This window comes from Pelobates fuscus, chromosome 2 (genome assembly GCF_036172605.1).
Source record: "Pelobates fuscus isolate aPelFus1 chromosome 2, aPelFus1.pri, whole genome shotgun sequence".
Classification (NCBI taxonomy): Eukaryota; Metazoa; Chordata; class Amphibia; order Anura; family Pelobatidae; genus Pelobates; species Pelobates fuscus.
Window position 1 is genome coordinate 381483270 of NC_086318.1, and position 71902 is coordinate 381555171.

Genomic DNA, 71902 nt, shown 5'->3' on the forward strand with positions numbered 1-71902 from the left:
TAGGTGTGATACTATTCTGCGTGCTGGATCAAGTGTGATCCTGACAATGCAGAACTAAAGACAAATCCCAAGAAGGGACAAAAGACTTAGGAGGAGGTCTAATAAGCAGGAATGCTTTGAATAAGCGTCTGATCAATAACGAGCAAATTCTGTAATGAGAAAATAGCTTAAGGCAGATAAATGCACCTTCAAAGTAGAGACGCTAAGACGAGATAAAAACCATCTTGTTGAAAATAGATAATTGTGTCAACTGCAGGAGAACTTTGTAGGCAGTTGTGGTTTTGACACCAATAAAGGAACCTTTTCTAAATTCTTAAATATATTCTCAAAGTTGATTTCCTAATACAGCCCATCAAAAGATCAAACCTGCTATCTTGAATTCCAGGACTCTGCAGTATTAGCCTTGCAGCAGCCATGCTGTCAATCTAAACATGCTTAAGGTGTCGAGGGGCAGTTGCCTGTTTAACAAGAGAGGGTCGCTTGGTAGTTTCCAAAATATTACCGCCATCATCCGTAACTCCGAGAACCAACTTCTGTTCGGCCAGTAACGAAGAATTGGAAACAACAATTACAGGGTGCGCCGAGAACAAAGAAAATAAATAAAATGTATAATAGGAAAAAGAAATACCAGGGAAACAGGCAAATTAAAGTCTCTAATTCACAGGTATATTCTTCAGAAATTCTCATGACATCTTGGGTCAAGTTCTCATCAGCTTATATGAAAGAAAGGAAAAAAAACACACACAGAGGGGACCAATGGTGCAGTAACTTAAAGTAGTATGGCTACAGACAACACTGAGATTAAGAAATGCCAACTCACATTAATGGGAGCTATAACCAGATCGAGTTAAAACAGCATACAGTGGTATTTAAACTCCCCACATGAAGGATATTCCTCTCACGAGAATTTCAGTGCAGGTTATATGAAATAAAAACACAAGAGAAGGCCCATAGTGCTCTCTATATTAAAAAAGTGCTGGATAAAATAAGAGATGTACTTACAATTTACAGAACAGACAAACCGCTCTGTGTAAAGCATCTGGGTGGTACGATCCCCACCATGGATTCTTTGGATGGTATAAAAGCTTCAGGATATGCCAGGTAAAAAATAAGGATAAATTTAAAAGTATTTAAAATAGTCCACAAAAATACTTTTTAGATCAAAACAACACGTTTCGCCACAAAGGGCTTCAAGTGTTCAAGATGTACACATGAAGAAGCCCTTTATGGCGAGACGTCCGTCTGGTGAGAAACCCATCTCCACACTAGATGACGAATCAGAATATTCTGAGTAAACAAAGTGCTTCTCCTTTTATGTTTCTTACTAGCTTTAACATGAGCAGCTACTGGCATACTTTATCTGGCTGCTTCCTAAAAAAGAAAAAGGTTTAAGCCAAATTATCTTGGAACCAAAAAAGAAAAGACTGCATATCTTTCTGCTTGGATTTTTCCAGACTCTCACTGCAGCATAAATTCTCTGCCTTAGCAGTAACTTTTCTGGCTGCAGGTGCAGGATTCCTGTCTTTTTCCATTTTATCAGGTGAAACAGGAATAGACATTCTGAGAAACAACAAAATTCACTTTAAAATCCAAACTTGCAAATTAAAGATATATCTCACCTCAAAAACCTCAGGAGCCATGTGGGTGGGCTGAGGACACGGCTGATCAAATCTGAACAGCATCCTGCTGACCATTTCAAAATTAGCGCCAAAACAATGAAGTTTCAACCTGTGCAAGTGCAGTAGCACGGTCGGAACTTCGGTGGAACGCAAGGCCTCCTGGCGTGCAATCCACCACTGTGCGCAGGCACTCTGTCTGCAATGTGACAGGCACGCCACCTTGACTGCCACACAGGAATTGCCGGGACCATCATCAGCATAAAGGAGCTTACCTCCATTCGCTCTGTAACTCCTGCAGGAGCCGGGTTACTCAGCTACCAACCGGGCAGCTATCGGACAATTTCCCCCTGGCAACATCCCGTGTACCTCACCACCCGAACAGACTACCTGTCTGTCCCGTGCTGGGACAAGAAGAACTGGTTAGAAGTGGACCATGGGGAATATAAAAGGAGTGGAAGGAGCAAGTTTGATCATTTTAATATCTTACAGGCTACGTGTCCCAGTATATGGAAATACAACCCATCTGTGTACTGCTACCATATGCTAGAAAAAACGTATTAACATAAAATCTCAAATTTCTCATTGTATTGTATAGGTCTGTTGGACGTATACCAATGTATCTAGCATTGCAGTGTAGATCTCCTATTACATGTGAACATAAAAAAAAAAAAAAAGGTTTTATAAATAAATCTCACACATGCAGTCTGAATAACTGCGGGCAGTAGCATGAATGTGCTCAATGTGAGTATATCCACATATGCACAGATACACTTCATTTTATAATTGTGAAGATAATACAAGGGAACTATTTTTCTCTTTTAAATTTTGACGGTTTTGCTCTTGCATTACAGGTTACAGATGCTTTGATTATAGACTGGCAGGAAACTCCTGATACCCATATACCCCTTCAAGACTCATAAATACAACCTTAAATGCATGCGTGCACACACACACAGTCAATGTAATCATTGTAGCCCATTGTACACAAGTATGGAATATTTTTGCAATGATGGAATAAATGTTAGTTATTAAATTCAAAAAAGAAAAACTGCTGGGATGTCAAATATTTACTTATCCTGATCATTAGGACTCAAAGAACCTCAAAAATGCAAATACAATACCATTAAGTACTTTACAAAAAGTACAATGCAAAATGTATAACATTTATATATAACCCTAAGAGCATATTCAGGCAGTCAACAGAAAATAGCCTTTAATGATATTCCTCTCCCTACATCCTTGACCTGAACCGAATTTCAAATGCATCCTTGTGTTGCTAGGATTTTAGAACCGACCATAAAAACAGTTTACACATTTCAGGGAATTATACAATAACAGAAGCGAGCAATCGGCCAATCAACGTTGCTTTTAGGAAAGCTGTACCTATAATCAAAAATGTTCACGGTTAAGGTTTAAACTGTAAGTGGAATGACAATCCCTCCCCAACATAAAACCTGGTATACCTATCCTTTATATTTACAATGTAGTCATGTCCATTGAGACTTTTACAGTGATTAATGGAACATAAAAAAAAAAAAAATATATATATATATATATATATATATATATATATGTATATATATATGTATATGTTTAAAAAAAAAAAAAAAAAAAAAAAAAAGCCTCATCAGACCAGGACAAAACTTGAGGAATAAACTGAGAAATTAATCAGCAAGAAGCAACATGTGCCACTTAAAGGTCACACCACTAAAGAGTCCCATGTTTTGTTAATGACTACATGTACAGCAGGTATCTCAAACTCTAGCCCCCTACAACATGATGGAATACATCTCCTGGAATTATTTGAATGTATCAGATGGCCACAGAATCTTCGGAACTGTAGTTTAAGGGGGAACGGTTGAGTTGCCTTGATTACAGAGACACTAATAAATTATACAGTTCTCCACGGCGACCCTGAGGAATACTATTGTAGATTGCAATTTCTGCACAACAAAAACGCTTATCACTCCAATCTGCTATGGAAAACCATTTGATTTAAAAAAGAAATTTAAAAAAAGTATAAGCTTGGCGAAAACTAAAATATATTTTAGAAGCACCCTAGATTTCCGTTAAAAGGTACGGTATGGGCACCATAATAATTCAATCAAAATGAAGTTGTTATGGTGCCCAGAGGTCCCCGGTGCTTTCTTACTTGAAGGGATTAAAAACCCATTCCCAAAACGGTTTAACCTCAAAAGTTGCTCGCCAGTGCAGAGTGTAACCGGGCACGGGCGTCGCAGATTGGTTAGAGTGGTCAGCTGATGCACTAAGCCAATCAGTAGCTGCCCCTTCATAAAAAAAGGTGCGCACAAGTAGGTATAAACTGTAAAGTACATTATATATACACACACAGTGTAAATATTACTGTATATTGAGAAAAGATGTGCTGGAAAGGCCACCGTTGAATCCTGCTGCCAGCCATCATTTTATAGAAGTAATGTAACAATGTAAGATAGGATGCGGTTGTAAGCCATCAACAACATTCGCTCATAAGATGATATGGAAAACAAATGACTGGAAGGTTAGAAGGTTCCCATCTCACGGACAAACTGAACTGAACATTACAATCTACACTGTTCTGTAAAATTTAAAGTAGCACTGAAATTATGCAAGTTATAGAAAGAATGGACCATCGTTCTCCTACATGGTAACTGAACGTCCTGACCTCTACAATTCCATATTTCGATTATGCCTTGTATAATGTTAACATACAGACTCCGTACATTATCATGTATTTTTCTGGAGTAAGAGATTAGAGCGGATTATGGAAATTAAAAATGTGCATTTTAACCCATTAAGACCGGAGGGCGTACTATTAAGTCCTTTTAAAAGCGGCTCTAAACGCCGCAGGACGTAATAGTACGCCCTCCGGTTTTTAGTAACTTACCCGGTCGCCGGCGATCGCGGTTGGGGGGACTCCCAGGGAGCCCCCCGCGGCATGTCTGCTCTCTTCAGCCCCCCCGGGCCATGTGAGAGTGAGGTCCTTGCGAGGACCTCACAATCACATGGCTGGGATAGCTGGCTGGTGCAATGCCAGCAGGGGGACTGCTGGCTGAAAATCAAATAAAAATAAGTGTAAAAAAAATTAAATATATACTTAGATCATATATATGATCTAAGTATATATATATATATATATAAAAAATCTAAATATATATATATATATATATATATATATATACACACACACAAACATATACACTGTCTAGGTGTATTTTTATATATATATAATATAATTATATATATTAATATCAAATTACACGTAGACTGATACTGATTAAATATATATAATTATTTATATATATATATATATATATATATATATATATATATAATATAAAAAAATATGTAAATACGTAAAAAAATAAAATAAATAATTAAAAATAAAATATATAGATGTGTTTTATTTCGTTCTAACTGTATTGTGATATTAATATATATATATATATTTATATCAAAATACACGTAGAACGAAATAATATATATCTATATACATAAATATATACGTATATATCACTATATATATATATACCTATATATAAATACAAATATTTTAAAAAAATATATATACGTATATATATATATATATATATATATATATATATATATATATATATATACACACACACATATATTAATTCTACACATATATTTATGTAATAATTTTACATAATTAGGTATCCTAATTAATTACAATTAGCGGGACCTTAAGGAGAAAGCGCAGGTAACAATTTCTTTTCTTTGGTTTTTACTATATATTGGGGCTGATGTGTATTGTAGTCGTTGCTCTGGCCCAGTAGTAATGGGACTAAGCGCAGGACTTCTCTTTTTGTATTTGAATTAGCGGGACCTGCCTGACAACCCATGCCGAAAGTATAGGGAATTGAATTTGCTAGCACTATATTTAACCCTATAACTTTCCAAGACACCATTAAACCTGTACATGGGGGGTACTGTTTTACTCGGGAGACTTCGCTGAACACAAATATTAGTGTTTCAAAACAGTAAAATGTATTACAACGATGATATCGCCAGTAAAGTGACGTGTTTTGCATTTTTCACGCACAAACAGCACTTACACGGACGATATTATTGCTGCAATACTTTTTACTGTTTTGAAACACAAATATTTGTGTTCAGCGAAGTCTCCCGAGTACAACAGTACCCCTCATGTACAGGTTTTATGGTGTTTTCAAAAATTACAGCGTCAAATATAAGGCTTGTGTTTCATTTTTTTCACATTAAAATTCGCCAGATTGCTTACGTTGCCTTTATGACCCTATGGTAGCCCAAGAATGAAAATTACCCCTATGATGGCATACTATTTGCAATACACTATTTGCAAACACTGGCCAAAATTGGCGTTTTTTGCATTTTTCACACACAAACAAATACTAACGCTAACTTTGGCCAGTGTTTGTGACCAAATGGCTACTAAAAAAGACTGGACATACCCCATTTGCAATACCTTGGGTCGTCTACTATTGCAAATGGTATGCCATTATGGGTGTAAATTTAATTCCTGGGCTACTATACAGTCTCAAAGGCAACATAACCAATCTGGCGAATTTCAATTTCAAATGTAACACGCTATATTTGACCCTGTAACTTCCCAAAACACCATAAAACCTGTACATAGGGGGTACTATTTTACACGTGAGACTTTGTTGAATACAAATGTGTATTTTATTGCAGTAAAAGCAAACAGTATTATGACATTGACAGTTAAAATGTCATGTAGAACTAAAAAAATAAAAAAAAATCTTATTTTCTCCCATTTTTTTCATATTAAATTATGTTTCATAGCTAAATATTTTATATTAAATGAAAGCCCTGTTTCCCCTGAATAAAATGATATATAATAAGGGGGGGTGCATTTAATATAATAGAGGTGAATTATGGTTGTACAGACATATAGCGCAAATGCCAGGTTTTGTTTACATTTTGTTTCGTTCACAACTTGTACATTTGGCTGCGGTGTTAAGGGGTTAAGCAGTATGAAGCTAAAACACACAAACACACACACAAAACAAAAACGTTTACACATAAATATAACATGGCTCCTATACTGCTGCTGAGAGGATTGTGGGACATTTTCACAAGATTCCTTAACACTGAATGGGTTAGCACAAGAAATAAACTAGCAAGTTAATGAAAAATGGACGTAACCAGATATATCTTAAAAAAAACATTGCAAAGGTACATGACCAATGTCCTCTTTCATACCAATTTCCTCCGGTTTATTTTCCTGCCTGCAAATAATTTAAAGTTTGACAGCTGGTGATCTAAACATTTTTTTTGTACATGATCTCATTTGGATCTTTATAACTTCCCCACTTAAGCTAAATCACATGAGTTAGAGAGGGGCTTACTTTACATTTAATAATAATAAAAAACAAAAGAAAAACAAACACAACATAGTTGAAATAAATCGGTCAGTAGCTATATCAGTTAAATAAAACGTGTGCAAAGGAAGATGGAAATGTAAAGTCATTTTCACTTTTCATTGAAGACCATGAAAAATAGGTTTTAGGAGAGTTGTCCACAACCTGGTCAATAGCCCAGGATCATAAAGGGGCATAAACGAAGTGTTAGAAACACTTTCGAGAGGTATGCTATAAACGTCCACTGGAGTTTAATAAGTCTAGACATTAGATTTAGGGGCTGAATTGAGAGGAATTTCATTGAGTTCAGTTCGCATGCAGAGATACTCTCCAATGACTGCCATTAAGGCAATACAGACAAGGTTCAGAAGCCACCAAGTGATTGTAGCAGGGAGACGGGAGATATAAAACCAACACCCAAACAGGTGAAACATGTGTACTGTCACAGTAAAATCCAGGCACTGCTTTCCTCTGCGGATAAAATACAGCAAACCCAGAGCACAAGTGAGAGAGTTCAGGATGAAAGCCATCATGGAGACTCTTCCAGAATCGGATGAAAATCCTAAAATCTCATAATTAAATATCTGGTCGAGTGAAGGGCTATTTGCTGTCAGTAAGTCCAGGGCTGCAAGCCAGAGTCCCAAGGAGCCATAGTAGATGCATTGCATTAAGGCGATCTGGGATACGATAAGGACTGGATCCCATATATAGCTGCGGAATTGTCCAGCCATTCTTAGAAGACCGTTAAAAAGCAGTAATACCAGGGGAAGTTTCACCGGCAGTTATCACTGAATGGGAGAGAGAAAATATATATTTTTTAAAAGCACGTTTTAATGCATAAAGATCAAATCACATTTTACAAAACCTAAACCTCTTGTGGCAAACTTGACACAAAATGAAAACAACTGACTTCGCACTACTTATACAGTTTGACTACATTTTATTTCTAGGACTTTTTGATTGTGGTTACAACAATGAATATCTATTTATTGAGATATTACTAACATACCTCTAGGTGTCATACTTTATGAGGAATAGTCAAATTCAAAAGTGGTCATAAGAAAAAAAAAAAAACCTCCATGTAAAAAGTAAAAACTAAATAAATACGCAAGAAAAAGTTTAAAAATGTATGAATCACACATTAAAAAGCAATGTACTATTTGGTAGACAAAAAAAATAAATTGGCTAAAAAAAAGACAACAAAAATTCTAAATAAATGTTTGTTTCCCCGTAAATACACTGAATTTTTACCTTGCATGTATCGTTTTGTTGGTCCTCTGTTTTTTTCCCCTAACATAGCAATAGTGTAATTAAGTGGTAATTACAACACCAGTATGAAAGGAAGCTGATAACTGCAACTTGAGGTCAGCAACGTTTAAATGACCTTTGACAGAAGGTCAAAATTGTGATGCCAAAACGACATGATTGTTTTGCATATGCTCAGTAGCAAGAAATTATTGCACAACACAACCCATGTATTGCACTGCACCTATGACCCAATTGGGGCATCACCCATCCTGCTTTTTAAACAGCAGATGGAAAAGCGGACATGTTTTTTTTTTATCATTATTTAAAAATCAGTTTGTTTTATTTCTCTCTTTTAATACAATGATCGAGGGGTCTAATGTAAGGATAGTTTTCCATTAAAGATATATTACAGTCCAACAGTTTTTCAGCATGAAATATAGATTAGTTATGCATGAAGTTATATTTGTGCTATATTTACATTTTTAATTAATTCTTTTAATCCAAGTTAAAATGAAACCTGTGTATGCTGAGGGTACATGCACTTTTTCCACATCAAAAATTTTATACAATAAACAAAGTTCAGAAAGACCTTAATCCTATTATTATTCTGTAAATTGAAGTAATTTAACACATTTAATTTAAATTGTTCTCCAAACAGGAGTGATTAACCTATTGAATTGGAGATAGTTCACCATGCAATAATTTATTGCCTATGTATTTCTAATGATATATAACACAGTTATGATTGATCTGTTAAACGTATCTGAAAAGGTATTATTCCAACTGTAAATTCTTCATCTGGTTGCAAACATTAAAGGTTATAACAATCAGTAAGAATGCATCTTCACATTTAAAAATGTAAAAGTAAAAAACATGATTTAAACAGTGTCTTACTGTCTAAACTGTGATTTAATTTAAATCCACCCTAAATCTCTACAAAGCATTTGTATTTCTACATAATCACATGTGAAACCACAATACGTAATCTTTGCCATCTAAACTAATAGCAAATGTACCAAACACTGGGTTAAATAAAAAGGCATTATAAAGCATGCCCATGAAATTCACTTATGGCTTGTTTCCACTGAGCGGTACGGTTTGGAAGGGTTAGAATGGTTCAGTCTATTCAGGTGAGCTTTTCCTCTGCAAGTCGGACCGCCAGGGGGCATGTGGGGTTTAGATTGCAGTGACACAATGACGTTCTTCTGTCTGCCAATTGACGCAGTGACGTTTTTCTGTCCGCCAATCAATGGATTGTATAGTGTGATGTCATTAGCTCCGCCCTAACCGTACCATTTTCCTATGTACCTACAACTGAAGGGGGCCCAGGAGTGTTGCGGTTTGGTTCGGTTGTATGGGCACCTTTTATAATGGAAACACCTAAAATAGCGTACCAAACCGCTCAGTGGAAACGGGGCTATACTGGTACAACCTGTCAGGATTACAGTATGATCCAGCACGTAGAATTGTGTAACACAGGTGACTTATAGGTAACGTATACCGGGCATTAGAATGGCCGGACTAACGTATCAAAGAATAGTCAGGAATAGCCGAGGTCAGGGGATACAGAAAGGGACACAACGATAAGGTAAAGCCAGGAGTCAGGGATGCCAGAAAACAGGGAAGTTAGAATCAATGCCAAAGTCAAATAACCAGAATCAATAACGCCCTCTCGGACAACCACTAGGGAAACCATGACAGGGTAATGAGGTTTAAAATACCTGTACAAGGCTTCCGAAATCGGTCTTTGACCCCAAAACGTGCGCACACGGCGCGTGCATGAAGTCATGCGCACACCGACTTCGTCAATCACGTGAGCGGACGTGGGGGTATATTTGCCCGTGGATCCACAGCGGCCGGCGCCCATTAACATGCCGCAAGTGTTATTCATGCAGACGCACGGCTGCTGGGTGCAGAGACCGCAAGGTGAGGCGAATATGTTACACAACCAGTCAGGAAAGCTGATACTGCCAAACAAATGCGATCACTCCATTAAATAAGAAATACAATTTTTAAAAGATATGGAAAAGAAAGGTGTTCACTGAAAGTCACGGGAAGCTGTGACAATACTACCACTTTTCTTTTGTCAAGGTTGTCGATCATTTTCAAAAACCTCTGACCTCACTGGAAATGGAAGACTATTAGGCAACATTAATAGGCTTCAGGTTACACACATCTGTTTAAAAAATACTGTAGGGAAGATCAAGCAATAATCATTGCCAGGTAATTCCAACACAGACAACACACAGCTTCACTCATTTTATTTGTTAGTAAGGTGGTAACCAGGATTAGCGTTCCAGGAAAAAAAAAGAAGCTCAGTAATGACGATCAAGAAAGATTTAGATGTGCTGATGCAGCATTATAGAACGCCAGTGACTCATGACGTGTGAATGGTAGCTACATGCTTGCAGGGAAATCAAGGACTGCAGAACAATTACAGTTATAAGGAATACATGACAATATGTTTGTATAGGGATATTATCACTCCTCATTCTTTCCTGCTACGCTCCCCTTTTATCATTCCCTTAACTACCAAATTATTTGCACTGTTCTACAGATGACAAGAATGGCAGACACTTGTTTGTTTTGAGTTCTACTAGTACGTTTTTGCCATTCCATATACTCTCAAAGTATACTTTCTCTAAAACTACAAAACAAAACTTAGGGGGGTCTGCCTTGACGTTGGCAGGCGGGCATCCCTCCAATAGCCATTGGAGCAACTAAATGACCTCCATTTGTCTAAATATACATAGGGATTAAGGAGAAAGCGCAAGTAACATTTTCTTTTCTTTGGTTTTTACAAAACAAAACTATTTAACAGGAAAATATTTTAGATGTCAGTATGTAAGAACAGTGGCTTCTTATTAATTGGTATTTAGAGTTTTCTTACCCTGCTGTTTCATGGAAGCACTTTTCATGTTTTATAATGAATACAATTTTTTTTTTTTTAAATCAGGTTTCAAGAACATAAAAACTCCCTAGCATGTCGAGTCCATGAGTATTTTATATATAAAAATCACACATGAAGACTAGGACACAAATGCATGGATTTAAAAAATACAGGGATGGTTCCAATTCCAGAATTTCAACAGCAAACGCTAAACTTACGTGACAGTGTGCATCTCAAATAAGTAGAAATAAAAATACACCCCCCCCCTCAAACCCCAGGTCTCTCACCCCCCCCCCCCTCAAACCCCAGGTCTATCACCCCCCCCCCCCTCAAACCCCAGGTCTATCACCCCCCCCCCTCAAACCCCAGGTCTATCACCCCCCCCCCTCAAACCCCAGGTCTATCACCCCCCCCCCTCAAACCCCAGGTCTATCACCCCCCCCCTCAAACCCCAGGTCTATCACCCCCCCCCCTCAAACCCCAGGTCTATCACCCCCCCCCCCCCTCAAACCCCAGGTCTATCACCCCCCCCCCCCAAACCCCAGGTCTATCACCCCCCCCCCTCTCAAACCCCAGGTCTATCACCCCCCCCCCCTCAAACCCCAGGTCTATCACCCCCCCCCCCTCAAACCCCAGGTCTATCACCCCCCCCCCCTCAAACCCCAGGTCTATCACCCCCCCCCTCTCAAACCCCAGGTCTATCACCCCCCCCCCTCTCAAACCCCAGGTCTATCACCCCCCCCCCTCTCAAACCCCAGGTCTATCACCCCCCCCCTCTCAAACCCCAGGTCTATCACCCCCCCCCTCTCAAACCCCAGGTCTATCACCCCCCCCCCCCTTTCTCCTATAAACTGTGTGAGGTGCCCTGTGATGCAGTGTGAGCTGTCACTGTCAGGTGACATGTTTAATTCATACCAAGCTCTGTGTGCTGTGATATCCCATCCCCCTCGCACAGTGAAGGAGGCTCCAATGGCCAAACACGAACTCCATTCTTACCGCATCCTGGCTTCCCGGGTGGGGTGACTGGGGAGGAACACGGCGAGCGGGTTGATCACCTCTGGCGGCAGTTCCGGCCTCCGCACTCCACAGCGTTCGCCATCACACCAGCTGGCGGAATACGTCACTTCCGGTCCGGTCAGCCTGCGTCTTTCCTCTTACCGGAAATAACGTCACTTACAGGCCCCTCCCCCTGGCCTCCTCATAGTATTAGCCATGATACCTGCCGCTAGCAGTGTTCTATGTCTATGCTAGCAGCTACTGTGATGTGGACACCGGAAGTGACGTCTGTACTGGCAACCCTGTGCCTGACGCAGCCCAGTGTTCCGCCCTTTTTTGCTGCCCCACTTCCGCCATTGCCTGCGCAGCGGTTTATCCCTCCTCCTGCCGCTGGGTGGCCGCGGTGCCTGACGGGAAGGCGGATCCTGTAGGAAGGGGCCGTGTATGTGTGTACAGCTCGCTTCCCTGAGCCCGGTGATACCTGGGAGGGGGCTGTCAGAACACCTGGAGCAGTGCGGGGGGATCCGGAGCTCGCCATGAGTGGCTCCCCTGGGCTGTGCGGCCCGGGGCTAGGCAGCAAGGTAAGGGGCAAGGCAGAGGCCGGCAGGCAGGGTGGGTGACAGCCATGGTTGGTGGCTCTGGCTAACCTTGACCGAGCAGGTGTTTGGGAACTACATTACCCACAATGCACCACCCACTGTAACACCGCGAAATGCATTGTGGGATTGTAGTCTCTGAACATTTGGAGCTCCAAGGAGAACTATCCCCGGTCTGTATTCACCAAGGCTGAGCCCTGCCATGCCAGCTGATGTGGATTGGTTGACTGGCTGAGCATTATGGGAAAACACCACAACTACTGCAGAGCAGACATGGTATTTATTCATTAATATACAGTCTGACAGACCTACCATACACTCTGTGTCACTATACCCTACCTCCTCTAGAACAGGGATAGGCAACCTTTGGCACTCCAGATGTTGTAGACTACATCTCCCTAAATGCTCTTACACCCATAATGCTGGCAGAGCATTATGGAGGATGTAGCCCAAAATATCTGCCTATGCCTGCTCTAGAATGTAAGCTCATTTGAACAGGACACTCAGTGCATTCTGTCCCTGTGCATCCAGTTTGTCTGGTTAATTTGTCTGCACTTTATAAATAATAATAACAATCTGTCAGCCACCTACAAAATCCATCTAACCAAGCTATAGTGCTACTGCTAAAAGACCAAAAAAATGCTTGAAATTTGAATTTGAGCCTGAAATATCCAGTTTAGGCGCTCAAAAGGGTTTATTCGCTAAAATGTGTAGCTATGTTGAAATGGCAATGTTTGCGTGAAAATAGTGTTTATATGTTTCAATAATTATTCCAGATGAGCTGCTGTTGCGTACATTTTAATAATTTGGATTTCACTTTTCTACAGTTCGGAGTTAAGCGACTAACTCTGACATGGATAGTTACTGAATGCGAACTGTTGGGGAACTCAAAAGTGAAAAAGAAAATAGCTGCATTGGATGTGTAATGAGCCGATTTGCTGAAATATAGTGTATTTTTGGTTTTATAAGTTCTGGTACAACAAGACAAATCTGTTATTGCTGACGTAATTAATGTAGAACGACTTTGGAATCTTTTTATTTTTTGTGTGTGTGTGTAAATATCCCAGTGTTTATTATTAAAGTTTCAACTGAACCATTGGCTATTTAAATACCTTTTTCTAAAAATAGGTCAGAGTTCTAGGATCACTGCCAGTTTTAAATATGGTAGTACAAATGTTAATTTTAATATTTCTTTAACATGTATTGTTTAAATTTAGGTATTTTTTTTTGTTTGTGCCATTTTTCTGATATCTGTGTTTAAGGCAAATTACTCTATTCTACTATAACATTGTTTACTGTAAATCAGAGATCTTGAGCTCTGCTCCAGCTGATGTTCATTATTTTAATGCAATAAATGTCCAGAGAGTCATGGTGGTTGTGGTACAGGAACATCCGGAGGCCAGAGTTTTAGAAACCTGCTGTAAATTATGCTAACATATAAAATCACACTGATATTCTATACAGATTGGTTACAAGCATTCATTTCTGTATCGTTTTTTTCATTCACATCAATTACATTTTAAGTTTTTAAACTTGGCCCCTTTAACCCTCTTGGAATACTTGGATAGGATTATTCTCCTCACTCTTTCAGAAGATAAATTAGACCATCTGAATCAACCATTTGGTATAGAGGAAATTAGATCTGCCATAGACCATTTGAACGTAGCCCCAGGCCCAGATGGGTTTAAAAATCTATTTTTTTAAGATATTAAAAGATAAATTGGAGTATAGGCCACTGGTGGTGTTTATCTCTTTAGACTCCGGGTTAGATTTCCCCCCCTGTACTGGTGCGAGCTAATATCATTCCAAAGTCAAACAAAGACTTAACACAGATAAGCAGCTATCTTGTTATTAAATGTTGACTCTAAGTTATATACAGTATGTCTAATCTTGTAACAAGGTTTAATAAGGATGTAAAATTGTGCATGATTAATAATGATTAGGTAGGTTGTATTGCTGGAAGAACATCTACCAGCAATATTCGCCACCTTATTCATGCTCTTGATTTAGCGAGAAACCAGAGGACCCCCATGTTTGCCCTGTTTTTGAATGAGGGTAAGGAATTTGACAGTGTCAACTGGGATTTCATGGTAGCCACTTTAAGGAAGATTGGATTTTCTGGACAGATAATAGAATTGATTTTGGCCGTATACGTATCTCCTTTAACAAGGATAGTTGGTACAGGCATATCATCGCCTTCGTTCCTGGTTAAAAATGAGTCCGACATGGTTGCCCCTTTACACCCCTTCTCTATGTGCTCAGGTTATAAGAGAGGACAATCTTATTAAGGGCTGTGTCAAGGGACAAAACACTGGGGAAATGTGCCTTTATGCAGATGACATAGTCACAACTTTTTGCTGACCCCAAGAATTCTCCAGTACATTTGTTACAGATTGAGCAGCATGGGGAAGTTTCAAATTATAGACTAAATATCAGTAAGAGCTGTGCAATGTTACTCAATGTCTAATGCGGATATTAAAGGCCAAATATGATTTTTCTTGGCTTCCAAAAAGTTTTTAAACTTAGTATTTAAATTCTGTTTTGATACCATAACAGAATATGAAACCAAAGGCTCTTAATGGCATAATGCAAACATTGCAAGGACATTTGAATGAAATCCAGAGCACACCTTGACTCTACTGGAGAGAGGGTAGAATATGCAGTACTCCAGGATGGCTGTAATGGGTTGGTCTGTATCCTATGGTGCTGTGAAAACTGTAAGTTTATGGGATCTGTATTCTCTTGGCTTAGTTGAAGGGTTGTGACTTGCCAGTGGTACCTGAGCCTTCTGTGTAAAATATTTAGTTGACTTGTCATTCACTCCACTGTCTGGAAAAGTACAAGAACTTGATATATTGCATTCCGTAACACAAAGGAAGAGGGTATACAGAAGGTAGATGATTTTCCTTTCATGTAAGATGTTTGTTTTATGTGTATGAAATGTTAATTGTTTACTAGTGCACCCATCTTTACATACATTCTTTTTTTGTTGTTGATATTTTCTAGTATTGGAGGCGTGGTATCATCATTTACAGCAGTGAATACACAACTTGCTGAAGTGAACCTTTTCTCCACAAATTTACTTGGAAGGGAAGTTCACCTTCAAGTTGGTGTAGAATCAGTATGTGTTGTGGTAAAATCAGCAGCATTAAAGGAGAAAATAACTTGATGATTACCTCCTGTCATCCTGCATTGCATGGTTAAGTTATGCAAGTGGGCTTCACATAATTCCAGCAATGTATGTGTTAAAATATGCTCGCTTGAAAATCGCTGCCTCTTCACCCAGAATTGCATAATTAAGTTGATGGGGAGGCAATGCTTGTTGCTTCCCCTTTGACAGATGAGGCTCTGAATACTCATGGGATGCCGCCACTTCATCACTTGGAAGCAGTGCAGATGTGCATATTGCAGAACTAGACTTTTATGTTTGTTTTCACTGCAGTAACTTGTGACATAGGCTAGTCTAGGATCCAGAATCAAGTGTGGAGTCACAATTTAAAAAAATTAAAATAAAAGAATCTTAAACCGCACACTTGTTTAACTCTACTCATACTTGCATACCATACTAACTAAATTCCATTTCACACTCACATACTATTTCTTTATTCATTCTCTGATATCAGCACACCTGTATCTGCATTGAGGACAGGAAGGAGAGGCTGACTTCTCTCTTTGTTTTTAGTGGGCTCTCTCTGCATGTTCAGGCAGCAGGGACAACTTCAGCAGTCCTCTCGCACATTGGGAGGATTAGATGTCCTACCTCTTCCTTGGGACGTTGTATGTCTAGATGTGATGCAGAGTGCAAGGGCAACCCTGAACCTGTCATTGTCACTGGTGCAAATATATAGCGTGTATGCCAATTATGCTTTCGCTGATAGGGAAGCAAATTCTTGGCAAAAGGTCTTATTTCTGTGTCTTCGTGGCAGCATGCATTTTATAGCGCAGTCAATGTATAGTTCTTATTTTGCTTTCCTGAATGGGATTTGGCACAAGGTTTTCGGATAACTGATCTGTATTTCAAGGGGGCATATTATTTTATTTTAGCTATTTTTTAAATGGCTTGCTTGAAGACTATTTTAAAGGAACACTATAGTCACCTAAATTACTTTAGCTAAATAAAGCAGTTTTAGTGTATAGATCATTCCCCTGCAATTTCACTGCTCAATTCACTGTCATTTAGGAGTTAAATCACTTTGTTTCTGTTTATGCAGCCCTAGCCACACCTCCCCTGGCTATGATTGACAGAGCCTGCATGAAAACAAAACTGGTTTCACTTTCAAACAGATGTAATTTACCTTAAATAATTGTATCTCAATCTCTAAATTGAACTTTAATCACATACAGGAGGCTCTTGCAGGGTCTAGCAAGCTATTAACATAGCAGGGGATAAGAAAATCTTAATTAAACAGAACTTGCAATAAAGAAAGCCTAAATAGGGCTCTCTTTACAGGAAGTGTTTATGGAAGGCTGTGCAAGTCACATGCAGGGAGGTGTGACTAGGGTTCATAAACAAAGAGATTTAACTCCTAAATGGCAGAGGATTGATCAGTGAGGCTGCAGGGGCATGCTCTATACACCAAAACGGCTTCACTAAGCTAAAGTTGTTCAGGTGACTATAGTGTCCCTTTTAATACTCTTACATGCCTTTTGAGGCTCATGTGTCACACTGTCTCTCTCTGAGCTGGACTTTTAGACAGAATAATTGTGCTAGGAGACCAAGGTCTCCAGTATTCTGATTATGACATCACATTATTAGAATTCAAGCACTATAGTATTATATAGCTATGCATGTACTCGCACCACATCAGATGTCAGCTGCAAAATTATTTAAACAATTTTATCCATCCACTTGCGGTCTGTGGATATAAATATATAATTTTTTTATTATTGCGTTGAATGGATTATAGTTCTTCTAGTCCCAGGCACTATCCCTCTCTTCACTGAGTGAGGGTCCTGGATGCACACAGCCAGGTCCTTACGAAAAGTACTGCGAAGGCAGACTCTCGTTTCTTGTTAAAAAAAAAATAAATAAACTGTTTATCACTGACTGCAATGGCAGCTCTATAACCACTTAATTGAGATGAAGCAGTCACAGTGCCTAGAGTGCCCCTTTAAATATCATTTGAAGCACCATTTATATTACTTTCTTACGGTGGTAATATTAACTGTGTTTACCAGGTTTGCATTATACATACTTTCTCTCTTTTTGTTCTGGAATTTTACTTTTATTTCAAGCCCTGCCCACCAGGACTACAGTCCTTCCAGAGTTTTCACATTTCGCTAATTAATATGTAATTATGACTGTGCATCACTGTGAAATGCTTTTTGATATTGGGTTAAAACTTGCTGTGCCTGCAGCTCTAGAAAACTAGTGTTCAGAGCTTGCTGTGAGTCCAGAAGGATATAAAAAATGCATTGAGGTTTGTAACTCTATCGCAGGCTTTTCTTGATGGGATGGAAATTTAAAGCCGTAAGGTACACATTATTTTATTACTGTAGCTCAAAGATGTGGATAAATAGTCACTTGATAGAAATTTATCAACACTTGTTTTCAGTCTACCAGCTTTGGTATTCAGTAAATCTCAGATTACACAATATATAATAAAACAATATGCAAAGCGTTTGGGGGATCTGAAAGAGGAACTCTGCTTAGCAACGAGAAAGTTCCTCTTGACACTTTTTTTTTTTTTTTTTTTAATTCTTTATTTTTGTTGTGCAGGTGATTACAGGGCATTGTCATACGCCACAACATCGGTCATTCACATAAAGTTACATATAGGTTAAACAGTGGCATGAGAAACTTGCACAATCTTTTTGTTTTGTAAAACATGCTAAGCTAGGCAGTTTTGTGTATACGTTAGCAATCTATTTGACAAACGATTATATTTGCGTTGGATCCTAGCGTTGCACATAAAAAGAAAACAGTGGTCTAGTATTAATATTTGTGTCATTCTGCGGTGTGTTATGACGACCATCAGATCTACATGCTGAGTTACATGCTAGTGGATTCGTTATTGTAGTCGCTTATGTAGTCGCTATGTGTTTGTATATGTAGCTTATCTCCGCTATACTTGTTTAGGCGTAAGTATTGGTTGTTCGATTACCCGTTGAACTGACAGGAATAGTTAGGAATACCCTACATTTGAAAAAGACATGCATAGTTACATCAAGCGTGGTTGAACGAGATACTGTCCCATTTTTTTATGTAATGACAGGAACGGTAGTCGAGTAGGCTTCGGTTATATGAACAGGTTGTTGCTTGCGGGTAGGTTGAGTCGTTGGCTAAAGTCGGTCACCCCCAAGCCCTCAGAAGCAGGAGCCCCCGTGTGTGTATAATGTTGAAAGGTCAGGTAGTCTGCTTTGTTATGTCTGTGAAGAGCCTCGTGTGAGCGTTTGAAGTAAGCGGTACCTCCCAGTAGCCATGTGTGTGCATGGACATGTCTGTTGTGTGAGGGTATATATTGTCGGTGGTATGAGAAGTGCAAAAGAAAATAATACAAATAAAGACAATAGTAAGAACAGCAGCTCCCAAACGTTCAGTGACACCATCACAATGAGGGATATCCGATCACCGTAATGCATAGAGGATAGTTAGCGTCTCTGAGTGTCTCTGAGCCGGCCCATGACAGCTGTGGCGGTACATACGGCCTTGCGGCAGTGGCTGGGCATGGAGGAGTCCCAAATGGAGGGCCGGTGTGCTGCCTCATCGCGGGTATGTTCCGTGCGGTTGAGTCTTAAGAGATGTACAGTCCTTTTCGTTCCGTTCGGGCGTTGTCAGCCAGTGCAAGTTCCGTGCCGTCCGTAGTCTTGGGGTATCGTTTTGAGGCACTGCTAGGTGGGTGGTGTTGCTTGGTGTGTTGGAGGGGGGGTTCAGCGTTGCGCCCCAGGCTCTGGCTTTTTGTCTCTTTCGGTAAGTAAACAGCTCGGTACATGGTGCCGGTTGCGGTGTTTGCTGTGCTGCCATTTGCTTAGCATCACCCCTCCTCGTCTCCTTTCGGCCTCTGACGGTAGTCATCTATTTGGGGACCCGCAATGCTCATTCGTTGCCGGTTACCTTGTGGGTCTGGCCAGCAGGGATTAGTAGTCCGTTTCAGGCTCTGTGAGTCAGCTCTGCTACACGTGGCTTCCGCCATCTTGAATTTAAGCTTCGGGCCTACGCTGCGGCCTGTTAAGATTTGGCCTCCCACTGCGGCCATGGGGTGAGGACCGGGATCACCCCCCTGGTCCAGAGGGGGGCGGCGGGGACCGGGACCACAGAGGCAGCGTGGCTGTTGGGCTCCGTTCGGCAGGATAGTGGAGCGGCGGCCATCCACTCCACTCACCGCCAGGGCGGTTCCGCTTGAGGTAGCAGAGTTCTCCCCCCGGGGGACTAGAACTTCGGGAGCAAGCCTCTCCCCGGTTCCGGTAGCCTTTTCCCATCGAGGGTCGCAGCTATGGGTGATGTGAGTCATCAATATCTTGGTTTTACAAGCTGAATGGATTGTTAGGTGCCGGAGCTGATCTTCCCTGCGACCGCTCCGCTCGGCGGCCCGGCCCCCGCCTCTTGACACATTTAATAGAACCTCAACAAGAAATTACCTTTCCTCTCTCCCCAAAAGAAAGCTTTATTGAAACAAAATGCCACTTATTAGAGTATAAAATACAGGCACAATGTTGGATGAACAGATAACCATGGCACCGATGCATGCCACCTAAGACTTATGGCAGTGGCGAAACATTACAGATGTGTTTGAAGGTGTAACATTATAAACTGTATCGTTATACTGCACAGCGTGGGTTTTTTGTTTGTTTTTTCTAGTACAATCAAAGGGTTCAAGTTCGCTGTAGTGGTTATGAGGGCAAACAGTTTGCCTTCTTACATGGGTGTCTGCAGGCAAAGACGTTCCTCTATGGCCCGTGGAGTGTATGTAGCTTCGGCAGAATCTGGGTGCTTAGAACATCAGCCAGTGGACGCAACTCTGCATAGAAATACGCATAGAATTGACATTAGCCAACCTAGAACAAGTTTAAACTCTGTTCTCTGGCTGTTCAGCCTGCAGGCACGATGACCACTTCAAATCACTGCTTGGAGTAACTCTGTAATATGACTTTTTGTTATGTTTTTCCACTCTGGTAGAAACAAAGGTTAAAAACATAATACAGTCTCATCTGCATAAAATGTAACTTTGTACCTGTTTTTTTTCTTGAATCTTAGTAGAAATCTTAGTAGAAATCTTTGCCTTTTAATAACCAGTTGGTTTTCTACCAAACGCAAGCAGATATCAGAGATGTATTGAGTTTTTGATGAATAAATCATTTTAAATTTATTTCTTAACATTCAATTGTTAAAAACCGACTGACCACCAAATTTGCAAGGTCTTTTTTTGAGGTACTTGTCCTTTAACACAATTCATTCCTTTTACCTTCCTGAGGACCTTAATATGATTGAGAGCTGTTCTGTACCACCGACATTTCTTTAGCTGATCTTAAATCTAACCCCAGGCTAGCGCTTGCTCTGCTCCTGGCTTTGTCCTCTTTACTTTGTGGGTTGGAAGAGTCATGGCCTCGGAAAAATGTGTGTGTGTGTGCAATCCAATTTGCTTATGATTCAGCTGGTCACTTCGTAACTGAATAGGAGCCATTTTTTTTACCATTAGTCTTTATCAAGGAAGTTCTACATGAGAAGCCTGCCTTTTGTGCGACTTTCTATAAAAGTCTGCACACAGCAGCCAGTCTAGAAACATGTGCAACCTCTTTTGTGTGCCCTATTGGTTCTTGTGTGTCTGTTGGGATAAAATCTCTCACAGTGAATGGAATCACTTCTCGGTCAAAAAAAAAAAATAACCAACAAAATAGCAAATATTCTGTTTTGATTCAGAGATTGCAACAAACTGCACAAAACAGCTGTGACAACCTGGCACGGTTGTATTATTTCCATGTTGGTGAAATAATGTTTTATGGGGTCATTCATGTAGTGGTTGTGAAAGATTAAAGGGACACTATAGGCACCAAATCAACTTTAGCTGAATTAAGCAGTTTTGGTGTATAGATCATGCCACTGCAGTCTCACTGCTCAATTCACTGCCATTCAGGAGTTAAAGGATCACTATAGTGTCAGGAAAACAAAGCGGTTTTCCTGACACTATAGTGCCCTAAGGGTGCCCCCACCCTTAGGGTCCCTCTCCCTTGGTGCGGAAGGGGTTAAAACCCCTTCAGCAGCTTACCTTAGCCCAGCGCCAGGCTCCCTGGTGACCTCTCCTCCCCCGCCGACATCAGCTCCCGAGTGGAGCGAAATGCTCATGCGCGGCAAGTGCCGTGCGCGCATTCAAGCAGTCCATAGGAAAGCATTTCTCAATGTCCTTTTAAGTCCGCGACTGGCCCCTGTAATGTCTGCTGGCTAGGTGGAAGTGACAGCCTGTAACTTCCTCCCAGCAGAGACAGCTGCAGCGTGAGGGGAGAGGAGCATGAGAGGAGCACTATAGGGGTCTTGAGCAATGGTTCAAGCTCTCTAAATCAGTAGTTTTTCAACTAATAATCAGTAAAACCAGTACTAATTTTCAACATTGCCTTTTTTTTTTTTTTATAACTATTCACCTGAAAATTACACTGTGTACTGCACCAGTGGTAATTAGCCCTCTTTGTCTAATATAACTACTTTGGCTTAAAGTGTGATTTTGAGAATTGCTAAAGACAACATTATAAGACCACTCTAGGCACCACCCCAACTTCATTTCAATGAAGTTGTTATGGTGTGCGGATTTCTTGGGCCCCATCGTATCTTGTGTGAATGTTCTTTTATTAACCTTCCTCTTCTAGTGCTGTAATATGAACAGTTCTCCTCTCACTCAAAATCTTATCATGAATAACATTTAACTCTCCCTCCCTTACAAAGTCCTTTAAATCTTTTTTTCCCTGCCCTTATCACACTGCGCAACACTGGACTAGCAAGCACATCAAACGGACCTCTGAGTGACTGTCACTAGAGGTGTTACTAGGCAGCAGTGTAAACACTGCCTTTACTCTGAAAAGGCAAGCTTTTACTTTGCTAAGACTGCAGGGACATGCTATAGACCAGGGGTAGTCAATCTTTTAATACCTACCGCCCACTTTTGAATCTTTGTTGATGGTAATATTTCCTTACCGCCCACCAGTGCCACAGTAACTAATTTTATAGCGCCAGTGCGATTTTTGTTTTTTCCTTCTTTTTTTTTTTTTTTTTAGAAAGGAGGGTTTTTAAAAGAAAACAAAAAAGATATGTACTTAAATGTATCTATTTTATTTAAAAAATTATATTCTATTGTTTTTGTGTGTGTGTGTGTGTGTGAGAGAGAGAGGTGTGTGTGTGTGAGAGAGAGAGGTGTGTGTGTGTGAGAGAGAGAGGTGTGTGTGTGTGTGTGTGTGTGTGTGTGTGTGTGTGTGTGAGAGAGAGGTGTGTGTGTGTGTGCGCGCGAAGGGTGCTGTAGTTGTATATAGGGTCTATGCTGTATGTCGGTGGGTGAGATGTGAAAATCTATCTTAATGTCTCCCTCTCTCTTTTTCTTAGCTTTTACCAGAGGGGGGCGGGAGACATAACGCTGCAAGCCCTGGTGGTTCAGTGGTGGCATGTTCACATTAGTCTGCAGCTCCTTCGGCTGCAGGCTGACTCTCCTGTCCTCCTACGAGCACAGCGCTGAATTGGATCGATGGCATGGTAACGTGCGACAGCGCTCCGTCCAACCTGCTCACGGGAAGATCACAGAGCCTCCCAGGCCCTTTCCTCCCTCTGCTGGAACCAAGTGCCAGCGGCCCAGTGAAGGAGATCTTTGATTTCCTCACCAGACCGAGAGAGCGAGATCTTTCCTCACCAGCAAGGCTGTCTCTGCATGGGCCAGCAGGGGAGATGAAAGGATCTTCCCTGCCGGCCTTGGTCCATGGCGAACATTTTCTGCAGAACCCACCACCGCCCACCTGAAATCTCAAACCGCCCACTAGTGGGCAGTAGGGACCAGGTTGACTACCCATACTAGGTTGACTACCCATACTATAGAGTCCATAGCATTATAGACACTAGAACGACTATATTAAGCTGTAGTAGTTTTGGTGACTATAGTATCCCTTTTTAAAGGACCACTCTAGTGCCAGGAAAGCATACTCGTTTTCCTGGCACTAGAGTGCCCTGAGGGTGCCCCCACCCTCAGGGACCCCCTCCCGCCCGGCTCTGGAAAGGGGAAAAGGGGTAAAACTTACCTTTTTCCAGCGCTGGGCGGGGAGCTCTCCTCCTCCTCTCCGCCTCCGTTCCTCCCCGTCGGCTGAATGCGCACGCGCAGCAAGAGCTGCGCGCGCATTCAGCCGGTCACATAGGAAAGCATTCATAATGCTTTCCTATGGATGCTTGCGTGCTCTCACTGTGATTTTCACAGTGAGAATCACGCAAGCGCCTCTAGCGGCTGTCAGTGAGACAGCCACTAGAGGAAATAGGGGAAGGCTTAACTAATTGATAAACATAGCAGTTTCTCTGAAACTGCTATGTTTATAAAACAATTAGTTAACCCTAGCTGGACCTGGCACCGAGACCGCTTCATTAAGCTGAAGTGGTCTGGGTGCCTAGAGTGGTCCTTTAAGATGTTATTTTTGTTATTGAAATGTTAGTTTAAAAAAAAAAAAAAAACCTGGTTCCTAACTTTTTTTTTTAACTGGCTCCTAGATTCAAAGCAAATTTATCGGGTCCTGATATCATATAAGGAGTGGGAGTCAGTCAAAGGTTTTGTGTAATAATTCCAGAGCCCTGCCAAATAATAAAAGATAAATAAAAAAAACACTATTTTTTGAAAACTAGTTTGCAATAAATTCCTGTTAGGCTTTGCTTTTCCTGTTGTAAGCACTACCCAGACAAGAAATAATCATCCAGCCAGGATAGCTTTTCTATGGCAATTTACTAAATCCTTGCTCTCTCCCAGTGGTTCCCAAACTTTTTAGGTTCAAGGCGCCCTTAATATTTCAGTATTTGTCCCAGTCACCCCAAGTAAAAATGTCTAGGTTGTATATCTGTACAGTGCTGCAGCATTTACTGGAGCTATAGTGTAATGTACAGTGTTGGTGTTTGAAGAGATGCTTGTATACATTTATTGTGTTTTAATACAGGGGTGTGTTTGTATGTAATGTTTGCAGGGGTGTGTCTGAATGTAATGTTCACTTTTAAATGTGGATGTACATTTGTGTGAAGGTATGTATGTGTAGAGATATAAATATATATATATATTTTAGTTTGAATGTAGGGGTGTGTTTGTATGTAATATTTGTATTAGATTGCAGGAGTGTGTTTGTATGTTGTGCTGGTGTTTGACTGCTTGGATGTATGCACAAACACTACCACATACATACATAGATATTCATGCACATTAAAGGATCACTATAGGGTCAGGAACACAAACAGGTATTCCTGACCCTATAGTGCTAAACCCACCATTTAGGTGGCTTGCCCCCCTTTGAAAATCTACAACTCTCCTTATTTCCAGCGCTGCGCGGGTCTGCCGAGGCTGCCTCCACCCACTTTGTGACATCATCAAAATGACCGATTTTTAGCCAATCCAATGCTTTCCCATAGGGAAAATCAGCACGGTGGCGGGGACAAATGCCATTTGGCTAATCAGGACCTCCTCATAGAGATGCATTGAATCAATGCATCTCTATGAGGGAAAATTCAGCGTCTCCATGCATGGGGACGCTGAACAGCATGGCTGCTTACTGTGCAGCCCTGAGCCAGGAAGCCCCTCCAGCGGCCATCTAAGGAGTAGCCAATTGGAAAAAGGCAGTGTTTACATGAAAATGCCTGAAGGGAGTTATTATACTCACCAGAATAACAACATTAAGCTATAGTTGTTCTGGTGACTATAGTGTCCCTTTAACACACAAATGTATAGAAATACACAGACATACACACCGACACATAGATATACACACATGCACCCTGACATACACAAACAAAGATATATGCTCACACCATGACACAGATACACACACTGACATAAAAACACACACCCTGACACACAGATGAAGAAGCTGAGTGCGCACTTCCTTTCAGTCCCGCCGGAAACCGGAACATGAAATTCAAGTTCCAGTACCGCGGTGCGCCCTGTGCTGCCGGCCAACGCTGCAAGACAGGTAAGTAATTATGGGACAAGGGATGAAGTCTGTGGGGAGGGGGGGGGATGAAGTCTGTGGGGAGGGGGGGGATGAAGTCTGTGGGGAGGGGGGGGGATGAAGTCTGTGGGGAGGGGGGGGATGAAGTCTGTGGGGAGGGGGGGGATGAAGTCTGTGGGGAGGGGGGGGATGAAGTCTGTGGGGAGGGGGGGGATGAAGTCTGTGGGGAGGGGGGGGATGAAGTCTGTGGGGAGGGGGGGGATGAAGTCTGTGGGGAGGGGGGGGATGAAGTCTGTGGGGAGGGGGGGGATGAAGTCTGTGGGGAGGGGGGGGATGAAGTCTGTGGGGAGGGGGGGGATGAAGTCTGTGGGGAGGGGGGGGATGAAGTCTGTGGGGAGGGGGGGGATGAAGTCTGTGGGGAGGGGGGGGATGAAGTCTGTGGGGAGGGGGGGGATGAAGTCTGTGGGGAGGGGGGGGATGAAGTCTGTGGGGAGGGGGGGGGATGAAGTCTGTGGGGAGGGGGGGGGATGAAGTCTGTGGGGAGGGGGGGATGAAGTCTGTGGGGAGGGGGGGGATGAAGTCTGTGGGGAGGGGGGGGGGATGAAGTCTGTGGGGAGGGGGGGGGATGAAGTCTGTGGGGAGGGGGGGGGGATGAAGTCTGGGGGGGGGATGAAGTCTGGGGGGGGGATGAAGTCTGGGGGGGGGATGAAGTCTGGGGGGGGGATGAAGTCTGGGGGGGGATGAAGTCTGGGGGGGGATGAAGTCTGGGGGGGGGATGAAGTCTGGGGGGGGGATGAAGTCTGGGGGGGGGATGAAGTCTGGGGGGGGGATGAAGTCTGGGGGGGGGATGAAGTCTGGGGGGAGGGGGGGGGATGAAGTCTGTGGGGAGGGGGGGGATGAAGTCTGTGGGGAGGGGGGGGATGAAGTCTGTGGGGAGGGGGGGGATGAAGTCTGTGGGGAGGGGGGGGATGAAGTCTGTGGGGAGGGGGGGGATGAAGTCTATGGGGAGGGGGGGGATGTAGTCTATGGGGAGGGGGGGGATGTAGTCTATGGGGAGGGGGGGGATGAAGTCTATGGGGAGGGGGGGGATGAAGTCTATGGGGAGGGGGGGGATGAAGTCTATGGGGAGGGGGGGATGAAGTCTATGGGGAGGGGGGGGATGAAGTCTATGGGGAGGGGGGGGATGAAGTCTATGGGGAGGGGGGGGGGGATGAAGTCTATGGGGAGGGGGGGACACTATGGGACAGGGGAGAAAAAAATATTCTGTACAAACTGTCCCATAGTAAGAAACACTATGGGACAGTTTGTTCAGAATATTTTTTTTCTGGGTTTCTTCCTCTAAAAACTAGGTGCGTCTTATGGTGAGGTGCGTCTTATGGAGCGAAAAATACGGTATATATATATATATATATATATATATATATATATATATATATATATATATACATGCTCTCTCACACACACACACACACACACACTCACTCACACACATGGGATTATATATATATATATATATATATATCTCCAGCCACCCTCCTGTTACCTTACCTTATGTGCCAGGAGGGTGGCTTGGAGTCCTGCTGCTGTGGAAGTGAGGGGTCTTGAGCTCTTCATGCTCCTCTCCCCTCACGCTGCGGCTGTCTCCTCTCCCTCTCCCGCACTGTCTCCTTACAGGATGCTGGGCGGAAGTTACAGGCTGTCACTTCCACCTAGCCGGCAGACATTACAGGGGCCGGTCGCGGTCTTAAAGGACTGTGGCACTCGACCGGGTCCCTGTTGAGCAGTAAGGTTTCCCCAGTGCTATAATCATAGCACTGGGGAAACATTCCGGGGCACCACTGTGTGCATGTCGCGGTGCCCCAGGGTGCTGCGGCACATCGTTTGGGAACCGCTGCTCTATCCCATAAATTTCTGCACAGCGGGGCTTTATCAGCTTAGCGGCGGTTTCTGGAAGTTGTACTGTTATCAGCTTTGACTTATGAGGGTTGTTAGCTAAATCACAACTCCTAGAAGCCTTTGCTGTGCTTTTTGATGATCTGATCTGTGTTTTTGGATTCAGTACAGTTAAGGAGTAGCTTGACAGGGGCTGGGACATGTACCATGAAAGGAACACTATAATGTTGGTAATACAAATATGTAATCCTAAAGCTATAGAGCCCTAGTCACCATTTAGGTGACTAGGGCCCCGTTCCGTGGCGAATAAATGGTTAATTAACCATTTATTTGCTTACCTTTATTCAGGTGCCGGGCTCCCTTGGCACTGGTGACCTCTCCTCCGTCGACGTCTGCTTCTGAGTGGAGCCGCACGCGCATCCAGAGGCACGCATGCATTCAAACTCGTCCATAGGAAAGCATAACTCAATGCTTTCCTATGGGGATATTTTTTGACACTGGACTCCATGAGGACGTCCAGCTTCAAATAAGTGCGATTTACTCAGTGTAAATCACGGGAAAGTGACCTCTAGTGGCTGTCAGTGAGACAGCCACTAGAGGCTGGATTAACCCTGCAGTGTAAACATAGCAGTTTCTCTGAAAGTGCTCTATTTTCAGCTGCAGGGTTAAACTAGGGAGACCAGACACCAAGACCACTTCATTGAGCTGAAGTGGTCTGGGTGCCTATATTGTTTCTTGAACCCCTTAAGGACCAAACTTCTGGAATAAAAGGGAATCATAACATGTCACACATGTCATGTGTCCTTAAGGGGTTAAGAAAGTAGATTTTGACTTTAGAAACATAGCTGCAGCGTTGCAGTAGGAAACATGGCTGAAATAGTGCAAACTCCTGCCAATTTATCATCAACATTTATATCCACCCCCACTCAAACCTTAAAGGGACACTATAGGCACCCAGACCACTTCATTCCATTGAAGTGATTTGGGTGCACTGTCCCTGTCCCCTTAACCCTGCAATGTTAATTATGCAGTTCCTGAGAAACCGCAATAATTGCATTTCAGGGTGAAGACTGCCTAGTGGCTGTCGATCAGGTGATGTCTGGGGGCAAGAGAGGCACGAGGGAGCTAGAGGGCTAGGAAAACAACTTTGTATTTCTAGCACTATAGTATCCCGTTAACTTCTCAGCCATACTGCAATACCACACATGTCAGATCCCCAAATAAAAAGCTTTTATTACTTTTCTGTTGGGAGGCTTACAGCACTGTAAGGACACTGAGTTTACAAGTATTGTTTTTCGAAGACGTTAAAATGCTCAGTTTTATTGCATAGCTGAGCTGTATTAGACTCTCTCTAGTTTCTATAAAACAGAATGTACCCTGTGTAATTGTTTTGTCTGTGTGAAAGCACGGCACTGTGGGTGAGTTTTTCTGCAGTCTGCCAAGCTGTACTCATGCCTTGAATTCTTCAGGTGCAGTTGGCGTCCCCAGATTCTCCTACATTGGAAAAGCAGCAGGTTGCAACTTTGAAACCATTCCGATGTTAGGATGACCGTGGAATAACTGCTGAGATATTCAGAGCATGTGATGGTCCTTTTCAAGCAAGCATCGTTTTCTTGCTCATTCATTTTTAATTGTAATGCTAACAAACCCCATAGAGTTGTGTCATGGTATCGGGGCTTACATTTTCAAGCCTTATACCACTAGCCAGGCTTTAACAGTTATTCATCACTGCTTAGAGCAGTGGTTCTCAACCTTCCTCATGCCGCGATCCTTTAATGCAGTTCCTCATGTTGTGGTGACCCCCAACCATAAAATTATTTTCGTTGCTACTTCATAACTTTATTTTTGCTACTGTTATCGTAATGTAAATATCTGATATGCAGGATGTATTTTCATTGCTACAAATTGAACATAATTAAAGCATAGTGATTAATCACAAAAACAATATGTAATTATATATTGTGAAATATTTGTTTCTAATTACACATAAATGAAATTTTGTCTTGACGCATGGTGTAGCATGAGTAACAGTCCCTTGTAAAATCAGGGGTAAATTTCCAATTCTATTCAGTGAAAGACGACACACATTCAGTCTACACAACACCATTGGAAACAATGCTTTCATTCACAATTACTTCTTTTGTTTTTGGCTAACATTTTTAACAGACTTGAGTAATTCACAATAAAGTGGCATTCTTCACTGGCAAACATGTTAATACATAAAACAAAATGATCTGCAATAGGAAGAATAGAGACAAATTCCTAGTTCAATATTGTCTATATTAATAACAGTAATACATCTACGTAATGATGTTCACTCACAAACTTGGAGCCAATTATCCTTAGGCTCAATGTGAAGGCTTGTAGGATATTTAGGGATCTTACTCCCTCTTAGGATTCTGGTGTGGGGATTCCCCCTCTGATGTCAGGTATAGATTCACCAATATCGTCTCTCATTCAAAGTAATACTTTATTGAAAAAGTTATTGTTGTAAAGTTTATTGGCAGATCATTTTAAGAAACAATCCAGGCACAATAACCACTACAGCTCTCTGTAGTGGTTTTGGTGCCAGGAGTTGCTGTGATGCCTTCCCAGAGTAAGTAGTCAAACCGTTTAAAAAAAAAAAGTTTGATAACTTGTGTGTATGTGTATGGGGAGGCAGTGTGTGTGTGTGAGAGGGGTGCAGTGTATGCATGGGGTAGCAATGTGTATATTATGGGGGGGCCTGTGTTTGTGTATTGGGGGGGGGGCTGTGTTTGTGTATGGGGGGGGCCTGTGTTTGTGTATGGGGGGGTCCTGTGTTTGTGTATGGGGGGGCCTGTGTTTGTGTATGGGGGGGGCCTGTGTTTGTGTATGGGGGGGGGCCTGTGTTTGTGTATGGGGGGGGGCCTGTGTTTGTGTATGGGGGGGGGCCTGTGTTTGTGTATGGGGGGGGGCCTGTGTTTGTGTATGGGGGGGGCCTGTGTTTGTGTATGTGGGGGGGCTGTGTTTGTGTATGTGGGGGGGCTGTGTTTGTGTATGTGGGGGGGCTGTGTTTGTGTATGGGGGGGGGCTGTGTTTGTGTATGGGGGGGGGGCTGTGTTTGTGTATGGGGGGGGGGCTGTGTTTGTGTATGGGGGGGGCTGTGTTTGTGTATGGGGGGGGCTGTGTTTGTGTATGGGGGGGGCTGTGTTTGTGTATGGGGGGGCTGTGTTTGTGTATGGGGGGGCTGTGTTTGTGTATGGGGGGGGCTGTGTTTGTGTATGGGGGGGGCTGTGTTTGTGTATGGGGGGGGCTGTATATTTGTGTGTGGTGCAGTGTGTAGGGGGTTATAGTTTGTGTGAGGGGATGGGGGGGCAGATTAAAGATATTTTTTCCCCCTCCCTTTCCCTCCCTTTCCCTTTCCCTCCCTTTCCCTTTCCCTCCCTTTCCCTCCCTTTCCCTTTCCCTCCCTCCCCCACCCCCTACCCCTAGTGCAGAGAATCCCTCCGAGCTGCTTATCACCCTGTTTCCAACAACATCTTTGAGGAGCCATGGTCCCCTCCTACGATGGGCTACTGCAGTGCTCTCATGAGCGCACACATCCAAGCTTCCACTTAGAAGATAAATAATTTCAATGCTTTCTTCATGTCACAGCAGCAGTCCATGAGGGCTGGTTTGGGAATGACTGCCTTAAGAGAAGACTGCACCTAGAACCTGAAGGCACTATAACAACTGCATTGAGCTAAAGTGGTTATAGCGCCTAACCTGGAAAAAATAAATTCTATAATGCATAAGAAAAAACTGTGTACATGTACACAATATATATATTTTGCTCTGATATTTATTTTAAGATACAAATTCAATATATACTATATAATAAAATCCCCAAAATAACAAAAAGGGACTCTTCCCTCCAAACAACTTTAAACACTCCCCGAAGTCAATGAGCCAAATAATCTCTGAGGAGATGCTAATTGGCGCAGCATGGTGATTGCTACACATGCTTACTTGCCGTCCAATGCTTCCCTGGGGGGGAAGGATTGGATTTCGTGACATCATCAGTAATGATGATCTCAGCCATGAGAGAATTGGTGGCCACGGGGAGACGGGCGCATGGGTGGATTAATGGTAATTACCACAATAATTGCTGGGGGGAAGGGAGATCAGTCTATAAATCTAAATGGCTTAAAACGGTAGGCTTTGGCTTAAAGATCATTTAAGTTGCATTATGTGGTCACGGAGTTGGGACGTTCCTCCATTTTGTATACACACCCATTTAATTTAAAAGATGTCTTAAGCCTGATCCTTCCAATAGACACATTTTGCTGTACAGAATTGGAGGGCCAACTTGAAGAAAATACTTGTACGTTACATTTTTGGTATTGAGTAGTTTGGTATGGTTAAACCTGGGGCCAGGCTCAGGCCAGTCCCTAGGAGATAATTTCATATAGAGAAAACCTTATGCTAAAACGATAGATTTCACTGCACTCCTACCAACCATGATTAGTATGTATCCAGGACAGCACAGCCTCTGTAGCACAAACTAGTCCGTCAGTGCATATGCCTAATCCTAGCTGGGTTACCAAAAATACCACAGTTGTAAATTAATTTCCTTAAGTACATGTTGTTTTGCTGGACCTCTCAAATATAATTTTCCATTCCTCTGGCTGTATTCATCTAAATGGATCTTGCTCCTATCTTTTTGTAATGAACATTGTTCTTTTGGCTATTTCCCCTTTGTATATTTTGTGGGCTGTAGGATGTATCTGAGTCTCGCCGATGTATTTGTGCTATCACAGATGTGCTCTACAAAGGTAAATAAAACCATGTTTTTGGTTAGAGTAACCATTACCGACATGCTACTGTTTGACTTCCCCCTTCACAAAAAAAAATAAACTTTAGAGAATGGAAGAAAATCCTTACCTTCAATACGTGGCTGAGGCCAAGTTCTCCTTGCAGCTTGATCCTTCTATGGTGAGAACTTGGTTAGTATAAAGTGAGGTGCTGTGCCGCCATTGGTCATCTAGGAATACAGATTATTATTTCTATTGTTATCGAGTTGATTTAACAGGTAAAATTATATCACACTGCGTATACGACTTCGAGCAGCAATACCACTTTAAGTCACTGTATTGATCATGGTGCGTGGAGTGTAGGTATGATTTTATATTTGGACAGCTTTGACCTTCATTATTTTAGGCACATTAAGATGTTTAAAAAAGAATGCTAATTAACACATTTTTTTAAAATAGACTTTCTATTTTCTTTATTTTTTTATAGGTGTAAACTTGCTTCTCTAACCAAGAAGTATCATCATGGAGCCCGAAGTCATCCGAATGTATTCTTCATCTCCACCTCCTCTTGACAGTGTTGCAGACGATGATGAAGACGATGAATTTGGAGAGTTTGGGGGCTTCTCCGGAGTCGGTAATTCTGGAATGGGATTTTCAGATTTTGATGCAGTTAATTATGCTAAATCTCACGAAGACTTTATCCCATCAAAACACTTTATGCCAATTCATGATTACTCAGATAATGTAAATAACTACAGTAGCCTTACCTCTGTCCCAGACAAACAAATCGTGTCTGAGATTACTTCCAAGAAGGGACCTTGCAGAGTGTTAGAAACTAACAACAGCGACGAATTATCACCATACATTGCTGCTCTGGAGAAGAAAGGGAGCTTAGTAGAGAATTTGAAAAGGGCAGATTTCAATGTGGACTCAGAAAACAGCATTTCAGGTGTTGGAAGTACCGAATTAAATAGCGAGGAGGTGCCGATAGCTGGTACTTGTAATGGAGAGAAGGCACGCTGTCCAGAGAATCTTACAAATGGGTTTGCAGTAGTAGATTCTGTTGACCCTCAGGGAAAAGAAGACCTGGACAGCATTCATGGTTCAAAGGGATTGAAGTCTTTCGCTACTCTGAGTACAGATCTAGACTTAGAATTTACACCGAGTCCTGAGGATGAGTTTGCAGACTTTTCCTTATTTTCAAAAAATGACTCTGTACATCTAGAGCATTCGTACCTGAAAGCACACAGAGGTTCACATGAAGGAGAGACTGCAGATATCAAGGAAACCACTACATTGAGCAGTAATGAAAGTGATTCGATAAAGAAAGTACTTCCAGATCTGGTCTCTGGAAATGGGGACGAAGTAGGTGATCTGGATTGCACCAATTGCATTTCTGAAGGCGTTACAATGTCAGATGACATTGTTGAACCCCATGTAGCATCTACCAGTGCCGTGATGCAGCTAAAGGATACAGAAAGTGTTTCTGGAAAAATTAGAGAGCTTGTACAAAATAAAGAAGAGGATTTCCCAGAAACCGATGAAGTTAGTTATGTCACACAAGACCAGTCGTTGGACATGGTCGAAACTAATCAAAACTCAATACCAAATTTAAATAGTGATGATAATTACAATAGTGATGATTTGTCCAGTGTTTTAAAAGACAACATTTTAAGTGAGAATGAAAATGGCAGTCATCCTGTTAGTGAAAATGTGTTTTGGAACTCTGAAGCCCCTATTAGGAATCAACCACTTTCTTCAACAGACCATAGCAAAGTAGAACTGGATGCAAATGTAAACAAACTTAATGATGACTTTTGTGAATTTGAGGAAATAAACACCGTCCCTTTTGAAGTGGAGCTAAAAGTAACACCAGATGAAACATCAGCACTTCAGGATTCTGGTGAAAAACATTCTGGATTTGAGTCTCACAATGATTTAGAATCGTTTGATGATTTTGGAGACTTTAATTCCACAGCAAAAACTGGAGACCAGAGTAGTTTTCAAGAATCTGATGATTTTGCGGACTTCAGTGCGGCTGGTAAGACTGACCAGTCTTCAGATTGGAAGGCTTTTGATGATGACCACATAGAAAGTTCAGCATGGAATGCTTTTGATCAGGAGACTGACAACTCTGCCACAGACTCAGAGTCTTGGCAGACACATAGGACAAACGTGCCTTCTAGTGACCAAGCCATAAACATGCAAAGCGATGTGACACCAGTATTTCATGAACCAGAACCTAATTTTCTCACTAATGGGTCAACAAGTGGATCTCAGGTAATGCTGTTCTTTTCTTTGTCTTTGAAGTGTTATTTATGAATAGTTATAGCCTAAGCTACTATTTTCATGTCTCTCTATTGTCAATTGTTTTAAAACCGTACCGGCTTTCAAGAACATTTTAGTACTTCAAATCACAAATGCATAGTGTTTCAACCCATGTCGGTGGCATTTTTATTGTCAAGCCTGACTTTAGCAGTTATGAAGTACTGTAAGTAGTGTCACTGTAAGTTATGTTATGTCCAAAGATGACCGTTGCTCTAGCAGGTGCTATATTTTCTAGTATAGGAATACATGTTGATTGATGGCAGTGTGTGAAAAGATTGAGTATAAAAGGGTCAATAGCTCTAAGCCTCTAGATTTACTACTCTAACCAGACATAAAGTTACACCAGATTAACACTCAAATTCTTCTTACACCACCCCAGGTAATTACGTAACCATTGGTAAAATCTAGGCTTTTTATTTGGGTGTCTTATGTGGTCACCAACAATTTGGTAATGCGATAAATGTACATACCGTATATACTCGAGTATAAGACATTTTTTGTGCTGAAAAACCCCCACTCGTCTTATACTCGAGTGAGTGTCTGTATTATGGCAACTTACATTGCCATAATACAGACAAGGGGCTGTTGGGGGCTGGCAGAGAGCTGTTACTTACCTTTCCTGCAGCTCCTGTCAGCTCCCTTCTCTCTCCTGCATTCCGGTCAGCTCCCCACTGTAAGTCTCGCGAGAGCCGCAGGGTCAGAGCTCCGCGCGGCACTCACACCGCAAGACTTGCAGTGGAAGCTGACAGGGGAGCTGACCCGACCGGAGGTGAGAGAAGGAGCTGCAGGAAAGGTAAGTAACAGCTCTCTGCCAGCCCCCTTCTGCACAGTGCACACCACTGGACCACCAGGGAATGAGAGCCCCCCTCCCTGGCCATGTATTAAGCAGGGAGGGGGGACGAAAAAATATAAATAAAAATGTAAATAATAATAGAATTAAAATAACATATTAATATTAAAATGATAATTTAAAAACAAATAATAAAAATGCCCACCCCCACCAAGGCTCTGCATCAGACACACAAACACACACACTCTGCATCACACACACACACTCACTCTGCATTCATACTCATACACACACACATTGCATTCATACACACACACACACACTGCATTCATACACACACACTGCATTCATTATAAATAAATATTCAATTAATGTAATTTCTTGGGGATATAATTTTATGTAGAAATTTACCAGTAGCTGCTGCATTTCCCACTCTAGTCTTATACTCGAGTCAATAAGTTTCCCCATTTTTGGGGGGTAAAATTAGGGGTCTCGACTTATATTCGGGTCGACTTATACTCGAGTATATATGGTACTATGAATTTGCTCGAGCCAATCTGGAGTGAGGAAAAGGGAAAATGGTGTTTCTTGTTGCATTGTTGCTTTGTTAGTGCCAGAGTTAGTTTTATAAAATATTGTTACTGATAAAGCCAAATTTACTATATGGCCAAGTCAAGATTACTGCCCTGAAGCAGGTTTAATACATTGGCAGTCAGGACTGGAATGATGAGTGCACCTTATTTGTGGAACAAGTACTTAAAGGGGTAGAAAAGAAAGTCTAATGTTTATACTTCCTTTATTGCATATTATTTTATTTCAAATTTATTATATATTCTGTTAATAGCTTGCTAGAGCTTCCTGTGTGTGATTAAATTTAGATTTACATAAAAACGTCTAAAGTAAATTGACAGCTGATTGAAAATTGAACTTTTTTCCCTGCACACTGTGCCAGTAGAAGCCAGGGGAGGCGCGGCTAGGGCTGCATGAACAGAAACACTAGGGATTTAACTCCTAAATGGAAGAGCAATTAAACTGCAGGGTTATAATCTCTACACTAAAACTACTTGTTTAAGTAAAAGTTGTTTTAATGCCTGTACTATCCATTTAAAGGAGAACTGCCATGTCCAACGGTTTTTAATATTCTGTTTACTTATCCCTATAATTTGCAAATCTGTATTTGTGAGGTACAAAAACTGAAAATTACATGGAGAAATCAACACCTTCAGATGGGTGCCTCCATCTTACCTTCCTTTCAATCATTGTTCATTAACTATGTCTTTTAAAGAAAGCATACAGTGACCAATAGAAATAAAGTGTTTGTTTCTCCCTGTAATTTGTCCTGGCTTTGACTTGTCTGAACTGGATTTTTTTTTTCCATGTTTCCTTCAACAGTGTAAACATTATAGAAGTGACCGTTTCCTTAAATAAATGAAATACTCTATTAATGCCACAACTGCAAACTAAAAATAAAACATTTTACAACTCCCAACGAACTAGGCAGGAGCAAGCCATTTCTGTAAGGGTGCGTGGCAAGAGAATTTTTAATCTATCAGGCTTGATAGGGAGAATCTTACCCAAGCCACTGTTTCCAATCCACCCTCCCATATCTTCATAGTGAACAGATGTTTGCTTTTTGTTTTTTTAGATCAACGTTATACTTTCTAGCGCGTCTTTAAAACACCAAATAGAAACCGCATTTATGCACTTTATTCTCTGTAGAGTATACGGAGTATGTGCTGAAAGGTGCAAATGGGTAACGTGTGCATACCGAGACCTATACACTTGCCTAGCTAGAACTTATATTCCGGGTGATCTGTAAGGATAATTCTGCAGCTGTAGAGTGCTATAACCATCAAAATGTGGTTTATTTGCCTGCTCTAAAGAGTTTACATAATGCAGGGCTTATTCTTAATTTTGGTTCTGTCAGGTAGATGTGCAGAACAGATAATCGGTGATCTATAATTCTCCCTCCTTTCTCTCCCAGATAATAGAGCAGTGTAAGTCCAAGCCATGGTGCTATACTCAAAAAGAACAGGTTTCCTAACTAGATCGATAATATTACAGTTAAAGTTCCCAGCTATGCTTATCATAATTCCTTCTACAGCTACTTAACAAGTAACTTATTGTCTGTATAGCACTTTTTGGGCCAAAGGTGTATTGGCTACATTGAGTCGAACTTTTAGAAAGGCAACTGCGTTCACAATATTTTATGTATTTGCAGATAATGCAAGTCATCACTTTTGTCTTTTCTTGCATAGCAATCATTACTGAGCCGTCTTGAACGAATCATTCAAGTCTGTTTTCCTCCTCCACCTGTATCTGAAACAGAAGAAAGTATACCATCCTTAGATGACCTCTTAACAGTCACACTCGAGAAAACCACAAAGTCCATGGCTGGCACCAGGTAAGAACACAGTTTGTGCTTAGTGAATATTATTCTCTGAAAAGGGATAAAGTGGTGTTACATACAAAATATCCGGATAAGTATAGTCCCTTGCCATCTCAGGACAGGTACAAGCCTGTCTCTACTCGCTATAATCAGGGGCTTCTAAATTGATAAGCTAGAGGTGAAAATCCCATTGCAGCCTTAGAACGATATCACTATTTATTTTCCACTGTCAAGTAATGGTCTAAAAATGTGTTCCAGTAGTAGACTGCCCCAGGCACACTGTAGGCACTGTAACCACTTCATCTCATTGAAGTGTTTATAGTGTCTGGACCATTCGGTGCTCCACCGTGTGACTTACGTTCAGTGTCTCCGACCTCTGTATGGAGACATTGAACTTTTCTCATAGAGATGCATTGATTCAATGCATCTCTATGAGGAGATGCTGATTGGCCAGGGCTGTGTTTTGGCTTTTGCCGGCTCTGCCCCTGAACTGCCTCCTTGATATTCCCGGCCAATCTAATGCTTTCCTATGGGAAAGCATTGTGATTGACTTTGATCAACACTTCTGATGATGTCAGCCAAGCAGGCAGATCAGAACCAGCACCAGCAGACTGGCATAATAGTAAGATTTTACTATATTTAGTGGAGCTGGAGGTGGAGGGAGGGTGTGCATATAGTGTTTTTAACATACATGTTTGTGTTTCTGACCCTATGTTCCTTTAACATGTCATAGGTCTAGGATTTAGCACTTAGCCTGGCTAAATGACAGTTTGTGATTTGAAAAGTGTTAACAGAATTGTAGGAACAGTTAATACTTTGTGATAACAGAGACCTGATTCATTGTCAATGGGTAATACAATTATTTATATTTAAGGACTACAAATACCATAACCACTGCAGCCTGCTATGCTGGTTTTGGTGCCAAAAAGTAGTTCCACAGTAAGTAGTCAAATCATTTTTAGTACAGTTTGGCAAGTTACCAGGATCCTGCCAGGTTCCTGTTCATAGATATATTTATGGGGCCATCAACATGGTGACTTGCTTTATATATATATTCAGTATAAAAAAATTCTGCATTTCCAGTGTCCCTGTCCTAAACCCAAATTATATGCAAAAAGAAAAGGAATAAACACTGTAACACCAGGAACTAGCCATTAATACTCTTTTATTTCATCCACACAAAATGAACCAGTCTTTGTCAAGTCTGGTTTGACAGCCAACTACCGGATGAGAGTTCTGTGATGTTTCACATAAGCTGTTTAGTGAGTGGTTTCCTCTTTATCCGATTACATTAGGTGGATATATATAATTTATTTTATTTTATTTTAGAGAGAGAAATTATAAAATAGAATAGATATGGTTAATGGTGATAGTTTCATAAGGTATAAAGAAGCAGAATAATTTTTTCCATATTACAACATTTGGTCTTTGGCGGTTCTGGCCTGCAGCGGCCCCTGGGTGGGGGTTCCACCGCAAACAGGCAGCTTCCAAAGGGGAGTTATTCCACCGTTGCAATAAAAAGGAGAAAGGTGGTCAACAGTGTGTAACGCTGAGCGAAGTATACTCTCATATATTTATGTAAGGGGAGGTTACCCCAAGTACCGTGTTCTAGGAAGACAGAGGAATGTCTACACCGGAGCCTTGTGTATCCTTTCGTTTGACATGCCTGTAAATGTTAGAATTCTTAGTGACCGGGGTAGTGGTGTTTGCGTGATGAGTTGTCCAGATTGGTAGCTGCAGGGTGTGAGCGAGAGTCGTCCCATCATGTGGACATTAGATGGATATTTTAACTACCAACAATCAGAGCCAGAATCTTGGTGAACAAGTTCTTGCCCTCAATTTGTTGGGGCGTAATTTTTTAAATTGGAAAAAATAAAAATAAAAAAGTCGATATTTTTTTTTTTTCTTACCATGCACATTTATTGCAGGATTCTGAGGGATTCTGAGGGATTCTGAGGGATTCTGAGGGATTCTGAGGGATTCTGAGGGATTCTGAGGGATTCTTGTGTTGGTAAACATAATGCCAGGAATTATTATTATTTATATAGTGCCAACTTATTTCACAGCCCTTTACAATCATTGAATGGGTATAATTGACAAATAGTAGTTGACATACAGAATATTAACAGAGACAAAAGGTGAAGGAGGCCCTGCTCAAAAGAGCTTACAATCTACGAGGAAGGGATATCGACACAAGGAATAGCATCCATCAGTCCCTTCTCCCCTCTGACATGCTAAGATGCCTTTGTCAAAATAATGTATTAAGTGATGTGTGGAAGAACGAACAGAGAAAGTGTGCTGGGGTATGGAGGCAAACGAAATGAGGAGGACAATTCTAATGAGAGAAGCGTCACCTAATAAGATAGATAGTAGGCTTTCCTAAAGAGGTTTTTTTTTTTTTTTTTTTTTTTTTTTTTTTTTTTTACTTGCTTCTTAAAGGACCGAAATCTAGGGAAAAGTCTGGCACCAAGTAGGGAATTCCATAGGAATTATGCAGCCCTTTTATAAATCATACCAGAACAAGCAGATATCAAAAGAAGTTTGCTTGCAGAACAAAGTGAGCGAAAAGGGGTGCATATATTGAGTGGAGAGGAATTGTTGAAAGCTTTGTAGGTAAATGTTATCATTTTGGTTTCCTGGAACCATCAGGATCCAATTAAATGCAAACAATCTTTCTAATAAACTTACTGACTTTATTTTGCTTACTATTGAATCTTCTTTGTTATTGGTAAATATAATTTAATTTGCTTTTCTAACAGTCCTTTAGTGAAACAGTAGTTTGACGGTCATTTGCAAACTTTAATGTTTCTGTTTCCTGGTTCAGTGCAGTGCATGTCCTTAGGTTTTCATTCTCTCTTACATGGTTGATATCACAGGTGTGTTGGGCATGTTTCAGATTAATGGTGGACATGGAGTCTGAGCGTGTTAACAATACCTTGTGATTTTTATTTATTTATTTTTTTGTTTTGTCCCCCCAACCTGTACAGAGAAGTGCTGGACATATGGCCAGAGCTCCAGGATATCCATGATGTCTATGCACTGAAGCACCAATGGGGAGGTTCGCAAAGCAACAAAAAACTCCTTTGTTCCTTGGGAATCGACACGAGGAATATAGTACGTTTTAAACATTTTGATTTGATTTTCAGGGTCTTTTTAGTGGGGCATTTTTAGTTGTATGTACATGTCTATAAACTATTACCTATATATTTTATTTAGTTTCATTAAAGGAGCAATCCAAGCACTATAACAACTGCAGCATGTTGGTGGTGATGTTGCTAACAATGTGACTTCTTACCCGCGGTCTGCCAGACGCTGCTTCCTGCCTCAATGAGAACTGGAAGCTCAGAGCTTATCCCTCAGGTGATGCAGGGCGTAGCTCATTGGCTTAAAAAAGAACTATCAGCTGACACGCAGCCAATAGGCTGGCCCTGCATTGCAGGATTTGGTCCAGGAGAATTCCGCTTCCTAGCAACAGCTTCTGGCTCTGTGTACCAGACAAGGCAGTGGGTGGCGGCTGACAAACTCAAGGTAAGAAGTCAAACCGTTGGCAAACGGCTTTACTACTTATATTGGCCACAGCACTAGGCTCTCATGGCACCATACACACTACAGTGCTTGGTGTATTCCTTTAAACATTGAGTTAGCTACAACTTGCAAAATTAAGACCACAATAGCCAAGTTTATGGAATAAGGATTTGGAATTTAGGGCCTTGATTTTAAAAGATGATTTTCAGCTTATTTAGTGACCATACTGCTTCAATTACACAACCACTATGACATCAAAATCAGAAAATTCGTCTTTGGGTGCTTGTCCCTGTGTTTTGAATGGTTGGCGAGAGGGGATAATGACTTCACTTCAATGGCATTCTGTTGGCATTAGTCAGGAAATTTGAGATTCAGATTACTTTCTGAACAGTCCAGCAGAGGGCAGACGTTTCACAGCTGTCTCGTCCTCTGCATAATTGCAACATTATGTTTACCTCCGTAACTTTAAGTATGAAAGAGATCTTAAAAGCTAAAAGCACGGTCCTTTGGTGTCTTTCCAAAACACAGCTTGAAATTCCCTAATGAAATCATGAATCAAGCTATGTCTGTGTAAATTGTATGGGTATCTTTTGGAGACTGTGCCTCCTTATTGTTCTTTAATGGGATGGTATACGCTATGAGTTTGTGAAGACATTTACAATTCGATTTCGTTTAGTATACTAGACAATTCTGTGCATTCAGTTTACTGTTTACCTTTTGTAGCTTTTTACAGGCAACAAGAAACAACCGGTAATTGTGCCTATGTATGCAGCTGGTCTGGTAAGCTCCCTGTTACGATAAGTATAAATATATTTAGATGAAATCAGGGTATTTTTAGTAAAAACAATCTATTAAAATGATGCTAGCCTTCTATTTATTATTATATTTCTCAGATTTCTTATATTCTCTGTTTTTGTTGCAATGCATTTGCATGGGCTCTCCTTGATCTAAAATTGTAATCCAGACATGGAGCCCGTGCTCACTGTGCCTAGAGTGGTATCTGCTACACCTCATTGATGAGGCCCACAGAAGGCCAAAACAATTGTCCAGGGCTGCTGTATTTCTCATACAGAGATAATTTGCCGGCATTTTAGTTCTGGATTGCCCTCATCAGTCTGATATGCAAATGGTATAGGTTCTCTTGGTAATTTATTATTTATTTGTTGCCTGATCGTGGAAAGCCCTCCCGTGTCTTTACAGATGCTTGCCTTCTTACATGTAATTCCTCTTCACAGCTGGTCAGACTGTAGTCACCCACTGAAAACGGCTCTGCCACGTTTCCCAAGTTTGGGAGGTATCCAATACACATAGTAGAGTCACTGAGTACGTTACTTGAAATCTTAGAACATTGATAAAAATATCAATCAAATTCTTCCTACACTTTTGTAAGGTATGAATTTGGGAGGGGTCTTGGCAAGGCCAGGAGGAAAGGCATGAGAATGACATGCAGGTAAGGAAAGCAAGGGATGTCTGTTTTGGGCATTCAGCTGTAGCACCCTGCTGGTTCTAAATGCAACTGCAATTGGCACAATTTATTGCCAGCTCAGTACATGAACCTGTTTTACACTTTTAGTTAGATTATATAGTGTACTTCTGCCAATTCTTACTGTATGTTTATGTAGGAAAGGTAAATGCTGATAAATTAAACGTTTGGGTCCCAAATCATTAAGCAAACTTAATTTCTTTCCCTGTGAGCACTGCGGTTTTGTTGTTTGTTTGATTAAATTATTAGAAGTGGCAAATTAAGACCAACACTGTAAATCTATTGTATTTTTTATTTATTTACATTACATATTGTCACATACGCAGAATATTTCAGGTAAAGCTCCTGTACGTGGCCCTCACATTGGTTAACTATTAGTGATTTGACCACAAGTAGGGAGCTCAAAAAACAGCATTCCACACAGAGGACAAACTACAGAGGCTATTCACACAGCCTCCCCTAATCGTTTTTGTAACGGACCGTTTCAGCAGACAAGGGGTTAAAATCCGTTTAGGCGATATGCCCCTTTCTGAGAGACAGGCACAGCTACTGCAGAACACCAAACTCCCGAACTGGATACAAAATAGCACTCCAAACTGGAACCTCACGAATAGCTGCTAGCAGACGAACGGGAAAAGCAAACATCATCTTACACTCCTAGCAATCAATCTCCAACAGCATACAGTGAATCCCCCCAAGAACGAGACAAGGCTCCGTGTTGAGGGTCAAGCAGTGGTCTGAGGTGCTGGCACACCCAGCCTGGTTTTTATTACGGTTGTGCACATACAGGACACACCCAGGGGGAGGCATAAAATAACCAATCAAGTAACAGTACAACCCACACATCCCCTCCCCTCAGATAAACAGTTAACATAATTATTACATGCAGTAAAAATACAGTTTCCACACATACTCTGTAACTTTAAAACCATACATCACATTCACATAAAAATACATATCCACAATCAATCCATTCAGGGGAACAACATATTAATAATTGGCATGAATCAGAGCAGGGGTTCAAAAGTTAGTAAAAGTATCTTTTGGGCCCTGGCTGGCAGCATGGCAAAATCTGGCTCACACAGGTTTTACAGAGGCCTCTATCCTGGAGACAATGGGGGGGAAGTAATCAAATTATCCAGGGATAGAGGCAAACTCCATTGAGCACATGGTTACACAAAGACAGTAAAACACTTTAAAATACATAAAGTTACTTTTTATACATAACACACAGACATGTAACATATCCCCAGATAGCTAGGATCTGAACGCACAAAACTACCGAATAGCGCGCAGATCCTATTCACACAGTTCAATTGCCATGGAGCTAAAGTCTTTCCCATAGTCTTTCATTATATGAATAGGCTCCATGGCATAGCTATCTGGGGGGTATCACCGCTCACACAGGGCAAGTACCGAATGGCCCCACTGTGTTTAAAGGGCCAGAATGAGTGACATGCACTCTGTTAGGGCCGAATACGTTTTTTAAAAGGGCCCAATCTCCCAGGGACCATAATCACATGGCAAGAGGCTGGCAAGCAGTCCTCTCCAGGCCCAAGTGGCGAAGGGCACTTCGTCACAGTTTTCAAACCGTTTTTAAACCGCCTCCAAACCCAAGACAGTTGATGAAGAGCTTGACCATAAACCGCAGTATAGGAAAAGGCACATTTCCCTGCATACAGAAGAGCTAAGCGACCTGTATCCACATCTGTAGTACAAATACGGCACCTATACTTCAGGTCCACATGTGGCACAAGATCCGAAGTACCTGCATCTATCTGTAATTCATCAAATGTGGTTTAGCACATCATGTGTGGGGGAAACTATCCTTACTTTACATCAAAGGTTCCATTTCTACACATTAAAAAAGAAAAAAGTGCCTGTGTAAACAGGCACAACATTGTGGATATTAAGGGGACACTATAGGTACCATAAGTGTTTCATCTCTTTAAAGCTGTGACGGTGCCTGGAGTTCCTTGGTAATTTCTCATAGTTCAGGGTTAAACCATTTATGAATAATGTAACACTGAATAAGGGTCCCTAGGCATACAGTGCCTTACCTTCAGTGTAGGTATGGCTAAGGCAGTGTTACACTTGTACCTTTGTTTCTGCTAATGCTGAAGCATTACCTGAGAAGCAGAGAGATTATGCACTGCAGATGCATGAGAAGCTTCATTCTGTGTTAAATAGTTTAACACAAAGAGCTGGCACCATAACAACTTCAATTAGGTCAAGTGGTTATGGTGCCTAAAGTGTCCCTTTAACATCACAGTACTCGTGGGATCTGTATTGTTGGTTCACATACTGCATGTAAGAATACATTGTGTGTACTTTCCAACTTGGCCTTACAGTAACCATATTCCATAAAGCCAACAAGATATTCGTGTTTTGTTTTTTTTTTTTTTTTGGTGGTGTGTTTTTTATTTATTTATTTATTTGGCGGGGAGGGATGCTCTGGTTTAACATCTCTACAATACAATATTAGTATTGCTGTCTAAAAAGGGACTGCTCCTTTCAACAAGGAACTCTTGAAAATGTCCAGTGCATTTTATATATGTGTTCATGTTGTAAACTCTATTCTTGATTTATGTGCAGGGAATGCTGGAGCCAACCAAGGAGCCTCTAAAGCCTTTATCTGCTGCAGAAAAAATTGCATCAATTGGACAATCTTCACCTGTCCATCCAGCTGAGGGCATTTGTGCTTCTGACCAGTTACAGGTGTGCCTTTAATTCATTTACTAGACGCACAGAGAGTTTAGGGCCTGAGCTGAAATAATCCTTATATATTCCTTTTCTGGTTTTGTTTTGGGTTTTATTGTTGATCTGAAATATTCAGATACAAATTCTTCCAAAATAGAGAGAGGAAATAACCTTTTTTTTTTTGTGTGTGTGTGTGTTGGGGTGGGAGGGGGGAGTGCCTGTCTGGATGTTAATCTAGAGCACGTAGGGACATAGTTATCTATTTAGTAAAAGTCCAATGAGAGTAAGATTAACTTCTCCTAATCTTTGCTTTCATCACTTTGTGGATAACAATGGTAACAGCAGGTTTCCAAAAGTTGCTTTTTATGCCAAATGAAGATTTATATAATTTAACATTTATTCAAAATCAAGCAGACAGATTCTTCTTTTTGTTCTCATTAAATATTTAAAACACTTCTTGTCTTATGCCAATCAGTATACCATTGAGGTTGGTTTTGATGCAATCTAATTGTACCCCTTCTGTTTACTTTTGTTGCAGGAATCGCTCCCTCCTGTCCAGTTCGACTGGAGCAGCAGTGGCCTTACCAACCCATTAGATGGTACGTCTCTCCGTAGAACCTCTAGCACCAGAGCTAGACTTAAGAAAGCTTCAGAATTCAAACAGTCCTCTCTGTGCTGATCTTTCCTCTTCTCTTTTTTTAGTGTAATCTTGGAAACATTCAGGCTTTCTTTCTGCTTTTCTTCACCAGCCCTGCCAATTAAATTTTGGTGCATAAAGCCTATTGGTAAAAATGTTTTGTCAGTGTTAGGGTTATGAAAATATATTATGTATAATAGCTGCTGTGTTCTAGACAACACAAGCACTTGTCTTCCTGTAACCTACTAACAGATTCTTTGTGAAAACCCTTTTCTTTGTTTTATCCATTTATCTTATATTATCCAAAGGAAAACCAGGTATGTTTTATAGACTATATTTTTTTCGCCTCTTTTACATTCTCTATTTCCATTTCTATTCTTTTATGGGGTTTTCTCTACCTCCTTAAACCAGTCAGTATTACTATTACGTAGCAGTATTTATCAGAGATATCTTGGTATATTGAATGCCACTTAAAAATAAAATCTGGTATTTTTACACGCTGCACTGGGTGGTGGATAATCATAAACAGCCCACAGCGCCCATGTGTGTGTTCACCGTATCTCAAAAAATTAAATCCAATTTAATATATTGTTTCCAAATTATTTTCCAATCTTACAATTTACTAACAATTGGTTTGATTGACAAAATGAGATTGTGTTCTCATCCGTGGGTTTTACCCGGTATCTGATGACAGAAGGAAAGCCTAGATGAGTTGATTTCCTATTTTCCACTGTTGTCTGGTGAAATGTGTCCAATTCATTTTGCTTTTTTAATCTATTTTAGTGTCTAAAAGGGGAACAATTCAGCTGCTTGTTTTTTCTTTGAACAAATCCACATATCATGGTTAAGGATTTTCCTGCTGCAGCCCCCTTTAACACATTCTTACACTTTGTGTTTTATAGAGAAGAATTCCACGTAACTTTGCAATGTGTGTAGCCCTCTTCATCAACAATCACAGGGGTACAATAATATTTAATGGGAACCACAATATGTCAGATTTTTTTTTTTATCTTATTGCAGTCAGTGTTATTTACTCACAATGGTTTTATTTATACAATGTGTATTTTCTGTCTTGGCACCCTTACTGGGGCACTACTGTGTTAGCCACTGACATAAAGCGACTGACATATCACTATGATTCCAAATTCACAACAATGGAATCCCCTTGGAGTCATAGTTTACCTTATTAATCTTGGGGTACGAGTGGGTAGTTTCCTGTAGAGTTGTGTTTTTTTCACACTTTGTTTCCTCTTTCATTTAGAGTCATATTGCAGCACCGTTCAATGGTCAAATCATTGTGCTTGTATCCACATACAGGGTTATTCACTGAAGTGGCCTAAAATTTTAAATTTATTGTGCTTTCAATTCACAAACGGGATAAACTGAAAAATATCTGACTTGAAGTTTCTTTGTGGTCTGAAAGTAGAAATTAATTTTAAATTCAATGCCACTGAGACAATAGTAAAGCCTTTGAAGTTTCAATATGGTGGCACTTCAAAAGTTTTAACAGAGGTATGGCTTTTTTTTTGGTTTTGTTATTTATTTATTTTAAATCTATTCATACAAGGGTCTAGAGAGATATCCCAATCTAGTTGTCCTGACACAAAATACTTTAGTTTACAAAGTATGTGTGCTGACTGCATGCAATGTGTGTGCTGGCTACATGTAGAGTGTGTGTGTGCTGCTTTCATATAGTGTGTGTGTGTGTATTGGTCTGATTTAGTGTGTGCACTGGCTAAATGTAGTGTGTGTGCGCATGCGTGCCCTGGCTGTATGCAGTGTGTGTATAAATGTGTGTGGTGTGTGCTGGCTAAATGTAGTGTGCGTATGTATAAATAAGTATATGTAGAATACTCTCACAGATCCCATACAAAATTCTATTGTGATTATTGAATTAATTAATCAAAATTGTCCACACTGACACACATGCCCACAAACACACACACTGACCCACTTACACACAAACTATATATTCTGTGCAGTAACTTGCATCTTTCAAATTACCAACAGCCTCCATAGTCCAGCACTTGGTCTGTAGCTTGTCCCATTCACTTCTCTGTCCTTCAAGAATGAGTGTCTGCCGCCAGGATATGACATCATGCTGCATCCTGACGTCCTGTAGCTCTGTGCATTGCAAAGAGCCTCTGCCACACCTCACCCCTCCTTAGCGGGCTACTGCTCTGCAAAATTTCCCAGTGGGCCAGTCCTTCCCAGGCAGCCCATGGCTGAAAGAATAGAAAAACGACCTGCCCAGCAACCCCCGAACTGCATGTTGCAGGAGTTGGGTGAAAAAAAATTCCACATCCCTGCTTGAAGTTATTCAAATTTTAACTGAAGTACATGTTGTTCTAGATTAAATCCCATGATTATATTATTTACATTACTTAAAATAGCATTTTTAGGAGTTTATATTTTAAGCAATGTGCTTTAGTTAAAAAATTAAAAATCTGCAACTCCAATCACGTGTCCATCCCCAACCCCTCCCCCCTCCAATTTGCCTTTATTCATCACAAACATCCTTGTTAAAGTGAATAACACCTTTGCGGTGTGGTAACCACTTATTGTTCTTAAAATGCTGTTTCCCCCTAGCAAATTCTAGATTTAAATCTTTACACTTACGCTGAATTTTTTCCCTTTTAAACCATATAATTATATTTAGATTTATGAATTATATGAATAGTTAGATTTATGAATTGTATTCTTTAAGCACCTTTTTCTACTGTTTTCACTCTAACGATTAACACTGTAAGATGTTGGTATTTTCTCACTGGAATGAATACTAGCCAGTACTTGCATGTTTAAGTGTGTGTCTTACCCCCTTTTTGCACACAAATTCCATTCTTTTGGCTTACCTTCTTTACGGCTGAATTCCAACATGGTCACTGAATTTCAAGCTAATGGAGGTTCCACTCTTCTGAACCTTGATTTCTTTGGGCCCGTGGATGAAAGTGGCTCTAGCACCACCACATTCCCAGGTCAGCTGAGTGTCCGTAACGCTAAGTAGACTTCAAATGGTTTTCTGTGAAAGCATGAAACCCATGGCTTTCCTATAAACAAGATGCCTGTTTCTGTTGCACTTGCAGTGGTTTTGTCTGTCGTTTGTAATCTGTTTGTAAAAATCAAAATTTCAATGTTCCATGAACCTTAATCGAACTCTGAACCCGCTACTGAAATTGTCCCAGATAATTTTTTTTTCATTTAATGATTATTTAATCTTGCTATGCATTAATGACGCATTTGTTTTTCTAATATGTTAAAAGTAGATGTTAACCTTAGTGTGTTTGAGAGAAAGAAAAAAAAAAAGCGCATTAAAACTGTCTGAATCAATGCTTCAGTCACTTATATTTTTAATTCTACTATAATAAAGTCATGCAAAAAAGCACAATATTGTAATTTTTTTTCTGAGAGAATTTTTTTAATTTGTTTTCATTCTGCCAGTAATATTTTTTTTCATGCCCTTTTTGTTATAGATACACATATTTAACAAGCATTATGCATACATAATTAAATGGTCGTTAACACCTTAATATATACAAATTCTACTTGGAACCTAGAGGAATCTCAATGTGTGCTTCCTGGTAGAGTATCAATAATATAAGTAACTTTTATACATGATAGCACACAAACACAGCAAATATTAGATTGTCAACTGTACATTTTATTGCCAGAAGGAACAATGCAAATTAGACAACTCAAGTGTAATGTTGCATCACGTCCATGTTGTATTCTGACTAAATGCTGGATGTTTCCGAACAATCAAAACTACGCTCAAATTAAAAGGGCTATTCGCAAAAGTGAGAATTATGTGAATTACAAATGTAAGGTGAAAATAGCTGAACTGAAAAGTCAGATAGTGTGACCTAAAATTCTAAATTCAATTATCACTAGTGCAGGGGTAGGCAATCTCCAGCACTTCACATTTTGAGGACGTTTTCTCTCCTGATGCTTTGCCAAGAGTATGACTGCAAGAGAATTATGGGAGATGTGGCCTACAAAATCTGAAGTGCTGAAGGGTTGCCTATCGCTGCTTTAGTAAATAACCCTGGTAGTCAAACAGCCAGTAGATTAATTAAAGAGAGTGCATTTTTGGCGGTTCCTTGTGGTAGGGGTGTAAGCCTGAGTAAAAACTCTGTTATATAAACTGAAGTTTCAGGTTATTTTGAGTTAAAGTCCATTTTCATTTAGTTAACCTAGCTCAATCTCTTCAGGCCAAAGAACCAAATTATCCTTAGATTTATTAGGACAATATCTATTGCCCCCACACGTACATTAAAGAACCACTCAAGTCATCCAGACCACTTAATTTCAGTGAAGCGGTGTGGGTGCAGTGGTCCTCTCATTTTAACCCTGCAATGTGGTTTTGTAGAAACTGTAATATTAACACCTCTTATAACAGCCACTAGAAGCACGTCCTCCTCCAGAACAGAGAAGCAGCATTTTATTGGAGGAGCACAGCATTTCTGCTGTGCATATATTTCTACAATCCATTGCTTCTCTACGAGAAGTATTGGATTGGAGCAGATCGCGGAAGATGTTTGCATGCATGTTGACATCTTTTAAAGGAGGATTGGCGGCTGCAGCAGAGGAGTCTCGCTGCTGGAAACATGAGGAATCATTTGTTAACGTAATATTTTTAGTAGCAAAGGGGGTGGACAGAAGGTAACCTAAAGTCCCGGAAAAACAAAGGTTATTTTCTGGACGGCAGGCTCCCCTCAACTAGTTTAATACGTCGCTGCTAAGGTATAATTGAGTATAGGCTATATAAAGAATAATTTGATATCTAGGCATGTATTTCCACAACAACCAACTAATATCCTTCACATTTATTACTTGTTTCTGGGAAAGTCATGTTTTGTGGCGCTTGCTGAGGCTTTGGGCATGGGTTTATTTTCTTGTTTACAAATAAACTTACCTGGGAACTCTCACATGAATTCACTTCAAGTGTTTTATGATCTCTGGGAGTGAAGCCTTTCTCTCCTGAACTCTGTCTAGAGTAACCTACTTAAATCCTCTACTTTAATTGGCTATGACTAGACTAGAGGATCCTACCTAGATTGGAGTCATTTGTTCACAATTTGTGACTCCGAGAATTTTTACGGACCTTAATACGGGTGAGAAAATCTGACGTTCAAATAGTAATGCCGTTGGATAAGTTAGGATACCTTGAAAGCTAGTTTGACAAAGATAACTAACGATAGCTAAAATGCAAGATTTTGACATCTGTATGCTGCAGTGGTAAATGTTAAGTAAACTCTGAGTTCCCAGGTATGGTGTGCGTGGTTTTACGTTGTGGTGGTGGTTTGTCAGTGACAATCATTTTCCAATTATTGGTGGAGGGTCCGGACTTCCCTGAATCAATGGATCAAGAATTTGGGGTATTACCTAGATGTGCATCTCTAGTATGGTAGCACAATATAATCCCTTTCTGGAGGACTTTGCATTTAAAGCTCCTCAAACATTATGTCCTACAAGGTAAACAAATGTACCACCAAATGATCAATAGGACATTGGAAACATAAATTACAGTTCACTGCAACACAGGCTTGCAAATATCCGCATGACACTACTGTTTCCTATGTGGTCTCCTTTAACTAGACTTCTTTTACTATCTGGATAACTTTACTTGCAGCTTTCATTAAACATTCTTATTTACATCTTAAAAAAAAAAAAAAAAGGGGGCAGGGATAGAGTATTATCTGAGAATGTTTAGGTAGTATTTGCTTTAGTAACAAATCTACAGTTGTTCGTGTTCAAGGTGGACGTGTCAAATCATGGTAAAAGCCTAGGAAGTGTCTGAAAGAGACAAATTAATATATGTCTGTCTCTGATAGGTTTGTGAACTGATTATGCACATAACAAATTACCAAATTCAGCCAAGTATATATTTTATAACATTCTTCTAAATCTTGAAGTTTAGGAAATATGATCATCATAATGTCGACTGAGGTTCAACACCGCAGATTGTCCTTATTTTGTACTGTCCACATTACTGTATAGGAGGTTCATTATCTCAAAGGGTCTTCTCTATAAAATTCTAATGAAACTCAAATTTGCAGAAAATGAAACATTGTTCATAGCAACTTTCGGGACACATTTCTTTCCCATGTTTGCCTCTTTTAATAGATTTTCAAAATGACCAACCAAACATATTAAAGCATCCCAAATATTAAATTGTTGTGGTGTGATCATTGCTTTGGCAAGATAGTTGCTGATTACCACTTTAAATTGCAAGTGATTTTGCTTAATTGTGTGTGATGAGCATATTTCTGTAAATATCTGAGTTGATAAAATTAAATTTTTTTAAAAAATATTTTTTTTTTTTAATAATAATTTTCAAATAGCATGCAAAGCATGCGTGAACTAATTTAATTGTTATAAAAAACTTGCATTAAAAAAATGTTCGGTTAATATGTAGTATGTATGTATTTTTATGTGTTTATAGGCATTTGAAGCAAAATACTTTAACAAAATGTAAGCGATCCTTATCTAAAATCTCCTGCTTTTGTATCTAATTTATACAAAACATAATTATTGATTACATTTTAATCTAAATTTCTCATTTCCCGAAAAAGTATTTTTGATGAAAATCAAGAGTAACTCTGGTATTAATTGCTAAATTTGAAGTTACTGCCACTATCTTATATTTTTATGGTGATATATCTAAATTTTATACTATGTTCTAGGTGGCCTTTGATTCAGGCAGCTTATGCTTGTCAACCTGAAAAAAAATATTCTTATTATTTCAGATAAATACCACCTTTTTTTTTTTTTTTTTTAAATCCTTTGGATTCTGACTCTAAATTGAATTGCAATTTCTCCCTTTTTATATCTCTACAGTTATATCATGTTATTGGAATTCAAATTTAGATGTATTTTTTTCCATGTTACACTACTCAGATGTTTAAAGAAGTAGGTGGTCTGGATGTGTTTTGGTAGGTTTAGATTATTATGTACAAGCACTGAAATCCACCGTTAATTAGTTATTTTATACCATAAGGTGTGGATCCAGAGTTATACGCATTGACAACATCGAAAGTGGATTCCTCTGCAGCTGGCAGCAGGGTAACCGACGCGTTTGCAAGACTCATGTCTACGGCAGAGACCACAAGCACATCGACAAGGTAAATTATGGTCTTGGTTTTTTTTTTGTTTTTTTTCTGTCAAGACTGCTTAGTTAGTAGCTACTAGCAATACTTGTGCGAAATCTTTATCTTCTTAGAGAACAGACTTTGAAAACCTGTTGTCCCACACATTTTTGTAGTGCAGACCTATGTGGTGACCTCTTTCTTCCCCTCAGTTACCAGCATGCATGCAAACATTTCACATTTGGGATCTTTGTACATATGTTATTGTGCCAGTGCGATAAAATCTATATTCAATCCTGTGGTCTTCAAAGAACTTCCATATACCTCAGTGTTGGGCCATCATGCATGTGCAAGAGTACAAGATTGAGACAGATCCTGATAGATGAAGTGCAGTGAACTTAAGAGACACAGAGGTGCTAAGGAGGAACAGCCATGGGAATATTTCATTACATTCCCCCCTCCTCCCGAGTGTCATACAAGTGGATATGTCACATTTGGAGGGGATCGTTGATAAAATTAAAAAGTAAAGGCCACAAAGAACTAAAGTATTAGGAAAGGGGAATTGATTTTACTTCACATTCTCCAGCATTAATCAGAAGTCTCACCTGTGGGGGTTTGTGCAAAAAAGAGTTATCTTGGGCATGGTTTATTTTAAAAAATAAAATAGTGTGTATATACATTTACTACCATTTTGCTTAACATAATGTATACATTTTATATTCTTCAATGTAAGCTTTTAAAATATTTCCATTTCAGCATAATTTACTTGAAAAATAAATAAATTGGATTTTTTTTAATGGCTCAGACTTCCATGTGCTTTATAAATGGGATAAAATTATAGAGTTTTTTTTATTTATTTATATTCTTTGGTTGCCCAGATAGGCAGGCAGGCAGGCAGGAGAGGAGCAGACAGGAATGCCACCTTTTGAAACGTCAACTTAACCGTTTGAAATTAAATTTGAGAAATTATTCTAAAATAGTATATTTCTTCTACATACATGCATTGTCTTCAAAGAATGCAGTTGCAATCTAGCAAACATCGGTCACCCAAGACCAGAAATGTTGCTTTTTTTTCAATGGTTTCTAGTAAAAATTCTCCCTGGTTATCCAACATAAGGCAAGCTTCTCTTTATAATCCACTGTACATTGTTGGTATCCCTATGCTGATATGTTTTGCTAGACTTTTGAACAAGTCCAACACTGAGCTCTGTTTCTAATTATTCATAGGAAACCTAAAAGGGAGGAGAACTTAAGCGAAGAGGCTGCCAATGTCATCTCCAGCCTCCCTGATCTATCTTTCATGCACGCCAAGGTGCTGATGTTTCCAGCCACTTTAACACCTTCATCAAATTCCCAAGAGACGGTAGACTGATTCAAAAAGAAGAAAGGAGAAACAAACTGAGATAAACCCAAACATGTTGGATGTTTTATATCCAAACTTTTTAAGAGTATAAAAAAAAAAGTGTTCTTGCTTTTACATAAAATCTAAAGTTCAAATGATTTGTTGGTAAGCAGCACTAAAAAGGTATATACATTGTAATGTATATTTCAACACTGAATAATTCATTTATATGAGAAATCTAGTTGATTTGTATATACAGGAAAAGGGTATTTTGTTTTTTATGTTTTATTTTTTTTGACATGCTGGGGTACATACACTGGTGGATCCTTTCTTACAAAAAAAATCAACGACTAAATGTGAACATGCAAAACCTTCACTGCCTGTAAGTCTGTTCCGATTACATTTTCCTTCCAGGTGTATTGGCGTTAATTGTACTGTTACATTTAAATGTTCAGTGTTTATTTTGTGTTTTCATTATGACCTGAAAAGTCACAGATTAAATCCTTTCTCTGCCAGTGGAGCATTATTGCCCCCCTAACGAGAGTGAAAAGGTCAGGATATTTTCCTAACAGATCATTTTAGTGGGTTCTTTGCTGTGTTTTATGATTAAAATCAACAACTTTCAGACTGTCTCTCCTGTTCCAATCTGTTTCTGTGTGTTGCAAATGACATTAATCTTAGAAGTACAGGTGATTGAGGGCTTGATTTTGGGTTAAGAAGGACCAAAATAATCTGAATGTCTTTATAAAACATTGATTACTGTTCTGATTTAGTTTGTATTATTTGTGTCTATTGTACCGCTATCCCCCTGATTTGCACAGTGTGAAGAGGCGTAATCATAGGTCACTATGGTTTAGGCTGTACATACATTGAAGACTCTGGGATGTAAACGTTTGGGGAAATTCCTATGGAACATGAATTAAAATCTGATCTGTAACAGCAAGATCCACGTGCATGCCCAAGTTCTTTTGAAATGTAAGCGTGTACATTTTCTCTTAGCTTACACTGAAATAAAATAATTTAAATTATTATGTCTGTAACTTTTTTATTTTATTGCCTTAGTTTTCATGGTGTATTTATTAACATTACCTTCTGTAGTTATATGTTGACACAACCAATCATGGGCCTCCCTTAGGTTTCGCTTAGTTTGTAAACCAATGGTGATTCATTTTATGTAACTCTACGCCGATTTAGTTTTTGTAGTTAACCCGGTAAATGGCTTCTCAAAACCGACTTTCTCAATGTGTGAGTGTGTGTGTGTGTGTGTGTGTGTGTGTGTGTATATACCGTATATACTCGAGTAGAAGTCGAGTTTTTCAGCACATTTTTTGTGCTGAAAAACCCCAACTCGACTTATACTCGAGTCAATGTCTGTATTATGGCAACTTACATTGCCATAATACAGATAGGGGGCTGTGTAGGAGGGGGGTTGACAGGAAGCGTTTACTTACCTCTCCTGCAGCTCCTGTTGGCTCCCTTCTCCTCCGCGCCGGTCCGGTCAGCTCCCCTGTCAGCTCCCAGTGTAAGTCTCGCGAGAGCCGCGGGGTCATAGCGCGGCCGTGAGACTTACACTATGACTTGCAGAGGGAGCTGACCGGACCGGCGCGGAGGAGAAGGGAGCTGACAGGAGCTGCAGGAGAGGTAAGTAAACACTTCATGCCAGCCCCCCTCCACTGAACTGCCAATGCCACTTGACCACCAGGGAGTGAGAGCCCCCCTCCCTGCCATGTATCAAGCAGGGAGGGGGGGGAGAATTTTTTTAAAATATAAATAATAAAATATTAATAATAATAAAAAATAATAAAAAACAAATTATATAACAATAAAATAAAATTATAATAATTAAAAAATAATAATAAAAATGCCCACCCCCACCAAGGCTCTGCATCACACACTGCATTCATACACACACAGTGCATTACACACACTGCATTCATACACACACTGTAAATAAATATTAAATTAATATAATTTTTTTAGGATCTAATTTTATTTAGAAATTTACCAGTAGCTGCTGCATTTCCCACCCTAGTCTTATACTCAAGTCAATAAGTTTTCCCAGTTTTTGGGGTAAAATTAGGGGCCTCTGCTTATACTCGAGTATATACGGTATGTATGTATGTATATACACCAGAATATATTGGAGAAAATGTTTAGTTAGTTTTTTGTTTGTTTGTTTGTTTTTTGAGCAGTGGTCACGAATTGTTTCACTGTTACTGTCCTAAAATGAAATGTTTCAAGGAGAAAAAAATTATAATCTGATGAATACTGGTTGCTGTTTAGTGCATTTTTAGTGGGAAATAATAATAATAAAAAAAAAAAGGAAAATTTGATATTTATTAGCCTGTATTTTTAGCCATTTACAGAGTAAGTGCTATAGAGCTATTTAGCAGACCCTAAATAAAGTACAGGACTTAAAAATAAAAAATAAAAGTGTATATATATATTTTTTTTTTTTAAATGATAAATAGAATAAATTAATGTACAGCATCTACCATGTAGGGTTATACCACATATAGCTCCAGGTACCAATACTTGCTCAGCAGCTATAACTAATCTATGTTACACGGAGGAGGAGACACTATGATGGAATATTACACTGTTAGAAGAAATTGGTCTGCATTCTATTTGCTGTTATTGATTAAACTTCGTGTTGGTAATGTGGATATACTGAACAGAGAGGAAAAAACTAATAATATAAGATTATAGTTCTCTACTATTCACAGACTTTCATTTATTTTGATTAGTATTCTCCCATATTATTATTCTGATTATTGTTATTATCTTTCTAAAAAGAAGGTAGTACTTAAGGTAGTACTTATGTCCGTACTGGTGGGGAATGTCCCCTGTTGACGTTTTATTCATTTGATTCAGAGCAGAAAACCTTGCTTTAGTTATGTTTGTTCATTTATTAACAGTGGGATGCCTCCATTTCTACTCGAGTTTCATACCCAGTCTATTGTAATTCTTAATTCCATATAATTTTACACGCCATATGTTCTCCTCCATTGATATTGCCTGGGCTGTAATCTGTTTGTTAGGAGATTGTAAAATAAATCATTCTGACTTTAAAGAGAGAGTGCGCATATATCTGTAGCATCAAACTGCACAAGACCGGAGAAAGCAAAGAGGGTTTTTCCGGGATGTAAGTCACCAATGCACTGTTGAAATTGTAAGTAACTGACGATTCTGTGTAAGACGTAACCAGCTGTTTTAAGAACTGCTTGCGCCTAATCTATTTTTTTTTTTTTTTTTTTTGTACTACACCTACGCTCGCAGAGGTTGCCTCCTGTATTCTCCAGTGATCAGTAGGAATTTATGTCTCATGAGACACAAACAAGCTTCACAATTGTAATGCAAATACTGTTGTAAAACTGTTTTTGCATAAAGGCTTACTCCAAACACTATGACCACGTCAGTGATTCAAAGTGGTCATGGTGCCTGGAGCATGTACGTGCAGCGTTTAGCTATGAAATGTGGCACATATAGAGCCTACCTCCTTTACTGTGGGAGATATAACCCCACCACTTATAGCTTTACACAGCAGTAAGTAGCCAGCCGAGAACAAGAGCTGAAACACTGTAGGCACCATAACCACTTCAACTAATAAAAGGACTCCATGGGCTACAGGTCCATCAATCTTAAATGGCTTACTCCTGCCAGTTCACTTTGTTTGTTGGCAATAATAGTGAGTGCTTGGGTGACGTTCTCAGCCTATCACAAGCTGCTGCCCCTGATATGACGTGGGGTGAGGCTTAACGCCTCCTTCACCATATTAAATACCTGATGTGGTTATAGTGCCAACAGTGTCCCTTTTATAAACAATTAATATGACAAATGAGCAATGCTTGTTTGTCTTTACTTTTTAATGTGTGTTTTCCTCATACGTTTAAATGTAATACTAATATAATATAACCAAAATGATGGTCCTTCCAGACACAGCATTGTGGTAAACCGGGGGAACTTGCCAATGAGAAATTGTAACATTTAGTGACACAAGAAACGGGCAGTTTTCAGCTGAAACCAATTCTCCCTTTAGTAGCAGGAAGAAAACTAAACACAAACCCCTAAATAAGTCCTTGTATATTAAAACAATATATAAAAAATTCCCACAAATTATTAAAGATAAACCACTAACCCCTACACAGTAACATGGTAGATTTATAACCTTTACCAGATGCCAATTACTCACCTTTCTAATAGAAGACTGACTACAGTACAATGAGCGATTTTCCACTTCACCTATAAGCATCGCAGTACATTAAGGGAATGATTTAACAAAGTATTCTGTTCAAAAATGTGGTCTAAAGTTCTCAAACTGGGGCATTGGCCAAGTAAAGCATTGAAATTAGCAGGCACATTCTATTGGCGACTCCTCCACTTTTCCATGTTTGCACCAATTTTTATAACAGAACAATTTGATTAATGTCCACCATTGTGAATCATACATTAATCATCCACAACATTTAAACCAAGTGCTTCATATTGTGTAGTCCCCATCCTGCTGACAAAACAGCTGCGGTGCATTGAGGAATAAACTCCACAAGACCTCCGAATGTCCTCTGCTATTTGGCACCAAGACATTAGAAGCAGATTCTGCAAGGTGTTTGCCTTGACCTCTGAGATGTGTGGAATTCAGAGGTCAAGGCAAACACCTTCAACTCTGTCATGTTCCTAAACCATTCCTGAACAATTTGTCAGGACCAGGGTGCATTATCCTGTTGAAAGAGACCACTGCCATCAAGCATGACCATTGTCACGAAAGGGTTTGCATGGTCTCTAAGTAGGTGATACGTGTCAAAGTAACATCCACATGAATGCCAGTACTTCATGACCAGAGCATAACTGCCTCCTCTAGCCTGCCTTCTATCTATAGTGCATCTTGCTCTAATTTCTTCTACAGGTAAACAATTCACACTCATCCGACCATCCACCTGATCTAAAAGAAAATCATACCAGGCAACTGTCTGACACTGGCTCGTGGTCCAGCTCTGACACTCACGTCCCCATTGAAGGCACTTTCGATGATGGACAGGGGTCATCATGGGTTATGCCAGTTCCTGATCAGCCTAACAAAACCAATTAAAGAACGTCTGCAGCAAAACACGTGCAGTGAGGATGGATGCCACCTGTCTTGTTTCGTTAGTGTTTTTACAAGGCCTCTGATAGGAAGGGTAAATAATTAGTGATCATTGCAAGTGTGAACAATATTTAGGACTTTCACCAACTTACATGGGCTCTAATAATTGGTTTGTGGAAACTCCCTGCTTTGTTTCAGCTTTTATATATTATATTATATATATATAAATAAATGTTTTTCTTTTCAGGGAGTCACATGAAAATGTGATTTAAAGGGACACTCCATGCATCATGAACAGCAAATATTGTCATGGTTATAGTGCAAAAAGGCATCAGATGTAGGCACTGCCAAGCGTTTCTGATAAAAACCAAAAAATAGGAACTTGATAACAGGGAAATTGTATCTACAAGTAAACAAAATACATCTGCAGCTAATCACCACTAGCCCTTTCGGCAGCTCCAAACAAACAAGTTCCCTGTAAAAAACTGGAGGGCTGATAGTCCTACACCCTACAATAAGCTATTATGGTGCTTGTAATATTTTTTTTCCCCCTTATAACTGCCAAATGTTATTATTAATAGCATTTCAAAAAAATCTTCCTATGTTGTATGTGTTTCTTCATTTTATTTTATTTATTTATTTTTAATTCTTTATTTTGGTTGTGCAATAAGAATTAACAAACATTCCCGCTGTGCCACGACAGCAGTAGCGGGTATGTCATAATATACAGCGTAATGACATTTAGGAGCACAGTTTTATGAAGTGAGTGAGTGAGTTAAGTAATTCGCGTCTTGTCCTTGTATGGGTATGCATAAGGAATACCTTACAGTCATATGGATTAGACCTTTTACGTTTAAATTAAATTAAAGTATCGTTAACATGGTAAAACGTTAAGAGAAGAAAAGGAAAAGAAAAAAAAAGGTAAAAATAAATAAAATGAAAATAGATAAGAAATAAAAAATAAGAAAAGAAGGAGCAATGAAACATCTTGCAATGTGTATCCTGCAGTGTGTATCTTTCGTGTGTGGTCGGCCCCTAGTTTGTTACGTTACTTAGCCGGGGTCTTTAGTGGGCTTTGGGTGTTTCGGGCGTATTGTGCCTTTTCAATTCTCATATGGAGAATGTGACTGTTGGGTTGGGTTGTCTATGTGCGCCCTCGTTTCGTCGTGGTGTTGTCTGTTGCTCCTACTTGTGTGTCTTGTTATATGGGTGTAGGTGTCCAGGAGGGGGGTGGTGTAGGAGAGGTCAGGCTCTGTGTGGGATTCCGGGAGGGTCATCTCTGTATGCGTGCGGCGTTCCCAGCCGCATGCGACTAATGTGGAGGGTAGGTCTGCGAGTTAGTCATCCTGTGTGCGTATCGTCTAAGAGGTGTCATGCAGTGCAGCTCATGGTGTGTTATGTATGCACTGGCGTGGCTGAGGACCCTGCTGTCTCCCTCTGGGTCATTTTGTGACGCCCTGTGTCCCATGGTGGTAAGCCTAGATGGGGGGGTGTGTCTGAGGGTTACTCGCTGCTTGAGTATCTCTTGGGGGGAGACGCTCGTGTCTCTGTTAGTGTTGGCCTAGACGATAAATCTATGCTAATAACAGTATAAATAACAGTACAAAGAAAAATAATAAAAGTAATAATAATAAGCGTGTGAAAACGAAACCCTATTTCGGTAGCAGAGTCTCTGGTATAGTGGGAATGAAAGCAAGTCAGTCTCAGTACTTGGTATGGAGTAGGTACTTATGAGCTGTGTGACCATAAGTAGGCATCAGGTGGCCCATTTAGGGTACCAGCCGGTGTCCTCCGTCTGTCCACTGAGTCCTTTGGGGGGTCTTGTCGCCCCTGGCCTGGTGTCACTCCGGGTTGTCTAAGGCCGCGTTTCTGTTTAGGGTCGTGGTTTGCTGCCCTCAGGGATGTTGTCGCTTGTTACGCTGCGGTGTGCGGGTCCGGCAGCGGGAGGCTCTGTCGAAATTCCGTATGGTCTTCAGAGGCAGTCAGCGTATGTATGGAGTCCCTCAGCGACACCACCAGGGTTCCCGACAGCCCCCATCGGTATCTGATTCCCCTGTCCCTCAGGATCCGGGTTACAGGTGCGAATCTGCGCCGGTCTAGGAGGACCGCAAAGGGCAGGTCTTCGTATATAGAGATCCTGCAATTGGCTATCTGCAGGTTTGGTCGTTGCCTGGCCCGGGCCATGATGGAGGATTTCGCGTTGATGTCCCTGGTCACCGCTATGATGTCTCGCGGTGCGTCTGCGGGTGCTGTAGGGGCTTTACGGACTCTAAAAGCCGTGACCAGGGTTGGTGATCCGCCGTCATCCTTGAGTCCTAGTGCAGTAAGTACTTCGCGGGCGAAACCTATTAAGGCTTCTTGTCCCACCGTTTCTGGTGCCCCGCGGATCCTGACATTCCTCCTCCGGTGTCGGATTTCTAGGGATGTCACAGTGCGGGATAGGCGCTGCACTTGCTGGGTGAGTGTGTCTAATCGGGTATTCGTGTCCTCTAGTGTTTCCCCTCTTTCCTTATCTTTGGCCTCTATGGCTCCCATGCGGTGTCTCAGGCCGCCAATCTCCTCCTGTACCCCTACGAGGTCCGCTTTCCAAACCTCCCTCAGATCTCGGAGGAGGTTTTTGATATCCCCTTTAGTGGAGGGGGATTTGTCCGAGTCCGAGTCCGTCCTCCGGTACACGCTGCCATAGGCCTGGAGCGCTTGAGCTCTTTCCTCGTCTTGTGACGGTTCAGAGTCGCTGGAGCCGCGTGGGTCTTTGAGCGCCATGTTTGCTCTGGCCTGTGAGGACGGCCTGTTAAAGGACAGGCGAATATCGGAGTGGCCTGCACCCTCTGTATGGGCGATATTTCTGTTTTTACGCCCCATCTCTCTCAGGCAAGGTTGCAGGGTAGGTAAAGTCGTCTTGGACCGTGTATTCTAGGGCTAAAAGTCGTTTTTTCTCTCTATGGAGCGGGAGCTCTGCAGAAGCACGACCTCTCAGTAGCGCAGTCAGCCATGCCCCCCCATTTTTTTGACAATCATAAATCTACCAGAAGGATATTGATACATTAGAGAGAGTTCAATGAAGGGCTACTAAACTGGTTCATGGATTGCAGGATAAAACTTACCAGGAAAGGTTAAAGGATCTTAACATGTATAGCGTGGAGGGAAGACGAGACAGGGGGGGATATGATAGAAACATTTAAATATATAGAGGGAATCAACACAGTAAAGGAGGAGACTATATTTAAAAGAAGAAAAACTACCACAACAAGAGGACATAGTCTTAAATTAGAGGGACAAAGGTTTAAAAATAATATCAGGAAGTATTACTTTACTGAGAGGGTAGTGGATGCATGGAATAGCCTTCCAGCTGAAGTGGTAGAGGTTAACCCAGTAAAGGAGTTTAAGCATGTGTGGGATAGGCATAAGGCTATCCTAACTATAAGATAAGGCCAGGGACTAATAAAAGTATTAAGAAAATTGGGCAGACTAGATGGGCCGAATGGTTCTTATCTGCCGTCACATTCTATGTTTCTATGTTTCTATACCAAATTATGGCTTTTTCTGCTAATCACAATGTGGAAAAAAATTCTGCATCCTATTTAAATCCCACTTTTGACCACTAGGTGGAGCTGCAAGATAGAATTTATTTTTCTCAGATGATAAATTCAGTTTATTGTGCTTACCAATTTTATTTGTGACAAAATCCTATTCACATGTGCATTCCCCTCCCAGATATGGTTAATTAGTTAATAACATGCTTTGATATCTGCCATTTTTAAAACAGTTGTGATCCGTGTGTTTGTGCGAAAGATAAATGATCTGTTTACTAAAATGGAAATGGCTGGCATTCGACCAGGAAATCGCGGACCAAATTAATTAAATTACAAAACCCCTCCAACTCTCGACTAAAAAAAATATATATTTTTTAAATTTGCCGTTCATTGGCCAATTCCAAAAAGTTTATTTTCACTAAATCATACATTGAGGAGAATTGTCACGAGAATTGCTTTTTTTCCTTCATATTTCTCTCCTTTTTGCTCAAAATCGCAAAGACTTCGTCAATTCCCAACAATTAGAAGAAAAAAAATCCAGTTTAGATTTTATACGTTTTGTTTTTTTAAATATTACCAATGCATTTGATCATGTCCTCTCCTTTTCACAGATTTAGTTTAGTAAACATTTCCCCTTTAATTATGCTTCCAAAGCTTCCCTCCACTAGTAGCATTGCTGAATGCTTGGATAAAATGCAGCCAGTGTTGCTTGCTACGCTCGTTATTTTTGCTGCATCAGGGATCTGCCCAGTACACGATTACAACTGCATTTCCTGATTGCCTTTGGTTGAATACTACGACAAACAGACCTTGCAGCCTTCCACATAGATACAGTTATGTTTAAGGTGTGCCTGATGATTGGGGCTTTCCCAGGATTTATTGTATTCTTATGGCCTGCTTTTAGTCATCTGTGTAACCGGGCAGTCGTTTAGAACACGTGTAATTTGTACACTACTTTTTCTTTCATATACAATTCTAATTCTTATTATTTTTAAAGAATAATTTGAGATTTCTGTAGGTGGCATCGTATTATACGCTCATCCCATAGACCATAGTTCAAAAGTTCCATTTCACCTCCAATTAAACAAGATTAGATAACTATTGTAAATATCCCCCTCCGCCCCAGTTTTTTTTCTATGTAGATGTTTAATTACAAAATAAACCTTCCTCATATGAACAAGCAACTCAAACTGGTCTGTGTGGTCTGTTCTACCATATCCTAGATCCCCGGTGTGCAGCCTTGGGCCGATCCATGAACAGTTTTGACTTGTCTCTGGGGAATAGTGAGATAGCACAGTACAAATTGTGGATGCGGCGTGCATTTACCTCATGCAGAATAAGGACAAAATTGATCTGGGGAGCTGGATGGGAAAGTTCTGACTGTCTGACAGTGTTTTAAATGACATAAAGCCTCTCTTTGAACTGAGAGTGAATGTTAGGTGCTCTCTGCACCAATGTTTTGCAAATATGCAAAGTTGTTATGGTGTTTAGTCCAACCTTGTAATCTAGTGTTATCCATAACATTCATGCAAACTCCATGGATCAATGTTGGTAGCATTATGGCTGAGTGGTGAGTTTCTGGAAAACTGTTATCTCATAATAAAAGAGGAAAACTTACCTCTAGTTTTTCTCACGAAAAGTGATTAAATAGTCTTAAGAACCCTGACCTCATCCCCACCAGACATCTTTGGGATAAATTGGAACACAGACTGTGATCAAGATTTTATTGACCAACATCAATGCCCAAGCTCAGTACCCTAGTGCTTTTGTGGCTAAATGGAATTGTATGTAGTGGATGCATGGAATAGCCTTCCAGCTGAAGTGGTAGAGGTTAACCCAGTAAAGGAGTTTAAGCATGCGTGGGATAGGCATAAGGCTATCCTAACTATAAGATAAGGCCAGGGACTAATGAAAGTATTTAGAAAATTGGGCAGACTAGATGGGCCGAATGGCTCTTATCTGCCGTCACATTCTATGTTTCTATGTATGTTTGCAGATATTTTCCAACTTCGAGTGGTTAGCCTTCTCCAGTGAAGCTACTATAGTAGCAGCTTTGTGGGTTTGGAATGATAACAATGAGCATGTATCCAGAGTAATAGGAGCCATTTTCACCCATTCCCAGTTTCAGGGTGAAGCCCATGGGGGAGCTGGTTAATGTATTTATTATTATTTTGAATATCTCCTCTGGCCAGCCCTGCATTATGTCTGGAAGGGCCAGCAAGCAGCCCATGTCTTCTCTGCAATCAGATAACAAAATGTCTGCTTTCTTTACATGAATTCAGGGTTCTTGGAGAATTAGATGCCAGGCAAAGCCCTTCTGCTGCTTTGATTTAATTGCTTGTTAATAGAAATAAGCAGAGATTGCAGTCTGTACCTGCAGAAGACACAATAACTTGGTGATCCTTTTTTATGGACCAACAAGGATGAGCACCTTCCAAGTCAAAAAGTAGACGTTAAAAAAAAATATCTAGTACTAAATCCTAGGGATCACTATCGAGGAAGACGGATACCAGTATTTACTTCTAAGTGAAGTAACGCATCTTTTACAGAGAATAAAGAGCTAGTGGAAGGTAGTTTTGAGCTGAACAGTTTTGAGCATAGATTCCCATGCTGGAATGATTTCCTTGGATATCCTTAGCATATAGTGGTCACACTACAGCTAAAGATTTATGCAATAAATGACAATACGTCTGAATAACTTTTATTTATAGACCCGTTAAAGGAACAGTATGAAAAAAATATATATGTTTATATTCACCTGTGTTCCTTTATCTGTTTAGATTTAGGTGACTGTAATCCAGCACTGAGACAGATTCCAGACAGCAGCCTGATCATCCTGTTGTGTCAAACTTGGTGGCTTTTGTCCAATCAAATCTTTTCCATAGAAAAACAGTGACAATGTGTGGCTATTGCAAGGATTCGCCCCAACAAACAGACTGGGAGATCACCATTGCTGCCATGGGTCGCGAAACGAAAAAATTGAGACAAACCCACACATGGGAGGAACATAGGGGAGATGTGGAGGCAAGCGCATGGCGCCCTCGGGCCAAAGATGGCGCCGATCACAAGCGGATGCTCTGACTTCTCAGAGGACGAAGAAGACAAATTCACACTCACCCCCGCTCCAGCGCCAAAGGCGCCAGCTAAATCGGACAACTCACCGGTGACGACGGCGGTCCTAAAAGCCCTCCTAGAGGACCTGCAGAAAACTATCCTGGCAGATGTCACCACAATCCGCAGTGACCTGCGAGGCCTAACCAGCCGCATGGCAGCACTGGAAAGTACCTCCCAATCCAGCACACAGCAAATTACGGTGCTCCAGCGCGAGGTCCAAGAACTGAAACGACAGGCCCAAACGTACGACCGCTGCTTTGCAGCTCAGGAGGATGCTCGGCGGAGATTAAACCTCAAAATCAGGGGTTTCTCGGAAGAGGTCCCAGAGGCGGAATTACTGCACTGCGTGAGACGCCTGTTCACAGCCCTATTAAGACCTTAACCTTGGACGGTATCTTTCGGGTCCCCAAGCCCACCAAGGCACCGGCAGAGGCCACCAGAGACTTAATCGTCACCTTCCAGAACGGGAAGGATAAAACAACAGTCCTCACGCCCTAAAGGGGAACACACCAGTGCAATTTGAAGGCATGTCCCTGTCCTTCTATGTAGACCTTTCAAGCAGCACCCTGGCCTGGCGACGATCGTGGAAGCCGCTCACCACCCTGCTCCAGCAGCATGGAGTTCGATATCGCTCGCGCCAGGCTCGAGCACTCAACATACAGAGAGGGAACAAATCGTACACCATCCAAGACCTACAGAGCTCAGTGGCACTGTTATGGGACATGGGCCTACCCCCGGACTCACTAACCGGGCAGGAGAACCAACCAGCACCACAAGCAACCCACAACTGGGACCCGGCGGGGAGCATCACGTTTGTCCCAAGACAGACAATTCGGGACTCATATGCTGGCTTCACCACATGATTCAGGTCCCATGCAGCCCAACAAGGGCACGGTTCCACTAATTTGCAATGAATCACTAACCCAGCCCAGTTACTAAGCTTTACTAAGTTTTGACTAAGCCATTCTACTGTACTATGCTTTATTATGTTTCAATATGTTTTATCCCACTTTACTCCGCAAGGGTGCCCCAATTATTCTTGCAACAGAGCCTGGCCTAGGGTTCTTTTGCCACTGGCACGCAACTACAGTCTTGCGGGCTTATTATCTCAACTTGATCTAAACTAACCCGGCTCCGGATTTAAACATTTTTAAACAAGTTGGTGTGCACCTTTGTCATAAACCCTTGTGGTCCAGCTTGTGTATCATCTACCTACTAAGCTGTTTACCCATGGTCTAAAGCCATATTACTGACTAGTTAGATGCCAATATAAGAGCTATGTCCTCCGCCCAAGCATGATAATGGCACACAGCTTGTCGCGCCCAGGCAAAACCAAAACGCTTGCAATTAAGACGCACCAGCCTAGAATAACACTAGACTGTCTCTTAGAATAACCCTAGACGGCCTACACCACACACACGCCTGCTGAATACACACATACACACCACTCATCCCACACACATCTCCTCTGCTCCTGCCTCACCCACACCCCGCCCATACTGTCCCCTCGCCTAAATAACGTTTACCACACAATAAGAGTTGAATCATTAGACCAGACTATTTGTGACCCACAGTGGTGACACACTGTCCATGAACACATGTAGATGATGAGATGCAATAGAACCATAAATGTCTCGGGCATGATATGTTATCTGGTTCATGTATTGTACTGTACGGTATTGAACTGTCTTGCTTGAGAATTATACCCATGTTACTCAACTGTAATCTTGATCTGCATATGATAATCTACATTGATCTATCCAACCCCCCCCCCCTTTTTTGCCTTCTGTACCCCCTCCTCATACTTCTTTACTGCAAAATAAAAATTGCCAAATAAAAAAAAAGAAAAGAATAACCCTAGACGGTTTCTTATTTTACGTAACTAATTTTTTTATTTTTTAATGCGTTACAAAAACACACAGTTAAATGACCAGCCAGCTCTATATCTTAAGCGCAATTAACACTGTACCAAAAACGTCTAGCTTAGCATGTTATCATATAAGACGATGTTTAACAGTTTGATATTCTCTTAAAACATAAAAATGTGCCGTCTAAACTGTCGCGATGTGAAATGTTAAGGAAATGCATGCAGATGCTGTCGTGGCACTGCACGCCTGATGTAAATATATGCACAGAAAAAAAAAAGAATTAAAAACAAAAAAGTAGACGTAAAAAAATATCTAGTACTAAATCCTAGTGATCACTAACGAGGAAGACGGATACCAGTATTTACTTCTAAGTGAACTAACGCATCTTTTACAGAGAATAAAGAGGTAGTGGAAGGTAGTGTTGGGTCAGCTGAACAGTTTTGAGCATAGATTCCCATGCTAGAATGAGATATCCTTAGTAGTGATGTACCGAACTGTCCGCCGGCGAACAGTTCCCGGCGAACTTAGCGTGTTTGCGTTCGCCGCGGCGGGCGGACACATGCGCAGTTCGATCCGCCCCCTATTCGTCATCATTGGGCAAACTTTGACCCTGTGCCTCTCGGTCAGCAGACACATTCCAGCCAATCAGCAGCACTCCCTCCCTTCCACACCCTCCAACCTCCCTCCCAGCATCCATTTTCGATTCATTCTGAAGCTGCATGCTTAGTGAGAGGAGGGAAAGTTTAGCTGCTGCTCATTAGATAGGGAAATTGATAGCTAGGCTAGGGTATTCAGTGTCCACTACAATCCTGAAGGACTCATCTGATCTCTGCTGTAAGGACAGCACCCCAAAAAGCCCTTTTTAGGGCTATAACATCAGGCTGCTTTTTTTTTTTTTTTTTCCTGTGTAATGTAATTGCAGGTGCCTGCCTGCCAGCTTCTGTGTGAGGTTCACATTGGATACTGTTCACATTGGATACTTGCCCAGTGCCACCACTCATATCTGTTTTAACAATTGGTTAAGCTTTAGATTTAAAATAAATAATTTGTTTTCACTATAATAGTATGCTTTACACAGCGTATAAGGGTGATGTCACAGCACAACGGGAATCTAACAGGGGAAGAGGTGAAAGTCATCCTCCCCCTCCCACGACCTCGCCATATCTGCCAAGTGACCCTATGTAGGGGGAACAGTCTCTATTCTGCTCTGTGTCAGTGTGTATCATGGTCTCTGAGGACGGGGAACAGTCTCTATTCTGCTCTGTGTCAGTGTGTATCAGGGCAGGGCTTTGAGGACAGGTGTCAATGTTAGGTGATTTCTGCCCTTTATGGATTAAAAGCAGACTCTGCATCAACTGTGCAATTTTCCATGGGAGTTTTGCCATGGATCCCCCTCCGGCATGCCACAGTCCAGGTGTTAGTCCCCTTGAAACAACTTTTCCTTCACTTTTGTGGCCAGAAAGAGTCCCTGTTGGTTTTAAAATTCGCCTGCCCATTGAAGTCAATGGCGGTTCGCGCGGTTCGCCGGTTCCCGATCGCCGTTCGCGAACCGAAAATTTCGGGTTCGCGACAACACTAATCCTTAGCATATAGCGGTCACACTACAGCTAAAGATTTATGCAAATGATTCTATGACAATACGTCTGTATCACTTTTATTTATTGACCCATTAAAGGAACAGTATAAAAAAAGATATGTTTATATTCACCTGCATTCCTTTCTCTGTTTAGATTTAGGTGACTGTAATCCAGCACTGAGACAGATTCCACACAGCAGCCTGATCATTCTGTTGTGTCAAACTTGGTGGCTTTTGTCCAGTCAAATCTTTTCCATAGAAAAACAGTGACAATGTGTGGCTATTGCAAGGATTCGCCAGTCCAGTTTTTCTCAATGAGAAGCATTGCAGGCATAACTGTCGACTGGTATCGGCATGCAATTATCACACATGGTAAGCAAGGGAGCTTTAAACTGGGCCAAAATTGGCCCATTAATGAAAGGTTAAAGGGCATAACATGACAAATCCTGCTAAATTTAGATGTGGACCCCGTCCAAAAGCAAGGAAAGTCAAGGGTCTTTTTTTGACTGCTCTCCACATGCTCTCGCTTTTGGCAGATGGAATAAAGTATTAAAACTATATGATATAAGAGAACAAAATGTGAGGATTAGCTGACTGCAATTAGTTAAGATAAAGCTGACTTTGCGCACTGTGCAAATGCTCTTGCTGCTTTGGTCTCTCTAACACCGTGGCATGTTCCCTCTCTTCTCCACTCACTATGTTCACCTTTCCTCTGTCCCAGATTAAATACCAGGAGCTTCAGCCTGCTAGTAAGAAGGCAAGGAGAGGAGTGGGCCAGCGAGTGCTCATGGACAGTCCCCAGAAAGAGCAGAGCTAGCGCAACTCTAGACACATTTACGCCAAGCTCAGAGTGCTGTCTGCCTTGCCCGCCCTTAGTTGGTGAACCTGCATGATTGGCAGGCAGCCTGACATGCGTGCATGGCCTTTCTGGAATTCGTTTCAGTGGCCCAACCTTTTGCCACGCCCACCAACCTCCTGCTACACTATACGCTGCTGTTAGGGGATATAGTTGTGCTTGAGAGATGAAAGCGACAGATTAGCAAAGGGTACATGCATTAAAATGCATGCATATATTCATTGGGGATTTCTACTTTTTTTTTTTTATTGATTTCTACTTTTCTAATATGGGCAGTGGAGTGTTCTTTTGGTTTCTGTGGGTCATATGTGTTGGGCTTTGTATAACAAAGTTTTATTTAAATTTATAAATGAGTTGGTGAAGATACTCTCAAATTGGGCAATCAGCTGCTAGACAATCAGACTAGATGGGCAAAATGGTTCTTATCTGCAGTCACATTCTATGTATCTATGTAAGATGTGTGATCTGCCATTTGTGAGATCTTCTTGGGATGTTCTGGTTTGAATGAGATAGCGTCATTCAACACTTAAGGCAACTGCAAGCGTCTTTATTTCTCCAAACTTTCAGTCAGGTGAGAGTAGCTTAACCGTAATTATATTCTTCTGGCAACAGGGGGCACAAATCTGCCAGCAAGACTCTGTTCTCTGCTAATCGCTTTACGAGGATAAGTAAGTGATATGAAAAAAAATCAATTATGATAAAATTATGTTTATTATTTTTCTTGTCAAATGGGTAAATCACTTGTCTGTGAGAAATACACGCTATAATGGATCTATGTAGAAATGTAAAATAAAATAATAATTTCACCAGGGACAACCAGGGGGGCTTATGTGTTATATGATTTTGCAGCTGTTACTTACATTCATCATAAGTTTATTTTTAGATGTAAAATACTAACAATGAAAAATAAATCCCATCATCTACCGCGAGTAGCCTTCACAAATGCATTCAACATTATTTTCTCAAAGAATAGCTATAAATAGCACCGTCATGGAAACAAGCTAACCAGAAATCTAAGCATGTGTCTGAGATGTTCACAACGGTGTCAAACTTTTACAGTATGGACTCTGAGTGCTACTCCATAGTTTAGAACCTTTACAGTATGGACTCCGAGTGCT

General features: G+C 40.8%; 2 protein-coding genes across 4 annotated transcripts; one reads left to right on the forward strand and one right to left on the reverse strand.

The window, feature by feature from the left end:
- Positions 1-6837: 6837 nt before the first annotated feature.
- Positions 6838-12343, reverse strand: SYS1 (SYS1 golgi trafficking protein). Of its 2 annotated transcripts, none has more exons than XM_063443773.1 (2): positions 12138-12343; positions 6838-7791 (listed from the first exon to the last, which is right to left on the reverse strand). In XM_063443773.1, exon 2 carries the CDS (start codon positions 7732-7734, stop codon positions 7264-7266), a length of 471 nt encoding a protein of 156 aa, XP_063299843.1. In that variant the 5' UTR covers positions 7735-7791; positions 12138-12343; the 3' UTR covers positions 6838-7263. The 2 variants fall into 2 exon arrangements, with proteins under 2 accessions (XP_063299843.1, XP_063299844.1); XM_063443774.1 differs by having other exon boundaries at positions 12057-12343.
- A 101-nt stretch (positions 12344-12444) lies between these two features.
- On the forward strand, positions 12445-55785 carry AFTPH (aftiphilin). 2 transcript variants are annotated; one of them, XM_063443771.1, is made up of 10 exons: positions 12445-12718; positions 32966-34758; positions 37855-38000; positions 40973-41099; positions 42234-42290; positions 45589-45711; positions 46232-46292; positions 49225-49305; positions 53328-53451; positions 54643-55785. In XM_063443771.1, exons 2-10 carry the CDS (start codon positions 33001-33003, stop codon positions 54785-54787), a joined length of 2622 nt encoding a protein of 873 aa, XP_063299841.1. In that variant the 5' UTR covers positions 12445-12718; positions 32966-33000; the 3' UTR covers positions 54788-55785. The 2 variants fall into 2 exon arrangements, with proteins under 2 accessions (XP_063299841.1, XP_063299842.1); XM_063443772.1 differs by lacking the exon at positions 49225-49305 and having other exon boundaries at positions 12446-12718.
- Positions 55786-71902: the final 16117 nt, after the last annotated feature.

Coding starts and splice junctions, on each gene's coding strand:
- SYS1 (XM_063443773.1), bottom strand. CDS start 7,734: ATGGCTGGACAATTCCGCAGCTATATATGGGATCCAGTCCTTATCGTA.
- AFTPH (XM_063443771.1), top strand. CDS start 33,001: ATGGAGCCCGAAGTCATCCGAATGTATTCTTCATCTCCACCTCCTCTT. Junction 34,759..37,854: donor GGTCAACAAGTGGATCTCAG/GTAATGCTGTTC, acceptor TTTCTTGCATAG/CAATCATTACTGAGCCGTCT. Junction 38,001..40,972: donor AAGTCCATGGCTGGCACCAG/GTAAGAACACAG, acceptor CAACCTGTACAG/AGAAGTGCTGGACATATGGC.